Source organism: Salmo salar, chromosome 09, assembly GCF_965601325.2.
Source record: "Salmo salar chromosome 09, fSalSal1, whole genome shotgun sequence".
Taxonomy (NCBI): Eukaryota; Metazoa; Chordata; class Actinopteri; order Salmoniformes; family Salmonidae; genus Salmo; species Salmo salar.
In genome coordinates this window covers 111,014,177-111,086,265 of record NC_138299.1, presented here as the reverse complement: position 1 = coordinate 111,086,265, position 72,089 = coordinate 111,014,177, and positions in this window count along the sequence as shown.

The window sequence follows — 72,089 nt, the reverse complement described above, 5'->3', positions numbered from 1 at the left end:
TCCTGCCGATGCACAGAAAACCCATCCAAATGGATATTATCAGTGTTGTCGTTCAGCCATGACAGGGTGAAACATAAGATTCCAGTTGTTAATGTCCCGTTGGCAGGATAGTCTTGAACAGAGATCATCAAGTTGATTCTCCAGTGATGCACGTTGGCCAGTAGAACGGATGGTTGAGGCGGGTTAACAACTTGACGAAGAATTCTAACAAGGCACCCCGACCTCCTGTATTTCCGTCTTTTCCTCACGCCAATGATGGGGATTTGGGCCTGGCCCGTCATCTCTCCAGCTAAATCAACTTACTGTTCTACTCAGCCCTTATGTTCCTTCACTACCTCCGAGCGAGAGGGGTGAGAGTGGGGTGAGAGGGGAGTGACAGAGGGGTGAAAGAGGGTTGAGATAGCGGTGAGAGAGGGGTGAGAAGAGTGAGAGAGGGGTGAGAGGGGGGTGGGAAGGGAGTGAAAGAGGGGTGAGAGAGGGGTGAGACAGGGGTGAGAGGGGTGAGAGAGGAGCGAGAGAGGGGTGAGAGAGGGATGAGAGGGGAGTGACAGAGGGGTGAAAGAGGGGTGGGAAGAGTGAGAGAGGGGTGAGGGGGGGTGGGAAAGGAGTGAGAGAGGGGTGAGAGTGGGGTGAGAGAGGGGTGAGAAGAGTGAGAGAGGGGTGAGAGGGGGTGGGAAAGGAGTGAGAGAGGGGTGAGAGAGGGGTGAGAGAGGGGTGAGAGAGGGGTGAGGGGGGGAGGGAAGGGAGTGAGAGAGGGGTGAGAGAGGGGTGAGAAGAGTGAGAGAGGGGTGAGAGTGCGAGAGAGGAGCGAGAGAGGGGTGAGAGGGGAGTGACAGAGGGGTGAAAGAGGGGTGAGAGAGGGGTGAGAGAGGGGTGAGAGAGGGGTGAGAAGAGTGAGAGAGGGGTGAGAGGGGAGTGGGAAGGGAGTGAGAGAGGGGTGAGAGAGGGGTGAGACAGGGGTGAGAGGGGCGAGAGAGGAGTGAGAGAGGGGTGAGAGGGGCGAGAGAGGAGCGAGAGAGGGGTGAGAGAGGGGCGAGAGAGGGGTGAGAGAGGGGCAAGAGAGGGGTGAAAGTGGGGTGATAGAGTCTCATTGGATGGTATTGTCATGTAAAACCTACATAACCCATTTTTATGAGCATTCTTGATGCTCCAGATGGAGGAATGAGAGCGCCACATTTACAGGCACCACTCTCTGTCACTCTCTGTCACTCTCTGTCCCTCTCTGTCACTCTCTGTCCCTCTCTGTCCCTCTCTGTCACTCTCTTTCACCCTCTGTCCCTCTCTGTCACTCTCTGTCCCTCTCTGTCCCTCTCTGTCACTCTCTGTCCCTCTCTGTCCCTCTCTGACCCTCTCTGTCACTCTCTGTCCCTCTCTGTCCCTCTCTGTCCCTCTCTGTCACTCTTCATCATTCTTGATGCTCCAGACGGAACAAGTAGAGCTTGTCCTTCTAGGAAGATTCATAGTGTCATTGTGAAATGGTTGACAATGTCACCACAGAGGCTCATTGTGTACATTAGTGAGGTGTGTTTGAGAAACTTCTGAGTCAAACAATCAGATGATAAAGAGGAATGAGGAAGAGATGAGAAGAGATAACACTAATGTGAATACTCAGACAACACAACAATGTCTTCCTCTACGTTGTTCTCAGGCTCCTCCTGATGAGGTTCACCTGAAGGAAGCAAAAATAAACTAAATGTCACCTGTCAGTATTAGATGCCTCAGTCTTGACTTACACCAGGTAGCTTCACAGCAGAATGTCCTGAATCACGCCACATTGAGTTCTGTCATGAAGTATTGAGAGGTAGGCTAACTTCCTTGACCCCTCTCCAAGAGAAACACACAGCATTACATCACAATGTCCTAAATCACCATGTTGATGTCAAAGTACATTACGCCATGCATAGCTGCCCTCACGGAATGACATGTAGGCCAACTTGTTTGACCCCTCTCAAAGATAGACTAAAACACTATAAAGGTGTCTTCTGTTAGCCCTGGTTGGACATTTCCCAGATCAACCTCTAACCCTCTCCTGGGTACCTTCACAACCGTTTCCTTACTGCTTTTATCTTATCTTGTTTATATCTTTCTCATTAAAACATGTTGCTAAGTAGGCTAATTTGGATGTGAAGAATTCTGGTACTGTCAGTGTCCGTGTATAGGAGATGAGAAATAGAGTCAATCGCAGGACACCGAACTGAGTAAAACATACTCAGTTCGGTGTTGCATAAGGTGTATTTTTACCTGCTTTTTAAATCTGATTCTACTGCTGCATCAGTTACCTGATGTGGAATAGAGTTCCATGTAGTCATGGCTCTATGTAGTACTGTCCACCTCCCATTGTCTGTTCTGGACTTGGGGACTGTGATGAGACCTCTGGTGACATGTCTTGTGGGGTATGCATGGGTGTCTGTGCTGTGTGCTAGTAGTTTAAATGGACAGCTCGGTACATTCAGCTTGTCAACACCTCTTACAAAACGTTTACGTTTACGTCATTTAGCAGACGCTCTTATCCAGAGCGACTTACAAATTGGTGCATTCACCTATGATATCCAACGGAACAACCACTTTACAATAGTACATCTATATATTTTTTGGGGGGGGAGGGTGGGGGGGGGGGTAGAAGGATTACTTAATCCTATCCCAGATATTCCTTAAAGAGGTGGGGTTTCAGGTGTCTCCGGAAGGTGGTGTTTGACTCTGCTGTCCTGGCGTCGTGAGGGACAAAAACAAGTAATGATGAAGTCAATCTCTCTTCCACTTTGAGCCAGGAGAGATTTAGATGCATGTCATTAATGTTAGCTCTCCGTGTACTTTTGAGGGCCAGCCGTGCTGCCCTGTTCTGAGACATTTGACATTTTCCCAAGTCCCTCTTTGTGGCACCTGACCAAACTACTGAACAGTAGTCTAGATGTGACACAACCAGGACCTGTAGGACCTGCCTTGTTGATGGTGATGTTAAGAAGGCAGAGTAGCGCTTTATTATGGACAGACTTCTCCCCATCTTAGCTACTGTTGTATCAATATGTTTTGACCATGACAGTTTACAATCCAGCGTTACTCCAAGCAGTTTAGTCACCTCAACTTGCTCAATTTCAACATTATTGATTACGAAATGTAGTTGAGGTTTAGGGTTTAGTGAATAATTTATCCCAAATACAATGCTTTTAGTTTTGGAAGTATTTAGGACTAACTTTTCCATATTACCCATTCCGAAACAAACCTCAGCTCTTTATTAAGTGTTGCAGTCATTTCAGTGGCTGTAGTAGCTGACGTGTATAGTGTTGAGTCATCCTCATACATAGACACACTGGCTTTACTTAAAGCCAGTAGCATGTCGTTAGTAAAGATTGAAAAAAGCAAGGGGCCTAAACAGCTACACTGGGGAATTCCTGATTCTACCTGTATTATGTTTGAGAGGCTTCCATTAAAGAACACCCTTTGTGTTCTGTTAGACAGGTAACTCTTTATCCACAACATAGCAGGGGGTGTAAAGCCATAACACATACATTTTTTCCAGCAGAAGACAATGAACGATAATGTCAAAAGCTGCACTGAAGTCTAACAAGACAGCCCCCACAATCATTGTATCATCAATTTCTCTCAGCCAATCATCAGTCATCTGTGTGAGTGCTGTGCTTGTTGAGTGTCCTTCTCTATAATATGCTGAAAGTTTAAGCGTCTTGACCATCAATATTTGCACTGATATCGCCGTGTTGGTGTTGTTACTACGGCATCATAATTAATGTTGCTCCAGGACCATCATTGCAACTGACCTGTAGTTAGTTGGTTACGAATAATGACATCACAACAGTCTAATCTTAATGTACTCCTATTGGCCTCCATATGTGTATCAACACTCTTTCTAGTCATTAGTTTACTGATAATATTTATTTCATGTTCACTCTGGTCCGATGATGAAGATGCTGACAGGACAGGGAGAGAGAGAGCATGAGGATGGTGACAGGACAGGGAGAGAGAGAGCATGAGGATGGTGACAGTACAGGGAGAGAGAGAGCATGAGGATTCTGACAGGGCAGGGAGAGAGAGAGCATGAGGATGGTGACAGGACAGGGAGAGAGAGAGCATGAGGATGGTGACAGGACAGGGAGAGAGAGAGCATGAGGATGGTGACAGGACAGGGAGAGAGAGAGCATGAGGATGGTCACAGGGGAGGGAGAAAGAGAGCATGAGGATGGTGACAGGACAGGGAGAGAGAGAGCATGAGGATGCCGACAGGACAGGGAGTGAGAGAGCATGAGGATGGTGACAGGACAGGGAGAGGGAGAGAGAGCATGAGGATGGTGACAGGACAGGGAGAGAGAGAGCATGAGGATGGCGACAGGACAGGGAGAGAGAGAGCATGAGGATGGTGACAGGGCAGGGAGAGAGATAGCATGAGGATGGTGACAGGTATGGAGAGAGAGAGCATGAGGATGCCGACAGGACAGGGAGAGAGAGAGCATGAGGATGGTGACAGGACAGGGAGAGAGAGCATGAGGATGGTGACAGGACAGGGAGAGAGAGAGCATGCCGACAGGACAGGACAGTGAGAGAGAGAGCATGAGGATGGTGACAGGACAGGGAAAGCAGGTGACATGGAGGTGAGTTAGAAAAGGTGCAAATATTGATGGGTCAGACTGAATAATGACATCACAACAGTCTTATTGTTTGGGGTTCTAGTCAAGATGCTAAACACGGCTGCTAGAATCCTGACTAGAACAAAAACATTGATCATATTACTCCAGTGCTAGCCTCTCTACACTGGCTTCCTGTTAAGGGTAGGACTGATTTCAAGGTTTTACTGCTAACCTACAAAGCATTACATGGGCTTGCTCCTACCTATCTTTCCGATTTGGTCCTGCCGTACATACCTACCTGTACGCTACGGTCACAAGACGCAGGCCTCCTTACTGTCCCTAGAATTTCTAAGCAAACAGCTGGAGGCAGGGCTTTCTCCTATTGAGCTCCATTTTTATGGAATGGTCTGCCCATCCATGTGATAGGCGCAGACTCGATCTTTACCTTTAAGTCTTTATTGAAGACTAATCTCTTCAGTAGGTCCTGTGATTGAGTGTAGTCTGGCCCAGGGGTGTGAAGGTGAGCGGAAAGGCACTGGAGCGATGAACCACCCTTGCTGTCTCTGCCTGGCCGGTTCCCCTCTCTCCACTGGGATTCTCTGCCTCTAACCCTATTACGGGGGCTGAGCCACTGGCTTACTGGAGATCTTCCTGGCCTATACTCGGCCTTGTCTCAGGGTAGTAAGTTGGTGGTTGAAGATATCCCTCTAATGGTTAGGGGCTGTGCTTTGGCAAAGTGGGTGAGGTTTTATCCTGCCTGGTTGGCCCTGTCCGGGGGTATAGTCGGACGGGGCCACAGTGTCTCCCGACCACACCTGTCTCAGCCTCCAGTAATTATGCTGCAATAGTTTATGTGTCGGGGGGCTAGGGTCAGTATGTTATATCTGGAGTATTTCTCCAGTCTTATCCTGTGTCCTGTGTGAATTTAAGAAAGCTCCCTTCAAATTCTCTCTCTCGCTCTTTCTCTCTTTCTCTTTCTATTTCTCTGTCTCTGTCTCTGTCTCTTTCTCTGTCTCTTTCTCTTCTCTTTCTCTGTCTCTTTCTCTGTCTCTTTCTCATCTCTCAGAGAACCTGAGCACTAGGCCCATGCTTCAGGACTACCTGGCCTGATGAACTCCTTGCTGTCCCCAGTCCACCTGGTCGTGCTGCTGCTCCAGTTTCAACTGTTCTGCCTGTGGCTAAGGAACCCTAACCTGTTCACCGGACATGCTACCTTGTCTGTTTTTGACTCTTTCTCTCTACCGCACCTGCTGTCTCTAACTCTGAATGATTGGCTATGAAAAGCCAACTGACATTTACTCCTGAGGTGCTGACCTGTTGCACCCTCTACAACCACTGTGATTATTATTATTTGACCCTGCTGGTCATCTATGAACGTTTGAACATCTTGACCATGTACTGTTATAATCTCCACCCAGCACAGCCAGAAGAGGGCTGGCCACCCCTCAGAGCCGGGGTCCTCTCTAGGTTTCTTCCTAGGTTCCTGCCATTCTAGGGAGTTTTTCCTAGCCACCGTGCTTCTACACCTGCATTGCTTGCTGTTTGGGGTTTTAGGCTGGATTTCTGTATTGCACTTTGTAACAACGGCTGATGTAAAAAGGGCATTATAAATAAATGTGATATAAATTTGATTGATTAATCCTAATGTTAATTTAAGATGAGATAGTCCTCTAAGTATGGCTTCTCATGTGTATTTCAGATAATACAATCAAGCAGGGAGAGAGAGTTGGAGACAAAGACAGACAGAGAGAGAGAAGACAGGCAGGCGAAGATGAAGGTGGCTTCTCTTGTGTATTTCAGATAATACAATCAAGCAAGGAGAGAGAGTTGGAGACAAAGACAGACAGAGAGAGAAGACAGGCAGGCGAAGGTGAAGGTGGCTTCTCATGTGCATTTCAGATAATACAATCAAGCAGGGAGAGAGAGTTGGAGACAATGACAGACAGAGAGAGAAAAGACAGGCAGGCGAAGATGAAGGTGCAGGAGAGGGAAGGGGGACCTTGGACCTCGTCCAAATCAGCCAAATGTGAATGTCATACCTAATCAAACCCTATCAAATAGGACACTTTACTAGGATACTCTACCTTCAGGAGAAATGGTTTAAATATTATACTTGGCTCCATTACAGCCCCTCCTTAAAGGGGGTCCTTTGTTTCTATTGTACTTTGCAACACAGAAGTCTAAGCTTGCGTCATCCATGGCTTGCGTCATTCATGAGTCAAACAAGGCTGAATAATGTGGCCATGTGGCACGTGCACTAGGAGAAACTGGACAGACTGGACCTTGAAGGAATACGCCAGTCTTTTATCGGTGTCAACCATAAGCGCAAAAAGGCCTTTGGATCCTTTGCTTGAAGAATGGCAAGTCAAAACACATGTCATTGCCTGGAGAGGAGATGAGATGACTGGAGAGGAAAAGAGAATATAGGACCAGAGGAGAGAAGGAGAGAGGGCTGGAGAGGAGAAGATAGGACGAGAGGAGAGAAGGAGAGAGGGCTGGAGAGGAGAAGAGAATATAGGACGAGAGGAGAGGAGAGAGGGCTGGAGAGGAGAAGATAGGACCAGAGGAGAGAAGGAGAGAGGGCTTGAGAGGAGAAGATAATATAGGACGAGAGGAGAGAAGAAGAGAGGGCTGGAGAGGAGAAGATAATATAGGACGAGAGGAGAGGAGAGATGGCTGGAGAGGAGAAGATAGGACCAGAGGAGAGAAGGAGAGAGGGCTGGAGAGGAGAAGATAGGACGAGAGGAGAAGAGGAGAGCAGAGCAGAGCAAACGCCCCTGCTGCCCACTCAAGTTTACTTGTAAATAAAAACAAACATTTGCTAAACCTTGGCCACAATATCTGGACATGTCTTCATATAACAATGCATAGATTTCTGTTTATATGATTATGGTTATGGTTGTACTTTATTAATCCCTCATCTTCTGCCATTACATACAATGAAACAAGAAAAGGTAAAGAATAAAACAGAGAGCAATGTGATACAATACACTATTAAACATTATTGTAAAAAAGTTGCTCTTTAATGGTTTAAAGACTCATATAAAGTATTGTTGGCAGGTAACTCCTTAAGGCATTGCCATATAGAGTTGATTTATTTATAGTTCCAGTCCAGAGGTGTGTATTTACAGTCAACAGAATGTAAATAGTTTCTGAGAAACAATTTATCAGCGTTACCTCATTCTTTGGTCAATACAGTTCATTGTACAGTTTACCATCAATACTTAATTTCGTTGATTTACCTGGCATCTAGGCACCTTCCTGAGTCTTTGTTTCTTTGCCTTACATGGATAAGAATGAGATGAAGTAGGATTAAACAGAGATTGTGTCATAGCAACACCTAAGAACTGTTTTCATTCTCTTGTTCCATCATGTTTGTTCGAGGGGAAGAAAAGTTGATTGAACTAAATGTACCCTGACGGCTTGACTGTAATAATATTAATCTCACCGAAAAAACAAATCAGCTAATCATTAATGGAATGAGAGACTATTGTATGAGCAATGATTAGGCCTATGCTGTTGTACAGAATCTATATCCTGAAGGACCATACATCTCTGAACTGTTGTACAGAATCTATATCCTGAAGGACCGTACATCTCTGAACTGTTGTACAGAATCTATATCCTGAAGGACCGTACTTCTCTGAACTGTTGTACAGAATCTATATCCTGAAGGACCGTACATCTTTGGACTGCTGAACATAATCTATATCCTGAAGGACCGTACTAACTGAGGTGACACTGCAATATATCAGATATATAAAGGTCACCTGATACTCATTGACGAATGAAGACCAGAGATTGAGTCACGTCTCATACACAGCAGAACCCCCCTCATCCTTCCCCTCTTATGTACGTGATTGTCAACCGGAAAGTTAGAGTGGTGAGTTCAAGGAAATGGAACGCTATGAGAGAGAGAGAAATGACAATGGCCCCGGCACATCTATCAGCCTGTCTACTGACGCGAAAGGACTGTCGATTTTTCCTCTGAAACTTCCTCATGACCATGCCCTAGGTAATGATTTGGTATCCACATTGAGTCTTTATGGCTTTTACTTCTCTATCACCTGTCAGCTCCATCACAATGGGGGGTGAGGTAAGAGGGGGAGGAGGGAGGAGGAAGAGGAGGGGGGAGTCTGATGGGTAAATTACTTCCTCTTGGATTATTTCCAGCTAAACCTTGTTACCTGCCTTTTGGTCCTCACCACCACCTGTTAACACTCAACACTGTTGTACTCTCCACCTATTCCTGGCAAGCGGTACCAGAGCGCCAAGTCTAGGTCCAAGAGGCTTCTAAACAGCTTCTACCCCCAAAGCCATAAGACTAACTAACTGACGTGACACTGCTGTGGAAACCCACCCTGATCCTGACTGTGGTGTGACTCTGCTGTGGAAACCCACCCTGATCCTGACTGTGGTGTGACTCTGCTGTGGAAACTCACCCTGATCCTGACTGTGGTGTGACTCTGCTGTGGAAACCCACCCTGATCCTGACTGTGGTGTGACTCTGCTGTGGAAACTCACCCTGATCCTGACTGTGGTGTGACTCTGCTGTGGAAACCCACCCTGATCCTGGCTGTGGTGTGACTCTGCTGTGGAAACCCGCCCTGATTCTGACTGTGGTGTGACTCTGCTGTGGAAAACCCTGCATACCAATTCTGCGGTTTTGTATCCGTTCAAATCCTAGGACTTATGATGGATACATCTTGATTGAAGGCTGATTATTGAGACTTAATGAGAATTCGGTCTTCCCTGTGGCTCAGTTGGTAGAGCATGGTGTGTGCAACGCCAGGGTTGTGGGTTCGATTCCCACGGGGGGCCAGTACAAAAAAAAGAAATGTATGTATTCACTACTGTAAGTCGCTCTGGATAAGAGCGTCTGCTAAATGACTAAAATGTAAATGTAATTCATTTAGTTTGTCGAAAACACAACGGTGGTTGGCCTGATCATCATCTTCGATGAGACAGCCTACAGGGAGGAGGTCAGAGACCTGGCAGTTAATCACATGGCTACATGGACAATTTACATTGACCCCCCAACCACTCTACCCACACACTGACTAGACTATAACCTCACTGACTGGACTCTACCCACACACTGACTAGACTATACCCACACTCACTGGATTCTAACCACACACTGACTGGACTCTACCCACACACTGACTGGACTCTATCCACACTGACTAGACTCTACCCACACACTGACTGGACTCTACCCACAAACTGACTGGACTCTACCCACACTGACTAGACTCTACCCATACTGACTAGACTCTACCCACACTGACTAGACTCTACCCAAATTGACTGGACTCTACCCAAATTGACTGGACTCTACCCACACACTGGTTGGACTCTACCCACACACTGACTGGACTCTACCCACACACTGACTGGACTCTACCCACACTGACTAGACTCTACCCACACTGACTTGACTCAACCCACACACTGGTTGGACTCTACCCAGACACTGACTGGACTCTACCCAAACTGACTGGACTCTACCCACACAATGACTGGACTGTACCCACACACTGACTAGACTCTACCCACACAATGACTGGCCTCTACCCACACTGACTGGACTCTACCCACACTGACTAGTCTCTACCCACACACTGACTAGACTATACCCACACTGACTGGACTCAAACCACACACTGACTGGAATCTACCCACACACCGACTGGACTCTACCCACACACTTTCTGGACTCTACCCACACTGACTGGACTCTACCCACACTGACTAGACTCTACCCACACACTGAATGGACTCTACCCACAAACTGACTGGACTCTACCCACACTGACTAGACTCTACCCATACTGACTAGACTCTACCCACACTGACTGGACTCTACCCAAATTGACTGGACTCTACCCACACACTAACTAGTCTCTACCCACACACTGACTGGACTCTACCCACACTGACTAGACTCTACCCAGACTGACTAGTCTCTACCAACACACTGACTAGACTATACCCACACTGACTGGACTCTAACCACACACTGACAGGACTCTAACCACACACTGACTGGACACTACCAACACACTGACTGGACTCTACCCACACTGACTAGACTCTACCCACACTGACTAGTCTCTACACACACACTGACTTGACTGGACTCTACCCACACACTGGTTGACCAGTCAGTGTGTGGGTAGAGTCTAGTCAGTGTGGGTAGAGTCTAGTCAGTGTGGGTAGAGTACCCACACATTGACTGGACTCTACCTACACTGACTGGACTCTACCCACACACTAACTAGTCTCTACCCACACACTGACTGGACTCTACCCACACTGACTAGACTCTACCCACACTGACTAGATTCTACCCAAACTGACTGGACTCTACCCACACAATGACTTGACTCTACCCACACACTGACTGGACTCTACCCAAACACTGACTGGACTCTACCCACACTGACTAGACTCTACCCATACTGAATAGACTAGCCACACTGACTAGAGTCTACCCAAATTAACTGGACTCTACCGACACACTGACTGGACTCTACCCACACACTGGTTGGACTCTACCCACACACTGACTGGACTCTACCCACACTGACTAGACTCTACCCAAATTAACTGGACTCTACCCACACACTGACTGGACTCTACCCACACACTGGTTGGACTCTACCCACACACTGACTGGACTCTATCCACACTGACTAGACTCTACCCACACACTGACTGGACTCTACCCACAAACTGACTGGACTCTACCCACACTGACTAGACTCTACCCACACTGACTAGACTCTACCCAAATTGACTGGACTCTACCCAAATTGACTGGACTCTACCCACACACTGGTTGGACTCTACCCACACACTGACTGGACTCTATCCACACACTGACTGGACTCTACCCACACTGACTAGACTCTACCCACACTGACTTGACTCAACCCACACACTGGTTGGACTCTACCCAGACACTGACTGGACTCTACCCAAACTGACTGGACTCTACCCACACAATGACTGGACTGTACCCACACACTGACTAGACTCTACCCACACAATGACTGGCCTCTACCCACACTGACTGGACTCTACCCACACTGACTAGTCTCTACCCACACACTGACTAGACTATACCCACACTGACTGGACTCAAACCACACACTGACTGGAATCTACCCACACACCGACTGGACTCTACCCACACACTTTCTGGACTCTACCCACACTGACTGGACTCTACCCACACTGACTAGACTCTACCCACACACTGAATGGACTCTACCCACAAACTGACTGGACTCTACCCACACTGACTAGACTCTACCCATACTGACTAGACTCTACCCACACTGACTGGACTCTACCCAAATTGACTGGACTCTACCAACACACTAACTAGTCTCTACCCACACACTGACTGGACTCTACCCACACTGACTAGACTCTACCCAGACTGACTAGTCTCTACCAACACACTGACTAGACTATACCCACACTGACTGGACTCTAACCACACACTGACAGGACTCTAACCACACACTGACTGGACACTACCAACACACTGACTGGACTCTACCCACACTGACTAGACTCTACCCACACTGACTAGTCTCTACACACACACTGACCTGACTGGACTCTACCCACACACTGGTTGACCAGTCAGTGTGTGGGTAGAGTCTAGTCAGTGTGGGTAGAGTCTAGTCAGTGTGGGTAGAGTACCCACACACTGACTGGACTCTACCTACACTGACTGGACTCTACCCACACACTAACTAGTCTCTACCCACACACTGACTGGACTCTACCCACACAATGACTTGACTCTACCCACACACTGACTGGACTCTACCCAAACACTGACTGGACTCTACCCACACTGACTAGACTCTACCCATACTGAATAGACTAGCCACACTGACTAGAGTCTACCCAAATTAACTGGACTCTACCCACACACTGACTGGACTCTACCCACACACTGGTTGGACTCTACCCACACACTGACTGGACTCTACCCACACTGACTAGACTCTACCCAAATTAACTGGACTCTACCCACACACTGACTGGACTCTACCCACACACTGGTTGGACTCTACCCACACACTGACTGGACTCTACCCACACATTGACTGGACTCTACCAACACTGACTGGACTCTACCCACACTGACTAGACTCTACCCACACTGAATAGAGTCTAACCACACACTGACTGGTCTCTACCCACAAACTGACTGGACTCTACCCACACAATGACTGGACTCTACCCACACTGACTGGACTATGCCCACACTGATTAGTCTCTACCAACACACTAACTAGTCTGTACCCACACACAGACTGGACTCAACCCACACTGACTAGACTCTACCCATACTGACTAGATTCTACCCAAACTGACTGGACTCTACCCACACAATGACTGGACTCTACCCACACTGACTGGACTCTACCCACACTGACTAGTCTCTACCCACACACTGACTAGACTATACCCACACTGACTGGACTCTACCCACACAATGACTGGACTTTACCCACACACTGACTGGACTCAAACCACACACTGACTGGAATCTACCAAGACATAGACTGGACTCTACCCACACACTTTCTGGACTCTACCCACACTGACTGGACTCTACCCACACTGACTAGACTCTACCCACACACTGAATGGACTCTACCCACAAACTGACTGGACTCTACCCATACTGACTAGACTCTACCCAAACTGACTGGACTCTACCCACACACTGACTGGACTCTACCCACACTGACTGGACTCTACCCACACACTAACTAGTCTCTACCCACACACTGACTGGACTCTACCCACACTGACTAGACTCTACCCACACTGACTAGATTCTACCCAAACTGACTGGACTCTACCCACACAATGACTTGACTCTACCCACACACTGACTTGACTCTACCCAAACACTGACTGGACTCTACCCACACTGACTAGACTCTACCCATACTGAATAGACTAGCCACACTGACTAGAGTCTACCCAAATTAACTGGACTCTACCGACAAACTGACTGGACTCTACCCACACACTGGTTGGACTCTACCCACACACTGACTGGACTCTACCCACACTGACTAGACTCTACCCAAATTAACTGGACTCTACCCACACACTGACTGGACTCTACCCACACACTGGTTGGACTCTACCCACACACTGACTGGACTCTATCCACACTGACTAGACTCTACCCACACACTGACTGGACTCTACCCACACTGACTAGACTCTACCCATACTGACTAGACTCTACCCACACTGACTAGACTCTACCCAAATTGACTGGACTCTACCCAAATTGACTGGACTCTACCCACACACTGGTTGGACTCTACCCACACACTGACTGGACTCTATCCACACACTGACTGGACTCTACCCACACTGACTAGACTCTACCCACACTGACTTGACTCAACCCACACACTGGTTGGACTCTACCCAGACACTGACTGGACTCTACCCAAACTGACTGGACTCTACCCACACAATGACTGGACTGTACCCACACACTGACTAGACTCTACCCACACAATGACTGGCCTCTACCCACACTGACTGGACTCTACCCACACTGACTAGTCTCTACCCACACACTGACTAGACTATACCCACACTGACTGGACTCAAACCACACACTGACTGGAATCTACCCACACACCGACTGGACTCTACCCACACACTTTCTGGACTCTACCCACACTGACTGGACTCTACCCACACTGACTAGACTCTACCCACACACTGAATGGACTCTACCCACAAACTGACTGGACTCTACCCACACTGACTAGACTCTACCCATACTGACTAGACTCTACCCACACTGACTGGACTCTACCCAAATTGACTGGACTCTACCCACACACTAACTAGTCTCTACCCACACACTGACTGGACTCTACCCACACTGACTAGACTCTACCCAGACTGACTAGTCTCTACCAACACACTGACTAGACTATACCCACACTGACTGGACTCTAACCACACACTGACAGGACTCTAACCACACACTGACTGGACACTACCAACACACTGACTGGACTCTACCCACACTGACTAGACTCTACCCACACTGACTAGTCTCTACACACACACTGACCTGACTGGACTCTACCCACACACTGGTTGACCAATTCAGTGTGTGGGTAGAGTCTAGTCAGTGTGGGTAGAGTCTAGTCAGTGTGGGTAGAGTACCCACACACTGACTGGACTCTACCTACACTGACTGGACTCTACCCACACACTAACTAGTCTCTACCCACACACTGACTGGACTCTACCCACACTGACTAGACTCTACCCACACTGACTAGATTCTACCCAAACTGACTGGACTCTACCCACACAATGACTTGACTCTACCCACACACTGACTGGACTCTACCCAAACACTGACTGGACTCTACCCACACTGACTAGACTCTACCCATACTGAATAGACTAGCCACACTGACTAGAGTCTACCCAAATTAACTGGACTCTACCCACACACTGACTGGACTCTACCCACACACTGGTTGGACTCTACCCACACACTGACTGGACTCTACCCACACTGACTAGACTCTACCCAAATTAACTGGACTCTACCCACACACTGACTGGACTCTACCCACACACTGGTTGGACTCTACCCACACACTGACTGGACTCTACCCACACATTGACTGGACTCTACCAACACTGACTGGACTCTACCCACACTGACTAGACTCTACCCACACTGAATAGAGTCTAACCACACACTGACTGGTCTCTACCCACAAACTGACTGGACTCTACCCACACAATGACTGGACTCTACCCACACTGACTGGACTATGCCCACACTGATTAGTCTCTACCAACACACTAACTAGTCTGTACCCACACACAGACTGGACTCAACCCACACTGACTAGACTCTACCCATACTGACTAGATTCTACCCAAACTGACTGGACTCTACCCACACAATGACTGGACTCTACCCACACTGACTGGACTCTACCCACACTGACTAGTCTCTACCCACACACTGACTAGACTATACCCACACTGACTGGACTCTACCCACACAATGACTGGACTTTACCCACACACTGACTGGACTCAAACCACACACTGACTGGAATCTACCAAGACATAGACTGGACTCTACCCACACACTTTCTGGACTCTACCCACACTGACTGGACTCTACCCACACTGACTAGACTCTACCCACACACTGAATGGACTCTACCCACAAACTGACTGGACTCTACCCATACTGACTAGACTCTACCCAAACTGACTGGACTCTACCCACACACTGACTGGACTCTACCCACACTGACTGGACTCTACCCACACACTAACTAGTCTCTACCCACACACTGACTGGACTCTACCCACACTGACTAGACTCTACCCACACTGACTAGATTCTACTAAACTGACTGGACTCTACCCCTCACAATCTGGACTCTACCCACACACTGACTGAACTCTACCCACACACTGACTGGACTCTACCCACACTGACTAGACTCTACCCATAATGACTAGACTCTACCCACACTGACTAGACTCTACCCAAATTGACTGGACTCTACCCACACACTGACTTGACTCAACCCACACACTGGTTGGACTCTACCCAGACACTGACTGGACTCTACCCACACTGACTAGACTCTACCCAAACCGACTGGACTCTACCCACACAATGACTGGACTGTACCCACACACTGACTGGACACTACCCACAGAATGACTGGCCTCTACCCACACTGACTGGACTCTACCCACACACTGACTGGACTCTACCCACACTGACTAGTCTCTACCCACACACTGACTAGACTATACCTACACTGACTGGACTCTACCCACACAATGACTGGACTGTACCCACACACTGACTGGACTCAAACCACACACTGACTGGAATCTACCCACACACTGACTGGACTCTACCCACACACTGACTGGACTCTACCCACAAACTGACTGGACTCTACCCACACTGACTAGACTCTAACCATACTGACTAGACTCTACCCACACTGACTGGACTCTACCCAAATTGACTGGACTCTACCCACAAACTGACTGGACTCTACCCACACACTGGTTGGACTCTACCCACACACTGACTGGACTCTACCCACACTGACTGGACTCTACCCACACACTAACTAGTCTCTACCCACACACTGACTGGACTCTACCCACACTGACTAGACTCTACCCAAATTGACTGGACTCTACCCACACACTGACTTGACTCAACCCACACACTGGTTGGACTCTATCCACACACTGACTGGACTCTACCCACACTGACTAGACTCTACCCACACTGACTAGATTCTACCCAAACTGACTGGACTCTACCCACACAATGACTGGACTGTACCCACACACTGACTGGACTCTACCCACACAATGACTGGACTCTACCCACACTGACTGGACTCTACCCACACTGACTAGTCTCTACCCACACACTGACTAGACTATACCCACACTGACTGGACTCTACCCACACAATGACTGGACTGTACCCACACACTGACTGGACTCAAACCACACACTGACTGGCATCTACCCACACACTGACTGGACTCTACCCACACACTTTCTGGACTCTACCCACAAACTGACTGGACTCTACCCACAAACTGACTGGACTCTACCCACACTGACTAGACTCTGACCATACTGACTAGACTCTACCCACACTGACTGGACTCTACCCAAATTGACTGGACTCTACCCACACACTGACTGGACTCTACCCACACACTGGTTGGACTCTACCCACACACTGACTGGACTCTACCCACACTGACTGGACTCTACCCACACACTAACAAGTCTCTACCCACACACTGACTGGACTCTACCCACACTGACTAGACTCTACCCACACTGACTAGATTCTACCCAAACTGACTGGACTCTACCCCACACAATCTGGACTCTACCCACACACTGACTGAACTCTACCCACACACTGACTTGACTCTACCCACACTGACTAGACTCTACCCACACACTAACTAGTCTCTACCCACACACTGACTGGACTCTACCCACACTGACTAGACTCTACCCAAATTGACTGGACTCTACCCACACACTGACTTGACTCAACCCACACACTGGTTGGACTCTATCCACACACTGACTGGACTCTACCCACACTGACTAGACTCTACCCACACTGACTAGATTCTACCCAAACTGACTGGACTCTACCCACACAATGACTGGACTGTACCCACACACTGACTGGACTCTACCCACACAATGACTGGACTCTACCCACACTGACTGGACTCTACCCACACTGACTAGTCTCTACCCACACACTGACTAGACTATACCCACACTGACTGGACTCTACCCACACAATGACTGGACTGTACCCACACACTGACTGGACTCAAACCACACACTGACTGGCATCTACCCACACACTGACTGGACTCTACCCACACACTTTCTGGACTCTACCCACAAACTGACTGGACTCTACCCACAAACTGACTGGACTCTACCCACACTGACTAGACTCTGACCATACTGACTAGACTCTACCCACACTGACTGGACTCTACCCAAATTGACTGGACTCTACCCACACACTGACTGGACTCTACCCACACACTGGTTGGACTCTACCCACACACTGACTGGACTCTACCCACACTGACTGGACTCTACCCACACACTAACAAGTCTCTACCCACACACTGACTGGACTCTACCCACACTGACTAGACTCTACCCACACTGACTAGATTCTACCCAAACTGACTGGACTCTACCCCACACAATCTGGACTCTACCCACACACTGACTGAACTCTACCCACACACTGACTTGACTCTACCCACACTGACTAGACTCTACCCATACTGACTAAACTCTACCCACACTGACTAGATTCTACCCAAACTGACTGGACTCTACCCAAACAATAACTGGACTCTACCCACACAGTGACTGGACTCTACCCACACAATGACTGGACTCTGCCCACACTTACTGGACTCTACCCACACTGATTAGTCTCTACCCACACACTAACTAGACTCTACCCACACACATACTGGACTCAACCCACACTGACTAAACTCTACCCACACTGACTAGATTCTACCCAAACTGACTGGACTCTACCCACACAATGACTGGACTCTACCCACACAATGACTGGACTCTACCCACACTGACTGGACTCTACCCACACTGACTAGTCTCTACCCACACACTGACTAGCCTATACCCACACTGACTGGACTCTACCCACACAATGACTGGACTGTACCCACACACTGACTGGACTCAAACCACACACTGACTGGAATCTACCCACACCCTGACTGAACTCTACCCACACACTGACTGGACTCTACCCACAAACTGACTGGACTCTACCCACACTGACTAGACTCTAACCATACTGACTAGACTCTACCCACACTGACTGGACTCTACCCAAATTGACTGGACTCTACCCACAAACTGACTGGACTCTACCCACACACTGGTTGGACTCTACCCACACACTGACTGGACTCTACCCACACTGACTGGACTCTACCCACACACTAACTAGTCTCTACCCACACACTGACTGGACTCTACCCACACTGACTAGACTCTACCCACACTGACTAGATTCTACCCAAACTGACTGGACTCTACCCCACACAATCTGGACTCTACCCACACACTGACTGAACTCTACCCACACACTGACTGGACTCTACCCAGACTGACTAGACTCTACCCATACTGACTAAACTCTACCCACACTGACTAGACTCTACCCAAATTGACTGGACTCTATCCACACACTGACTGGACTCTACCCACACTGACTAGACTCTACCCACACTGACTAGATTCTACCCAAACTGACTGGACTCTACCCACACAATAACTGGACTGTACCCACACACTGACTGGACTCTACCCACACAATGACAGGACTGTACCCACACACTGACTGGACTCAAACCACACACTGACTGGAATCTACCCACACACTGACTGGACTCAACCCACACACTTTCTGGACTCTACCCACAAACTGACTTGACTCAACCCACACACTGGTTGGACTCTACCCAGACACTGACTGGACTCTACCCAAACTGACTGGACTCTACCCACACAATGACTGGACTGTACCCACACACTGACTAGACTCTACCCACACAATGACTGGCCTCTACCCACACTGACTGGACTCTACCCACACTGACTAGTCTCTACCCACACACTGACTAGACTATACCCACACTGACTGGACTCAAACCACACACTGACTGGAATCTACCCACACACCGACTGGACTCTACCCACACACTTTCTGGACTCTACCCACACTGACTGGACTCTACCCACACTGACTAGACTCTACCCACACACTGAATGGACTCTACCCACAAACTGACTGGACTCTACCCACACTGACTAGACTCTACCCATACTGACTAGACTCTACCCACACTGACTGGACTCTACCCAAATTGACTGGACTCTACCCACACACTAACTAGTCTCTACCCACACACTGACTGGACTCTACCCACACTGACTAGACTCTACCCAGACTGACTAGTCTCTACCAACACACTGACTAGACTATACCCACACTGACTGGACTCTAACCACACACTGACAGGACTCTAACCACACACTGACTGGACACTACCAACACACTGACTGGACTCTACCCACACTGACTAGACTCTACCCACACTGACTAGTCTCTACACACACACTGACTTGACTGGACTCTACCCACACACTGGTTGACCAGTCAGTGTGTGGGTAGAGTCTAGTCAGTGTGGGTAGAGTCTAGTCAGTGTGGGTAGAGTACCCACACATTGACTGGACTCTACCTACACTGACTGGACTCTACCCACACACTAACTAGTCTCTACCCACACACTGACTGGACTCTACCCACACTGACTAGACTCTACCCACACTGACTAGATTCTACCCAAACTGACTGGACTCTACCCACACAATGACTTGACTCTACCCACACACTGACTGGACTCTACCCAAACACTGACTGGACTCTACCCACACTGACTAGACTCTACCCATACTGAATAGACTAGCCACACTGACTAGAGTCTACCCAAATTAACTGGACTCTACCGACACACTGACTGGACTCTACCCACACACTGGTTGGACTCTACCCACACACTGACTGGACTCTACCCACACTGACTAGACTCTACCCAAATTAACTGGACTCTACCCACACACTGACTGGACTCTACCCACACACTGGTTGGACTCTACCCACACACTGACTGGACTCTATCCACACTGACTAGACTCTACCCACACACTGACTGGACTCTACCCACAAACTGACTGGACTCTACCCACACTGACTAGACTCTACCCACACTGACTAGACTCTACCCAAATTGACTGGACTCTACCCAAATTGACTGGACTCTACCCACACACTGGTTGGACTCTACCCACACACTGACTGGACTCTATCCACACACTGACTGGACTCTACCCACACTGACTAGACTCTACCCACACTGACTTGACTCAACCCACACACTGGTTGGACTCTACCCAGACACTGACTGGACTCTACCCAAACTGACTGGACTCTACCCACACAATGACTGGACTGTACCCACACACTGACTAGACTCTACCCACACAATGACTGGCCTCTACCCACACTGACTGGACTCTACCCACACTGACTAGTCTCTACCCACACACTGACTAGACTATACCCACACTGACTGGACTCAAACCACACACTGACTGGAATCTACCCACACACCGACTGGACTCTACCCACACACTTTCTGGACTCTACCCACACTGACTGGACTCTACCCACACTGACTAGACTCTACCCACACACTGAATGGACTCTACCCACAAACTGACTGGACTCTACCCACACTGACTAGACTCTACCCATACTGACTAGACTCTACCCACACTGACTGGACTCTACCCAAATTGACTGGACTCTACCAACACACTAACTAGTCTCTACCCACACACTGACTGGACTCTACCCACACTGACTAGACTCTACCCAGACTGACTAGTCTCTACCAACACACTGACTAGACTATACCCACACTGACTGGACTCTAACCACACACTGACAGGACTCTAACCACACACTGACTGGACACTACCAACACACTGACTGGACTCTACCCACACTGACTAGACTCTACCCACACTGACTAGTCTCTACACACACACTGACCTGACTGGACTCTACCCACACACTGGTTGACCAGTCAGTGTGTGGGTAGAGTCTAGTCAGTGTGGGTAGAGTCTAGTCAGTGTGGGTAGAGTACCCACACACTGACTGGACTCTACCTACACTGACTGGACTCTACCCACACACTAACTAGTCTCTACCCACACACTGACTGGACTCTACCCACACAATGACTTGACTCTACCCACACACTGACTGGACTCTACCCAAACACTGACTGGACTCTACCCACACTGACTAGACTCTACCCATACTGAATAGACTAGCCACACTGACTAGAGTCTACCCAAATTAACTGGACTCTACCCACACACTGACTGGACTCTACCCACACACTGGTTGGACTCTACCCACACACTGACTGGACTCTACCCACACTGACTAGACTCTACCCAAATTAACTGGACTCTACCCACACACTGACTGGACTCTACCCACACACTGGTTGGACTCTACCCACACACTGACTGGACTCTACCCACACATTGACTGGACTCTACCAACACTGACTGGACTCTACCCACACTGACTAGACTCTACCCACACTGAATAGAGTCTAACCACACACTGACTGGTCTCTACCCACAAACTGACTGGACTCTACCCACACAATGACTGGACTCTACCCACACTGACTGGACTATGCCCACACTGATTAGTCTCTACCAACACACTAACTAGTCTGTACCCACACACAGACTGGACTCAACCCACACTGACTAGACTCTACCCATACTGACTAGATTCTACCCAAACTGACTGGACTCTACCCACACAATGACTGGACTCTACCCACACTGACTGGACTCTACCCACACTGACTAGTCTCTACCCACACACTGACTAGACTATACCCACACTGACTGGACTCTACCCACACAATGACTGGACTTTACCCACACACTGACTGGACTCAAACCACACACTGACTGGAATCTACCAAGACATAGACTGGACTCTACCCACACACTTTCTGGACTCTACCCACACTGACTGGACTCTACCCACACTGACTAGACTCTACCCACACACTGAATGGACTCTACCCACAAACTGACTGGACTCTACCCATACTGACTAGACTCTACCCAAACTGACTGGACTCTACCCACACACTGACTGGACTCTACCCACACTGACTGGACTCTACCCACACACTAACTAGTCTCTACCCACACACTGACTGGACTCTACCCACACTGACTAGACTCTACCCACACTGACTAGATTCTACCCAAACTGACTGGACTCTACCCACACAATGACTTGACTCTACCCACACACTGACTTGACTCTACCCAAACACTGACTGGACTCTACCCACACTGACTAGACTCTACCCATACTGAATAGACTAGCCACACTGACTAGAGTCTACCCAAATTAACTGGACTCTACCGACAAACTGACTGGACTCTACCCACACACTGGTTGGACTCTACCCACACACTGACTGGACTCTACCCACACTGACTAGACTCTACCCAAATTAACTGGACTCTACCCACACACTGACTGGACTCTACCCACACACTGGTTGGACTCTACCCACACACTGACTGGACTCTATCCACACTGACTAGACTCTACCCACACACTGACTGGACTCTACCCACACTGACTAGACTCTACCCATACTGACTAGACTCTACCCACACTGACTAGACTCTACCCAAATTGACTGGACTCTACCCAAATTGACTGGACTCTACCCACACACTGGTTGGACTCTACCCACACACTGACTGGACTCTATCCACACACTGACTGGACTCTACCCACACTGACTAGACTCTACCCACACTGACTTGACTCAACCCACACACTGGTTGGACTCTACCCAGACACTGACTGGACTCTACCCAAACTGACTGGACTCTACCCACACAATGACTGGACTGTACCCACACACTGACTAGACTCTACCCACACAATGACTGGCCTCTACCCACACTGACTGGACTCTACCCACACTGACTAGTCTCTACCCACACACTGACTAGACTATACCCACACTGACTGGACTCAAACCACACACTGACTGGAATCTACCCACACACCGACTGGACTCTACCCACACACTTTCTGGACTCTACCCACACTGACTGGACTCTACCCACACTGACTAGACTCTACCCACACACTGAATGGACTCTACCCACAAACTGACTGGACTCTACCCACACTGACTAGACTCTACCCATACTGACTAGACTCTACCCACACTGACTGGACTCTACCCAAATTGACTGGACTCTACCCACACACTAACTAGTCTCTACCCACACACTGACTGGACTCTACCCACACTGACTAGACTCTACCCAGACTGACTAGTCTCTACCAACACACTGACTAGACTATACCCACACTGACTGGACTCTAACCACACACTGACAGGACTCTAACCACACACTGACTGGACACTACCAACACACTGACTGGACTCTACCCACACTGACTAGACTCTACCCACACTGACTAGTCTCTACACACACACTGACCTGACTGGACTCTACCCACACACTGGTTGACCAATTCAGTGTGTGGGTAGAGTCTAGTCAGTGTGGGTAGAGTCTAGTCAGTGTGGGTAGAGTACCCACACACTGACTGGACTCTACCTACACTGACTGGACTCTACCCACACACTAACTAGTCTCTACCCACACACTGACTGGACTCTACCCACACTGACTAGACTCTACCCACACTGACTAGATTCTACCCAAACTGACTGGACTCTACCCACACAATGACTTGACTCTACCCACACACTGACTGGACTCTACCCAAACACTGACTGGACTCTACCCACACTGACTAGACTCTACCCATACTGAATAGACTAGCCACACTGACTAGAGTCTACCCAAATTAACTGGACTCTACCCACACACTGACTGGACTCTACCCACACACTGGTTGGACTCTACCCACACACTGACTGGACTCTACCCACACTGACTAGACTCTACCCAAATTAACTGGACTCTACCCACACACTGACTGGACTCTACCCACACACTGGTTGGACTCTACCCACACACTGACTGGACTCTACCCACACATTGACTGGACTCTACCAACACTGACTGGACTCTACCCACACTGACTAGACTCTACCCACACTGAATAGAGTCTAACCACACACTGACTGGTCTCTACCCACAAACTGACTGGACTCTACCCACACAATGACTGGACTCTACCCACACTGACTGGACTATGCCCACACTGATTAGTCTCTACCAACACACTAACTAGTCTGTACCCACACACAGACTGGACTCAACCCACACTGACTAGACTCTACCCATACTGACTAGATTCTACCCAAACTGACTGGACTCTACCCACACAATGACTGGACTCTACCCACACTGACTGGACTCTACCCACACTGACTAGTCTCTACCCACACACTGACTAGACTATACCCACACTGACTGGACTCTACCCACACAATGACTGGACTTTACCCACACACTGACTGGACTCAAACCACACACTGACTGGAATCTACCAAGACATAGACTGGACTCTACCCACACACTTTCTGGACTCTACCCACACTGACTGGACTCTACCCACACTGACTAGACTCTACCCACACACTGAATGGACTCTACCCACAAACTGACTGGACTCTACCCATACTGACTAGACTCTACCCAAACTGACTGGACTCTACCCACACACTGACTGGACTCTACCCACACTGACTGGACTCTACCCACACACTAACTAGTCTCTACCCACACACTGACTGGACTCTACCCACACTGACTAGACTCTACCCACACTGACTAGATTCTACTAAACTGACTGGACTCTACCCCTCACAATCTGGACTCTACCCACACACTGACTGAACTCTACCCACACACTGACTGGACTCTACCCACACTGACTAGACTCTACCCATAATGACTAGACTCTACCCACACTGACTAGACTCTACCCAAATTGACTGGACTCTACCCACACACTGACTTGACTCAACCCACACACTGGTTGGACTCTACCCAGACACTGACTGGACTCTACCCACACTGACTAGACTCTACCCAAACCGACTGGACTCTACCCACACAATGACTGGACTGTACCCACACACTGACTGGACACTACCCACAGAATGACTGGCCTCTACCCACACTGACTGGACTCTACCCACACACTGACTGGACTCTACCCACACTGACTAGTCTCTACCCACACACTGACTAGACTATACCTACACTGACTGGACTCTACCCACACAATGACTGGACTGTACCCACACACTGACTGGACTCAAACCACACACTGACTGGAATCTACCCACACACTGACTGGACTCTACCCACACACTGACTGGACTCTACCCACAAACTGACTGGACTCTACCCACACTGACTAGACTCTAACCATACTGACTAGACTCTACCCACACTGACTGGACTCTACCCAAATTGACTGGACTCTACCCACAAACTGACTGGACTCTACCCACACACTGGTTGGACTCTACCCACACACTGACTGGACTCTACCCACACTGACTGGACTCTACCCACACACTAACTAGTCTCTACCCACACACTGACTGGACTCTACCCACACTGACTAGACTCTACCCAAATTGACTGGACTCTACCCACACACTGACTTGACTCAACCCACACACTGGTTGGACTCTATCCACACACTGACTGGACTCTACCCACACTGACTAGACTCTACCCACACTGACTAGATTCTACCCAAACTGACTGGACTCTACCCACACAATGACTGGACTGTACCCACACACTGACTGGACTCTACCCACACAATGACTGGACTCTACCCACACTGACTGGACTCTACCCACACTGACTAGTCTCTACCCACACACTGACTAGACTATACCCACACTGACTGGACTCTACCCACACAATGACTGGACTGTACCCACACACTGACTGGACTCAAACCACACACTGACTGGCATCTACCCACACACTGACTGGACTCTACCCACACACTTTCTGGACTCTACCCACAAACTGACTGGACTCTACCCACAAACTGACTGGACTCTACCCACACTGACTAGACTCTGACCATACTGACTAGACTCTACCCACACTGACTGGACTCTACCCAAATTGACTGGACTCTACCCACACACTGACTGGACTCTACCCACACACTGGTTGGACTCTACCCACACACTGACTGGACTCTACCCACACTGACTGGACTCTACCCACACACTAACAAGTCTCTACCCACACACTGACTGGACTCTACCCACACTGACTAGACTCTACCCACACTGACTAGATTCTACCCAAACTGACTGGACTCTACCCCACACAATCTGGACTCTACCCACACACTGACTGAACTCTACCCACACACTGACTTGACTCTACCCACACTGACTAGACTCTACCCATACTGACTAAACTCTACCCACACTGACTAGATTCTACCCAAACTGACTGGACTCTACCCAAACAATAACTGGACTCTACCCACACAGTGACTGGACTCTACCCACACAATGACTGGACTCTGCCCACACTTACTGGACTCTACCCACACTGATTAGTCTCTACCCACACACTAACTAGACTCTACCCACACACATACTGGACTCAACCCACACTGACTAAACTCTACCCACACTGACTAGATTCTACCCAAACTGACTGGACTCTACCCACACAATGACTGGACTCTACCCACACAATGACTGGACTCTACCCACACTGACTGGACTCTACCCACACTGACTAGTCTCTACCCACACACTGACTAGCCTATACCCACACTGACTGGACTCTACCCACACAATGACTGGACTGTACCCACACACTGACTGGACTCAAACCACACACTGACTGGAATCTACCCACACCCTGACTGAACTCTACCCACACACTGACTGGACTCTACCCACAAACTGACTGGACTCTACCCACACTGACTAGACTCTAACCATACTGACTAGACTCTACCCACACTGACTGGACTCTACCCAAATTGACTGGACTCTACCCACAAACTGACTGGACTCTACCCACACACTGGTTGGACTCTACCCACACACTGACTGGACTCTACCCACACTGACTGGACTCTACCCACACACTAACTAGTCTCTACCCACACACTGACTGGACTCTACCCACACTGACTAGACTCTACCCACACTGACTAGATTCTACCCAAACTGACTGGACTCTACCCCACACAATCTGGACTCTACCCACACACTGACTGAACTCTACCCACACACTGACTGGACTCTACCCAGACTGACTAGACTCTACCCATACTGACTAAACTCTACCCACACTGACTAGACTCTACCCAAATTGACTGGACTCTATCCACACACTGACTGGACTCTACCCACACTGACTAGACTCTACCCACACTGACTAGATTCTACCCAAACTGACTGGACTCTACCCACACAATAACTGGACTGTACCCACACACTGACTGGACTCTACCCACACAATGACAGGACTGTACCCACACACTGACTGGACTCAAACCACACACTGACTGGAATCTACCCACACACTGACTGGACTCAACCCACACACTTTCTGGACTCTACCCACAAACTGACTGGACTCTACCCACACACTGACTTGACTCAACCCACACTGGTTGGACTCTATCCACACACTGACTGGACTCTACCCACACTGACTAGACTCTACCCACACTGACTAGATTCTACCCAAACTGACTGGACTCTACCCACACTGACTAGACTCTAACCATACTGACTAGACTCTACCCACACTGACTGGACTCTACCCAAATTGAATGGACTCTACCCACAAACTGACTGGACTCTAACCACATACTGGTTGGACTCTACCCACACAATGACTGGACTCTACCCACACTGACTGGACTCTACCCACACTGACTGGACTCTACCCACACAATGACTGGACTGTACCCACACACTGACTGGACTCAAACCACACACTGACTGGCATCTACCCACACACTGACTGGACTCTACCCACACACTTTCTGGACTCTACCCACAAACTGACTGGACTCTACCCACAAACTGACTGGACTCTACCCACACTGACTAGACTCTGACCATACTGACTAGACTCTACCCACACTGACTGGACTCTACCCAAATTGACTGGACTCTACCCACACACTGACTGGACTCTACCCACACACTGGTTGGACTCTACCCACACACTGACTGGACTCTACCCACACTGACTGGACTCTACCCACACACTAACAAGTCTCTACCCACACACTGACTGGACTCTACCCACACTGACTAGACTCTACCCACACTGACTAGATTCTACCCAAACTGACTGGACTCTACCCACACACTGACTGAACTCTACCCACACACTGACTTGACTCTACCCACACTGACTAGACTCTACCCATACTGACTAAACTCTACCCACACTGACTAGATTCTACCCAAACTGACTGGACTCTACCCAAACAATAACTGGACTCTACCCACACAGTGACTGGACTCTACCCACACAATGACTGGACTCTGCCCACACTTACTGGACTCTACCCACACTGATTAGTCTCTACCCACACACTAACTAGTCTCTACCCACACACATACTGGACTCAACCCACACTGACTAAACTCTACCCACACTGACTAGATTCTACCCAAACTGACTGGACTCTACCCACACAATGACTGGACTCTACCCACACAATGACTGGACTCTACCCACACTGACTGGACTCTACCCACACTGACTAGTCTCTACCCACACACTGACTAGACTATACCCACACTGACTGGACTCTACCCACACAATGACTGGACTGTACCCACACACTGACTGGACTCAAACCACACACTGACTGGAATCTACCCACACACTGACTGAACTCTACCCACACACTGACTGGACTCTACCCACAAACTGACTGGACTCTACCCACACTGACTAGACTCTAACCATACTGACTAGACTCTACCCACACTGACTGGACTCTACCCAAATTGACTGGACTCTACCCACAAACTGACTGGACTCTACCCACACACTGGTTGGACTCTACCCACACACTGACTGGACTCTACCCACACTGACTGGATTCTACCCAAACTGACTGGACTCTACCCCACACAATCTGGACTCTACCCACACACTGACTGAACTCTACCCACACACTGACTTGACTCTACCCACACTGACTAGACTCTACCCACACTGACTAGATTCTACCCAAACTGACTGGACTCTACCCCACACAATCTGGACTCTACCCACACACTGACTGAACTCTACCCACACACTGACTTGACTCTACCCACACTGACTAGACTCTACCCATACTGACTAAACTCTACCCACACTGACTAGATTCTACCCAAACTGACTGGACTCTACCCAAACAATAACTGGACTCTACCCACACAGTGACTGGACTCTACCCACACAATGACTGGACTCTGCCCACACTTACTGGACTCTACCCACACTGATTAGTCTCTACCCACACACTAACTAGTCTCTACCCACACACATACTGGACTCAACCCACACTGACTAAACTCTACCCACACTGACTAGATTCTACCCAAACTGACTGGACTCTACCCACACAATGACTGGACTCTACCCACACAATGACTGGACTCTACCCACACTGACTGGACTCTACCCACACTGACTAGTCTCTACCCACACACTGACTAGACTATACCCACACTGACTGGACTCTACCCACACAATGACTGGACTGTACCCACACACTGACTGGACTCAAACCACACACTGACTGGAATCTACCCACACACTGACTGAACTCTACCCACACACTGACTGGACTCTACCCACAAACTGACTGGACTCTACCCACACTGACTAGACTCTAACCATACTGACTAGACTCTACCCACACTGACTGGACTCTACCCAAATTGACTGGACTCTACCCACAAACTGACTGGACTCTACCCACACACTGGTTGGACTCTACCCACACACTGACTGGACTCTACCCACACTGACTGGACTCTACCCACACACTAACTAGTCTCTACCCACACACTGACTGGACTCTACCCACACTGACTAGACTCTACCCACACTGACTAGATTCTACCCAAACTGACTGGACTCTACCCCACACAATCTGGACTCTACCCACACACTGACTGAACTCTACCCACACACTGACTGGACTCTACCCAGACTGACTAGACTCTACCCATACTGACTAAACTCTACCCACACTGACTAGACTCTACCCAAATTGACTGGACTCTATCCACACACTGACTGGACTCTACCCACACTGACTAGACTCTACCCACACTGACTAGATTCTACCCAAACTGACTGGACTCTACCCACACAATAACTGGACTGTACCCACACACTGACTGGACTCTACCCACACAATGACAGGACTGTACCCACACACTGACTGGACTCAAACCACACACTGACTGGAATCTACCCACACACTGACTGGACTCAACCCACACACTTTCTGGACTCTACCCACAAACTGACTGGACTCTACCCACACACTGACTTGACTCAACCAGCACTGGTTGGACTCTATCCACACACTGACTGGACTCTACCCACACTGACTAGACTCTACCCACACTGACTAGATTCTACCCAAACTGACTGGACTCTACCCACACTGACTAGACTCTAACCATACTGACTAGACTCTACCCACACTGACTGGACTCTACCCAAATTGAATGGACTCTACCCACAAACTGACTGGACTCTAACCACATACTGGTTGGACTCTACCCACACAATGACTGGACTCTACCCACACTGACTGGACTCTACCCACACTGACTGGACTCTACCCACACAATGACTGGACTGTACCCACACACTGACTGGAATCAAACCACACACTGACTGGCATCTACCCACACACTGACTGGACTCTACCCACACACTTTCTGGACTCTACCCACAAACTGACTGGACTCTACCCACAAACTGACTGGACTCTACCCACACTGACTAGACTCTGACCATACTGACTAGACTCTACCCACACTGACTGGACTCTACCCAAATTGACTGGACTCTACCCACACACTGACTGGACTCTACCCACACACTGGTTGGACTCTACCCACACACTGACTGGACTCTACCCACACTGACTGGACTCTACCCACACACTAACAAGTCTCTACCCACACACTGACTGGACTCTACCCACACTGACTAGACTCTACCCACACTGACTAGATTCTACCCAAACTGACTGGACTCTACCCCACACAATCTGGACTCTACCCACACACTGACTGAACTCTACCCACACACTGACTTGACTCTACCCACACTGACTAGACTCTACCCATACTGACTAAACTCTACCCACACTGACTAGATTCTACCCAAACTGACTGGACTCTACCCAAACAATAACTGGACTCTACCCACACAGTGACTGGACTCTACCCACACAATGACTGGACTCTGCCCACACTTACTGGACTCTACCCACACTGATTAGTCTCTACCCACACACTAACTAGTCTCTACCCACACACATACTGGACTCAACCCACACTGACTAAACTCTACCCACACTGACTAGATTCTACCCAAACTGACTGGACTCTACCCACACAATGACTGGACTCTACCCACACAATGACTGGACTCTACCCACACTGACTGGACTCTACCCACACTGACTAGTCTCTACCCACACACTGACTAGACTATACCCACACTGACTGGACTCTACCCACACAATGACTGGACTGTACCCACACACTGACTGGACTCAAACCACACACTGACTGGAATCTACCCACACACTGACTGAACTCTACCCACACACTGACTGGACTCTACCCAAAAACTGACTGGACTCTACCCACACTGACTAGACTCTAACCATACTGACTAGACTCTACCCACACTGACTGGACTCTACCCAAATTGACTGGACTCTACCCACAAACTGACTGGACTCTACCCACACACTGGTTGGACTCTACCCACACACTGACTGGACTCTACCCACACTGACTGGATTCTACCCAAACTGACTGGACTCTACCCCACACAATCTGGACTGTACCCACACACTGACTGAACTCTACCCACACACTGACTTGACTCTACCCACACTGACTAGATTCTACCCATACTGACTAAACTCTACCCACACTGACTAGATTATACCCAAACTGACTGGACTCTACCCAAACAATAACTGGACTCTACCCACACAGTGACTGGACTCTACCCACACAATGACTGGACTCTGCCCACACTTACTGGACTCTACCCACACTGATTAGTCTCTACCCACACACTAACTAGTCTCTACCCACACACATACTGGACTCAACCCACACTGACTAAACTCTACCCACACTGACTAGATTCTACCCAAACTGACTGGACTCTACCCACACAATGACTGGACTCTACCCACACAATGACTGGACTCTACCCACACTGACTGGACTCTACCCACACTGACTAGTCTCTACCCACACACTGACTAGACTATACCCACACTGACTGGACTCTACCCACACAATGACTGGACTGTACCCACACACTGACTGGACTCAAACCACACACTGACTGGAATCTACCCACACACTGACTGAACTCTACCCACACACTGACTGGACTCTACCCACAAACTGACTGGACTCTACCCACACTGACTAGACTCTAACCATACTGACTAGACTCTACCCACACTGACTGGACTCTACCCAAATTGACTGGACTCTACCCACAAACTGACTGGACTCTACTCACACACTGGTTGGACTCTACCCACACACTGACTGAACTCTACCCACACACTGACTGGACTCTACCCAGACTGACTAGACTCTACCCATACTGACTAAACTCTACCCACACTGACTAGACTCTACCCAAATTGACTGGACTCTATCCACACACTGACTGGACTCTACCCACACTGACTAGACTCTACCCACACTGACTAGATTCTACCCAAACTGACTGGACTCTACCCACACAATAACTGGACTGTACCCACACACTGACTGGACTCTACCCACACAATGACAGGACTGTACCCACACACTGACTGGACTCAAACCACACACTGACTGGAATCTACCCACACACTGACTGGACTCAACCCACACACTTTCTGGACTCTACCCACAAACTGACTGGACTCTACCCACACACTGACTTGACTCAACCCACACTGGTTGGACTCTATCCACACACTGACTGGACTCTACCCACACTGACTAGACTCTACCCACACTGACTAGATTCTACCCAAACTGACTGGACTCTACCCACACTGACTAGACTCTAACCATACTGACTAGACTCTACCCACACTGACTGGACTCTACCCAAATTGAATGGACTCTACCCACAAACTGACTGGACTCTAACCACATACTGGTTGGACTCTACCCACACAATGACTGGACTCTACCCACACTGACTGGACTCTACCCACACTGACTGGACTCTACCCACACAATGACTGGACTGTACCCACACACTGACTGGAATCAAACCACACACTGACTGGCATCTACCCACACACTGACTGGACTCTACCCACACACTTTCTGGACTCTACCCACAAACTGACTGGACTCTACCCACAAACTGACTGGACTCTACCCACACTGACTAGACTCTGACCATACTGACTAGACTCTACCCACACTGACTGGACTCTACCCAAATTGACTGGACTCTACCCACACACTGACTGGACTCTACCCACACACTGGTTGGACTCTACCCACACACTGACTGGACTCTACCCACACTGACTGGACTCTACCCACACACTAACAAGTCTCTACCCACACACTGACTGGACTCTACCCACACTGACTAGACTCTACCCACACTGACTAGATTCTACCCAAACTGACTGGACTCTACCCCACACAATCTGGACTCTACCCACACACTGACTGAACTCTACCCACACACTGACTTGACTCTACCCACACTGACTAGACTCTACCCATACTGACTAAACTCTACCCACACTGACTAGATTCTACCCAAACTGACTGGACTCTACCCAAACAATAACTGGACTCTACCCACACAGTGACTGGACTCTACCCACACAATGACTGGACTCTGCCCACACTTACTGGACTCTACCCACACTGATTAGTCTCTACCCACACACTAACTAGTCTCTACCCACACACATACTGGACTCAACCCACACTGACTAAACTCTACCCACACTGACTAGATTCTACCCAAACTGACTGGACTCTACCCACACAATGACTGGACTCTACCCACACAATGACTGGACTCTACCCACACTGACTGGACTCTACCCACACTGACTAGTCTCTACCCACACACTGACTAGACTATACCCACACTGACTGGACTCTACCCACACAATGACTGGACTGTACCCACACACTGACTGGACTCAAACCACACACTGACTGGAATCTACCCACACACTGACTGAACTCTACCCACACACTGACTGGACTCTACCCACAAACTGACTGGACTCTACCCACACTGACTAGACTCTAACCATACTGACTAGACTCTACCCACACTGACTGGACTCTACCCAAATTGACTGGACTCTACCCACAAACTGACTGGACTCTACCCACACACTGGTTGGACTCTACCCACACACTGACTGGACTCTACCCACACTGACTGGATTCTACCCAAACTGACTGGACTCTACCCCACACAATCTGGACTGTACCCACACACTGACTGAACTCTACCCACACACTGACTTGACTCTACCCACACTGACTAGATTCTACCCATACTGACTAAACTCTACCCTCACTGACTAGATTATACCCAAACTGACTGGACTCTACCCAAACAATAACTGGACTCTACCCACACAGTGACTGGACTCTACCCACACAATGACTGGACTCTGCCCACACTTACTGGACTCTACCCACACTGATTAGTCTATACCCACACACTAACTAGTCTCTACCCACACACATACTGGACTCAACCCACACTGACTAAACTCTACCCACACTGACTAGATTCTACCCAAACTGACTGGACTCTACCCACACAATGACTGGACTCTACCCACACAATGACTGGACTCTACCCACACTGACTGGACTCTACCCACACTGACTAGTCTCTACCCACACACTGACTAGACTATACCCACACTGACTGGACTCTACCCACACAATGACTGGACTGTACCCACACACTGACTGGACTCAAACCACACACTGACTGGAATCTACCCACACACTGACTGAACTCTACCCACACACTGACTGGACTCTACCCACAAACTGACTGGACTCTACCCACACTGACTAGACTCTAACCATACTGACTAGACTCTACCCACACTGACTGGACTCTACCCAAATTGACTGGACTCTACCCACAAACTGACTGGACTCTACCCACACACTGGTTGGACTCTACCCACACACTGACTGGACTCTACCCACACTGACTGGACTCTACCCACACACTAACTAGTCTCTACCCACACACTGACTGGACTCTACCCACACTGACTAGACTCTACCCACACTGACTAGATTCTACCCAAACTGACTGGACTCTACCCCACACAATCTGGACTCTACCCACACACTGACTGAACTCTACCCACACACTGACTGGACTCTACCCAGACTGACTAGACTCTACCCATACTGACTAAACTCTACCCACACTGACTAGACTCTACCCAAATTGACTGGACTCTATCCACACACTGACTGGACTCTACCCACACTGACTAGACTCTACCCACACTGACTAGATTCTACCCAAACTGACTGGACTCTACCCACACAATAACTGGACTGTACCCACACACTGACTGGACTCTACCCACACAATGACAGGACTGTACCCACACACTGACTGGACTCAAACCACACACTGACTGGAATCTACCCACACACTGACTGGACTCAACCCACACACTTTCTGGACTCTACCCACAAACTGACTGGACTCTACCCACACACTGACTTGACTCAACCCACACTGGTTGGACTCTATCCACACACTGACTGGACTCTACCCACACTGACTAGACTCTACCCACACTGACTAGATTCTACCCAAACTGACTGGACTCTACCCACACTGACTAGACTCTAACCATACTGACTAGACTCTACCCACACTGACTGGACTCTACCCAAATTGAATGGACTCTACCCACAAACTGACTGGACTCTAACCACATACTGGTTGGACTCTACCCACACAATGACTGGACTCTACCCACACTGACTGGACTCTACCCACACTGACTGGACTCTACCCACACAATGACTGGACTGTACCCACACACTGACTGGACTCAAACCACACACTGACTGGCATCTACCCACACACTGACTGGACTCTACCCACACACTTTCTGGACTCTACCCACAAACTGACTGGACTCTACCCACAAACTGACTGGACTCTACCCACACTGACTAGACTCTGACCATACTGACTAGACTCTACCCACACTGACTGGACTCTACCCAAATTGACTGGACTCTACCCACACACTGACTGGACTCTACCCACACACTGGTTGGACTCTACCCACACACTGACTGGACTCTACCCACACTGACTGGACTCTACCCACACACTAACAAGTCTCTACCCACACACTGACTGGACTCTACCCACACTGACTAGACTCTACCCACACTGACTAGATTCTACCCAAACTGACTGGACTCTACCCCACACAATCTGGACTCTACCCACACACTGACTGAACTCTACCCACACACTGACTTGACTCTACCCACACTGACTAGACTCTACCCATACTGACTAAACTCTACCCACACTGACTAGATTCTACCCAAACTGACTGGACTCTACCCAAACAATAACTGGACTCTACCCACACAGTGACTGGACTCTACCCACACAATGACTGGACTCTGCCCACACTTACTGGACTCTACCCACACTGATTAGTCTCTACCCACACACTAACTAGTCTCTACCCACACACATACTGGACTCAACCCACACTGACTAAACTCTACCCACACTGACTAGATTCTACCCAAACTGACTGGACTCTACCCACACAATGACTGGACTCTACCCACACAATGACTGGACTCTACCCACACTGACTGGACTCTACCCACACTGACTAGTCTCTACCCACACACTGACTAGACTATACCCACACTGACTGGACTCTACCCACACAATGACTGGACTGTACCCACACACTGACTGGACTCAAACCACACACTGACTGGAATCTACCCACACACTGACTGAACTCTACCCACACACTGACTGGACTCTACCCACAAACTGACTGGACTCTACCCACACACTGACTTGACTCAACCCACACACTGGTTGGACTCTATCCACACACTGACTGGACTCTACCCACACTGACTAGACTCTACCCACACTGACTAGATTCTACCCAAACTGACTGGACTCTACCCACACAATGACTGGACTGTACCCACACACTGACTGGACTCTACCCACACAATGACTGGACTCTACCCACACTGACTGGACTCTACCCACACTGACTAGTCTCTACCCACACACTGACTAGACTATACCGACACTGACTGGACTCTACCCACACAATGACTGGACTGTACCCACACACTGACTGGACTCAAACCACACACTGACTGGAATCTACCCACACACTGACTGGACTCTACCCACACACTTTCTGGACTCTACCCACAAACTGACTGGACTCTACCCACAAACTGACTGGACTCTACCCACACACTGACTTGACTCAACCCACACTGGTTGGACTCTATCCACACACTGACTGGACTCTACCCACACTGACTAGACTCTACCCACACTGACTAGATTCTACCCAAACTGACTGGACTCTACCCACACTGACTAGACTCTAACCATACTGACTAGACTCTACCCACACTGACTGGACTCTACCCAAATTGAATGGACTCTACCCACAAACTGACTGGACTCTAACCACATACTGGTTGGACTCTACCCACACAATGACTGGACTCTACCCACACTGACTGGACTCTACCCACACTGACTGGACTCTACCCACACAATGACTGGACTGTACCCACACACTGACTGGACTCAAACCACACACTGACTGGCATCTACCCACACACTGACTAGTCTCTACCCACACACTGACTGGACTCTACCCACACTGACTAGACTCTACCCACACTGACTAGATTCTACCCAAACTGACTGGACTCTACCCCACACAATCTGGACTCTACCCACACACTGACTGAACTCTACCCACACACTGACTGGACTCTACCAAGACTGACTAGACTCTACCCATACTGACTAAACTCTACCCACACTGACTAGACTCTACCCAAATTGACTGGACTCTATCCACACACTGACTGGACTCTACCCACACTGACTAGACTCTACCCACACTGACTAGATTCTACCCAAACTGACTGGACTCTACCCACACAATAACTGGACTGTACCCACACACTGACTGGACTCTACCCACACAATGACTGGACTGTACCCACACACTGACTGGACTCAAACCACACACTGACTGGAATCTACCCACACACTGACTGGACTCAACCCACACACTTTCTGGACTCTACCCACAAACTGACTGGACTCTACCCACACACTGACTTGACTCAACCCACACACTGGTTGGACTCTATCCACACACTGACTGGACTCTACCCACACTGACTAGACTCTACCCACACTGACTAGATTCTACCCAAACTGACTGGACTCTACCCAAACAATAACTGGACTCTACCCACACAGTGACTGGACTCTACCCACACAATGACTGGACTCTGCCCACACTTACTGGACTCTACCCACACTGATTAGTCTCTACCCACACACTAACTAGTCTCTACCCACACACATACTGGACTCAACCCACACTGACTAAACTCTACCCACACTGACTAGATTCTACCCAAACTGACTGGACTCTACCCACACAATGACTGGACTCTACCCACACAATGACTGGACTCTACCCACACTGACTGGACTCTACCCACACTGACTAGTCTCTACCCACACACTGACTAGACTATACCCACACTGACTGGACTCTACCCACACAATGACTGGACTGTACCCACACACTGACTGGACTCAAACCACACACTGACTGGAATCTACCCACACACTGACTGGACTCTACCCACACACTTTCTGGACTCTACCCACAAACTGACTGGACTCTACCCACACTGACTAGACTCTAACCATACTGACTAGACTCTACCCACACTGACTGGACTCTACCCAAATTGACTGGACTCTACCCACAAACTGACTGGACTCTACCCACACACTGGTTGGACTCTACCCACACACTGACTGGACTCTACCCACACTGACTGGACTCTACCCACACACTAACTAGTCTCTACAACTGACTGGACTCTACCCACACACTGACTTGACTCAACCCACACTGGTTGGACTCTATCCACACACTGACTGGACTCTACCCACACTGACTAGACTCTACCCACACTGACTAGATTCTACCCAAACTGACTGGACTCTACCCACACTGACTAGACTCTAACCATACTGACTAGACTCTACCCACACTGACTGGACTCTACCCAAATTGAATGGACTCTACCCACAAACTGACTGGACTCTAACCACATACTGGTTGGACTCTACCCACACAATGACTGGACTCTACCCACACTGACTGGACTCTACCCACACTGACTGGACTCTACCCACACAATGACTGGACTGTACCCACACACTGACTGGACTCAAACCACACACTGACTGGCATCTACCCACACACTGACTGGACTCTACCCACACACTTTCTGGACTCTACCCACAAACTGACTGGACTCTACCCACAAACTGACTGGACTCTACCCACACTGACTAGACTCTGACCATACTGACTAGACTCTACCCACACTGACTGGACTCTACCCAAATTGACTGGACTCTACCCACACACTGACTGGACTCTACCCACACACTGGTTGGACTCTACCCACACACTGACTGGACTCTACCCACACTGACTGGACTCTACCCACACACTAACAAGTCTCTACCCACACACTGACTGGACTCTACCCACACTGACTAGACTCTACCCACACTGACTAGATTCTACCCAAACTGACTGGACTCTACCCCACACAATCTGGACTCTACCCACACACTGACTGAACTCTACCCACACACTGACTTGACTCTACCCACACTGACTAGACTCTACCCATACTGACTAAACTCTACCCACACTGACTAGATTCTACCCAAACTGACTGGACTCTACCCAAACAATAACTGGACTCTACCCACACAGTGACTGGACTCTACCCACACAATGACTGGACTCTGCCCACACTTACTGGACTCTACCCACACTGATTAGTCTCTACCCACACACTAACTAGTCTCTACCCACACACATACTGGACTCAACCCACACTGACTAAACTCTACCCACACTGACTAGATTCTACCCAAACTGACTGGACTCTACCCACACAATGACTGGACTCTACCCACACAATGACTGGACTCTACCCACACTGACTGGACTCTACCCACACTGACTAGTCTCTACCCACACACTGACTAGACTATACCCACACTGACTGGACTCTACCCACACAATGACTGGACTGTACCCACACACTGACTGGACTCAAACCACACACTGACTGGAATCTACCCACACACTGACTGAACTCTACCCACACACTGACTGGACTCTACCCACAAACTGACTGGACTCTACCCACACTGACTAGACTCTAACCATACTGACTAGACTCTACCCACACTGACTGGACTCTACCCAAATTGACTGGACTCTACCCACAAACTGACTGGACTCTACCCACACACTGGTTGGACTCTACCCACACACTGACTGGACTCTACCCACACTGACTGGACTCTACCCACACACTAACTAGTCTCTACCCACACACTGACTGGACTCTACCCACACTGACTAGAGTCTACCCACACTGACTAGATTCTACCCAAACTGACTGGACTCTACCCCACACAATCTGGACTCTACCCACACACTGACTGAACTCTACCCACACACTGACTGGACTCTACCCAGACTGACTAGACTCTACCCATACTGACTAAACTCTACCCACACTGACTAGACTCTACCCAAATTGACTGGACTCTATCCACACACTGACTGGACTCTACCCACACTGACTAGACTCTACCCACACTGACTAGATTCTACCCAAACTGACTGGACTCTACCCACACAATAACTGGACTGTACCCACACACTGACTGGACTCTACCCACACAATGACAGGACTGTACCCACACACTGACTGGACTCAAACCACACACTGACTGGAATCTACCCACACACTGACTGGACTCAACCCACACACTTTCTGGACTCTACCCACAAACTGACTGGACTCTACCCACACACTGACTTGACTCAACCCACACTGGTTGGACTCTATCCACACACTGACTGGACTCTACCCACACTGACTAGACTCTACCCACACTGACTAGATTCTACCCAAACTGACTGGACTCTACCCACACTGACTAGACTCTAACCATACTGACTAGACTCTACCCACACTGACTGGACTCTACCCAAATTGAATGGACTCTACCCACAAACTGACTGGACTCTAACCACATACTGGTTGGACTCTACCCACACACTGACTGGACTCTACCCACACTGACTGGACTCTACCCACACACTAACTAGTCTCTACCCACACACTGACTGGACTCTACCCACACTGACTAGACTCTACCCACACTGACTAGATTCTACCCAAACTGACTGGACTCTACCCCACACAATCTGGACTCTACCCACACACTGACTGAACTCTACCCACACACTAACTGGACTCTACCAAGACTGACTAGACTCTACCCATACTGACTAAACTCTACCCACACTGACTAGACTCTACCCAAATTGACTGGACTCTATCCACACACTGACTGGACTCTACCCACACTGACTAGACTCTACCCACACTGACTAGATTCTACCCAAACTGACTGGACTCTACCCACACAATAACTGGACTGTACCCACACACTGACTGGACTCTACCCACACAATGACTGGACTGTACCCACACACTGACTGGACTCAAACCACACACTGACTGGAATCTACCCACACACTGACTGGACTCAACCCACACACTTTCTGGACTCTACCCACAAACTGACTGGACTCTACCCACACACTGACTTGACTCAACCCACACACTGGTTGGACTCTATCCACACACTGACTGGACTCTACCCACACTGACTAGACTCTACCCACACTGACTAGATTCTACCCAAACTGACTGGACTCTACCCACACAATGACTGGACTGTACCCACACACTGACTGGACTCTACCCACACAATGACTGGACTCTACCCACACTGACTGGACTCTACCCACACTGACTAGTCTCTACCCACACACTGACTAGACTATACCGACACTGACTGGACTCTACCCACACAATGACTGGACTGTACCCACACACTGACTGGACTCAAACCACACACTGACTGGAATCTACCCACACACTGACTGGACTCTACCCACACACTTTCTGGACTCTACCCACAAACTGACTGGACTCTACCCACACTGACTAGACTCTAACCATACTGACTAGACTCTACCCACACTGACTGGACTCTACCCAAATTGACTGGACTCTACCCACACACTGACTGGACTCTACCCACACTGACTGGACTCTACCCACACACTAACTAGTCTCTACCCACACACTGACTGGACTCCACCCACACTGACTAGACTCTACCCACACTGACTAGATTCTACCCAAACTGACTGGACTCTACCCCACACAATCTGGACTCTACCCACACACTGACTGAACTCTACCCACACACTGACTGGACTCTACCCACACTGACTAGACTCTACCCATACTGACTAAACTCTACCCACACTGACTAGACTCTACCCAAATTGACTGGACTCTACCCACACACTGACTTGACTCAACCCACACACTGGTTGGACTCTATCCACACACTGACTGGAATCTACCCACACTGACTAGAATCTACCCACACTGACTAGATTCTACCCAAACTGACTGGACTCTACCCACACAATAACTGGACTGTACCCACACACTGACTGGACTCTACCCACACAATGACTGGACTGTACCCACACACTGACTGGACTCAAACCACACACTGACTGGAATCTACCCACACATTGACTGGACTCAACCCACACACTTTCTGGACTTTACCCACTAACTGACTGGTCTCTACCCACATACTGACTTGACTCAACCCACACACTGGTTGGACTCTATCCACACACTGACTGGACTCTACCCACACTGACTAGACTCTACCCACACTGACTAGATTCTACCCAAACTGACTGGACTCTACCCACACAATGACTGGACTGTACCCACACACTGACTGGACTCTACCCACACAATGACTGGACTCTACCCACACTGACTGGACTCTACCCACACTGACTAGTCTCTACCCACACACTGACTAGACTATACCGACACTGACTGGACTCTACCCACACAATGACTGGACTGTACCCACACACTGACTGGACTCAAACCACACACTGACTGGAATCTACCCACACACTGACTGGACTCTACCCACACACTTTCTGGACTCTACCCACAAACTGACTGGACTCTACCCACACTGACTAGACTCTAACCATACTGACTAGACTCTACCCACACTGACTGGACTCTACCCAAATTGACTGGACTCTACCCACACACTGACTGGACTCTACCCACACACTGGTTGGACTCTACCCACACACTGACTGGACTCTACCCACACTGACTGGACTCTACCCACACACTAACTAGTCTCTACCCACACACTGACTGGACTCTACCCACACTGACTAGATTCTACCCAAACTGACTGGACTCTACCCACACAATGACTGGACTGTACCCACACACTGACTGGACTCTACCCACACAATGACTGGACTCTACCCACACTGACTGGACTCTACCCACACACTGACTGGACTGTACCCACACACTGACTGGACTCAAACCACACTGACAAGATTCTACCCAAACTGACTGGACTCTACCCACACACTGACTGAACTCTACCCACACTGACTAGACTCTACCCACACTGACAAGATTCTACCCAAACTGACTGGACTCTACCCACACACTGACTGAACTCTACCCACACACTGACTGGGCCCTACCCACACTGACTAGACTCTACCCATACTGACTAAACTCTACCCACACTGACTGGACTCTAACCATACTGACTAGACTCTACCCACACTGACTAGATTCTACCCAATCTGACTGGACTCTACCCACACAATGACTGGACTGTACCCACACACTGACTGGACTCTACCCACACTGACTAGACTCTACCCATACTGACTAGACTCTACCCACACTGACCAGACTCTACCCAAATTGACTGGACTCTACCCACACACTGACTTGACTCTACCCACACACTGGTTGGACTCTACCCACACAGTGACTGGACTCTACCCACACAATGACTGGACTCTGCCCACACTTACTGGACTCTACCCACACTGATTAGTCTCTACCCACACACTAACTAGTCTCTACCCACACACATACTGGATTCAACCCACACTGACTAAACTCTACCCACACTGACTAGATTCTACCCAAACTGACTAGACTCTACCCACACAATGACTGGACTCTACCCACACAATGACTGGACTCTACCCACACAGACTGGACTCTACCCACACTGACTAGTCTCTACCCACACACTGACTAGACTATACCCACACTGACTGGACTCTACCCACACAATGACTGGACTGTACCCACACACTGACTGGACTCAAACCACACACTGACTGTAATCTACCCACACACTGACTGGACTCTACCCACACACTTTCTGGACTCTACCCACAAACTGACTGGACTCTACCCACACAGACTAGACTCTAACCATACTGACTAGACTCTACCCACACTGACTGGACTCTACCCAAATTGACTGGACTCTACCCACACACTGACTGTAATCTACCCACACACTGGTTGGACTCTACCCACACACTGACTGGACTCTACCCACACTGACTGGACTCTACCCACACACTAACTAGTCTCTACCCACACACTGACTGGAATCTACCCACACTGACTAGACTCTACCCACACTGACTAGATTCTACCCAAACTGACTGGACTCTACCCCACACAATCTGGACTCTACCCACACACTGACTGATCTCTACCCACACACTGAATGGACTCTACCCACACTGACTAGACTCTACTCATACTGACTAAACTCTACCCACACTGACTAGACTCTACCCAAATTGACTGGACTCTACCCACACACTGACTTGACTCAACCCACACACTGGTTGGACTCTATCCACACACTGACTGGACTCTACCCACACTGACTAGACTCTACCCACACTGACTAAACTCTACCCAAACTGACTGGACTCTACCCACACAATGACTGGACTGTACCCACACACTGACTGGACTCTACCCACACAATGACTGGACTCTACCCACACTGACTGGACAATACCCACACTGACTAGTCTCTACCCACACACTGACTAGACTATACCCACACTGACTGGACTCTACCCACACAATGACTGGACTGTACCCACACACTGACTGGACTCAAACCACACACTGACTGGAATCTACCCACACTGACTGGACTCTACCCACACACTAACTAGTCTCTACCCACACACTGACTGGACTCTACCCACACTGATTAGACTCTACCCACACTGACTAGACTCTACCCAAACTGACTGGACTCTACCCACACACTGACTGAACTCTACCCACACACTGACTGGACCCTACCCACACTGACTAGACTCTACCCATACTGACTAAACTCTACCCACACTGACTGGACTCTAACCATACTGACTAGACTCTACCCATACTGACTAGACTCTACCCACACTGACCAGACTCTACCCAAATTGACTGGACTCTACCCACACACTGACTTGACTCTACCCACACAATGCCTGGACTGTACCCACACACTGACTGGACTCTACCCACACTGACTAGACTCTACCCATACTGACTAGACTCTACCCACACTGACCAGACTCTACCCAAATTGACTGGACTCTACCCACACACTGACTTGACTCTACCCACACACTGGTTGGACTCTACCCACACACTGACTGGACTCTACCCACACTGACTAGACTCTACCCACACTGACTAGATTCTACCCAAACTGACTGTACTCTACCCAAACAATAACTGGACTCTACCCACACAGTGACTGGACTCTACCCACACAATGACTGGACTCTGCCCAAACTTACTGGACTCTACCCACACTGATTAGTCTCTACCCACACACTAAATAGTCTCTACCCACACACATACTGGACTCAACCCAAACTGACTAAACTCTACCCACACTGACTAGATTCTACCCAAACTGACTAGACTCTACCCACACAATGACTGGACTCTACCCACACAATGACTGGACTCTACCCACACTGACTGGACTCTACCCACACTGACTAGTCTCTACCCACACACTGACTAGACTATACCCACACTGACTGGACTCTACCCACACAATGACTGGACTGTACCCACACACTGACTGGACTCAAACCACACACTGACTGGAATCTACCCACACACTGACTGGACTCTACCCACACACTTTCTGGACTCTACCCACAAACTGACTGGACTCTACCCACACTGACTAGACTCTAACCATACTGACTAGACTCTACCCACACTGACTGGACTCTACCCAAATTGACTGGACTCTACCCACAAACTGACTGGACTCTACCCACACACTGGTTGGACTCTACCCACACACTGACTGGACTCTACCCACACTGACTGGACTCTACCCACACACTAACTAGTCTCTACTCACACACTGACTGGAATCTACCCACACTGACTAGACTCTACCCACACTGACTAGATTCTACCCAAACTGACTGGACTCTACCCCACACAATCTGGACTCTACCCACACACTGACTGAACTCTACCCACACACTGACTGGACTCTACCCACACTGACTAGACTCTACTCATACTGACTAAACTCTACCCACACTGACTAGACTCTACCCAAACTGACTGGACTCTACCCACACACTGACGTGACTCAACCCACACACTGGTTGGACTCTATCCACACACTGACTGGACTCTATCCACACACTGACTGGACTCTACCCACACTGACTAGACTCTACCCAAACTGACTGGACTCTACCATCACACTGACTTGACTCTACCCACACACTGACTGGACTCTAACCACACTGACTGGACTCTACCCACACACTGACGTGACTCAACCCACACACTGGTTGGACTCTATCCACACACTGACTGGACTCTATCCACACACTGACTGGACTCTACCCACACTGACTAGACTCTACCCAAACTGACTGGACTCTACCATCACACTGACTTGACTCTACCCACACACTGACTGGACTCTAACCACACTGACTGGACTCTACCCACACACTGACTGGACTCTACCCTCACACTGACTGGACTCTACCCACACACTGACTGGACTCTAACCACACTGACTCGACTCTACCCACACTGACTGGACTCTACCCACACTGACTAGACTCTACCCATACTGACTAGACTCTACCCACACTGACCAGACTCTACCCAAATTGACTGGACTCTACCCACACACTGACTTGACTCTACCCACACACTGGTTGGACTCTACCCACACAGTGACTGGACTCTACCCACACAATGACTGGACTCTGCCCACACTTACTGGACTCTACCCACACTGATTAGTCTCTACCCACACACTAACTAGTCTCTACCCACACACATACTGGATTCAACCCACACTGACTAAACTCTACCCACACTGACTAGAATTCTACCCAAACTGACTGGACTCTACCCACACAATGACTGGACTCTACCCACACAATGACTGGACTCTACCCACACAGACTGGACTCTACCCACACTGACTAGTCTCTACCCACACACTGACTAGACTATACCCACACTGACTGGACTCTACCCACACAATGCCTGGACTGTACCGACACACTGACTGGACTCAAACCACACACTGACTGGAATCTACCCACACACTGACTAGACTCTACCCACAGACTTTCTGGACTCTACCCACAAACTGACTGGACTCTACCCACACAGACTAGACTCTAACCATACTGACTAGACTCTACCCACACTGACTGGACTCTACCCAAATTGACTGGACTCTACCCACAAACTGACTGGACTCTACCCACACACTGACTGGACTCTACCCACACTGACTGGACTCTACCCACACACTAACTAGTCTCTACCCACACACTGACTGGAATCTACCCACACTGACTAGACTCTACCCACACTGACTAGATTCTACCCAAACTGACTGGACTCTACCCCACACAATCTGGACTCTACCCACACACTGACTGATCTCTACCCACACACTGACTGGACTCTACCCACACTGACTAGACTCTACTCATACTGACTAAACTCTACCCACACTGACTAGACTCTACCCAAATTGACTGGACTCTACCCACACACTGACTTGACTCAACCCACACACTGGTTGGACTCTATCCACACACTGACTAAACTCTACCCACACTGACTAGATTCTACCCAAACTGACTGGACTCTACCCACACAATGACTGGACTCTACCCACACAATGACTGGACTCTACCCACACTGACTGGACTCTACCCACACTGACTAGTCTCTACCCACACACTGACTAGACTATACCCACACTGACTGGACTCTACCCACACAATGACTGGACTGTACCCACACACTGACTGGACTCAAACCACACACTGACTGGAATCTACCCACACACTGACTGAACTCTACCCACACACTGACTGGAATCTACCCACACTGACTAGACTCTACCCACACTGACTAGATTCTACCCAAACTGACTGGACTCTACCCCACACAATCTGGACTCTACCCACACACTGACTGGACTCTACCCCACACAATCTGGACTCTACCCACACACTGACTGAACTCTACCCACACACTGACTGGACTCTACCCACACTGACTAGACTCTACTCATACTGACTAAACTCTACCCACACTGACTAGACTCTACCCAAACTGACTGGACTCTACCCACACACTGACGTGACTCAACCCACACACTGGTTGGACTCTATCCACACACTGACTGGACTCTATCCACACACTGACTGGACTCTACCCACACTGACTAGACTCTACCCAAACTGACTGGACTCTACCATCACACTGACTTGACTCTACCCACACACTGACTGGACTCTAACCACACTGACTGGACTCTACCCACACACTGACTGGACTCTACCCTCACACTGACTGGACTCTACCCACACACTGACTGGACTCTAACCACACTGACTCGACTCTACCCACACTGACTGGACTCTACCCACACTGACTAGACTCTACCCATACTGACTAGACTCTACCCACACTGACCAGACTCTACCCAAATTGACTGGACTCTACCCACACACTGACTTGACTCTACCCACACACTGGTTGGACTCTACCCACACAGTGACTGGACTCTACCCACACAATGACTGGACTCTGCCCACACTTACTGGACTCTACCCACACTGATTAGTCTCTACCCACACACTAACTAGTCTCTACCCACACACATACTGGATTCAACCCACACTGACTAAACTCTACCCACACTGACTAGAATTCTACCCAAACTGACTAGACTCTACCCACACAATGACTGGACTCTACCCACACAATGACTGGACTCTACCCACACAGACTGGACTCTACCCACACTGACTAGTCTCTACCCACACACTGACTAGACTATACCCACACTGACTGGACTCTACCCACACAATGACTGGACTGTACCCACACACTGACTGGACTCAAACCACACACTGACTGGAATCTACCCACACACTGACTAGACTCTACCCACAGACTTTCTGGACTCTACCCACAAACTGACTGGACTCTACCCACACAGACTAGACTCTAACCATACTGACTAGACTCTACCCACACTGACTGGACTCTACCCAAATTGACTGGACTCTACCCACAAACTGACTGGACTCTACCCACACACTGACTGGACTCTACCCACACTGACTGGACTCTACCCACACACTAACTAGTCTCTACCCACACACTGACTGGACTCTACCCACACTGACTAGACTCTACCCACACTGACTAGATTCTACCCAAACTGACTGGACTCTACCCCACACAATCTGGACTCTACCCACACACTGACTGAACTCTACCCACACACTGACTGGACTCTACCCACACTGACTAGACTCTACCCATACTGACTAAACTCTACCCACACTGACTAGACTCTACCCAAATTGACTGGACTCTACCCACACACTGACTTGACTCAACCCACACACTGGTTGGACTCTATCCACACACTGACTGGAATCTACCCACACTGACTAGAATCTACCCACACTGACTAGATTCTACCCAAACTGACTGGACTCTACCCACACAATAACTGGACTGTACCCACACACTGACTGGACTCTACCCACACAATGACTGGACTGTACCCACACACTGACTGGACTCAAACCACACACTGACTGGAATCTACCCACACACTGACTGGACTCAACCCACACACTTTCTGGACTCTACCCACAAACTGACTGGACTCTACCCACACACTGACTTGACTCAACCCACACACTGGTTGGACTCTATCCACACACTGACTGGACTCTACCCACACTGACTAGACTCTACCCACACTGACTAGATTCTACCCAAACTGACTGGACTCTACCCACACAATGACTGGACTGTACCCACACACTGACTGGACTCTACCCACACAATGACTGGACTCTACCCACACTGACTGGACTCTACCCACACTGACTAGTCTCTACCCACACACTGACTAGACTATACCGACACTGACTGGACTCTACCCACACAATGACTGGACTGTACCCACACACTGACTGGACTCAAACCACACACTGACTGGAATCTACCCACACACTGACTGGACTCTACCCACACACTTTCTGGACTCTACCCACAAACTGACTGGACTCTACCCACACTGACTAGACTCTAACCATACTGACTAGACTCTACCCACACTGACTGGACTCTACCCAAATTGACTGGACTCTACCCACACACTGACTGGACTCTACCCACACACTGGTTGGACTCTACCCACACACTGACTGGACTCTACCCACACTGACTGGACTCTACCCACACACTAACTAGTCTCTACCCACACACTGACTGGACTCTACCCACACTGACTAGATTCTACCCAAACTGACTGGACTCTACCCACACAATGACTGGACTGTACCCACACACTGACTGGACTCTACCCACACAATGACTGGACTCTACCCACACTGACTGGACTCTACCCACACACTGACTGGACTGTACCCACACACTGACTGGACTCAAACCACACTGACAAGATTCTACCCAAACTGACTGGACTCTACCCACACACTGACTGAACTCTACCCACACTGACTAGACTCTACCCACACTGACAAGATTCTACCCAAACTGACTGGACTCTACCCACACACTGACTGGACCCTACCCACACTGACTAGACTCTACCCATACTGACTAAACTCTACCCACACTGACTGGACTCTAACCATACTGACTAGACTCTACCCACACTGACTAGATTCTACCCAATCTGACTGGACTCTACCGACACAATGACTGGACTGTACCCACACACTGACTGGACTCTACCCACACTGACTAGACTCTACCCATACTGACTAGACTCTACCCACACTGACCAGACTCTACCCAAATTGACTGGACTCTACCCACACACTGACTTGACTCTACCCACACACTGGTTGGACTCTACCCAACCAGTGACTGGACTCTACCCACACAATGACTGGACTCTGCCCACACTTACTGGACTCTACCCACACTGATTAGTCTCTACCCACACACTAACTAGTCTCTACCCACACACATACTGGATTCAACCCACACTGACTAAACTCTACCCACACTGACTAGATTCTACCCAAACTGACTAGACTCTACCCACACAATGACTGGACTCTACCCACACAATGACTGGACTCTACCCACACAGACTGGACTCTACCCACACTGACTAGTCTCTACCCACACACTGACTAGACTATACCCACACTGACTGGACTCTACCCACACAATGACTGGACTGTACCCACACACTGACTGGACTCAAACCACACACTGACTGGAATCTACCCACACACTGACTGGACTCTACCCACACACGTTCTGGACTCTACCCACAAACTGACTGGACTCTACCCACACAGACTAGACTCTAACCATACTGACTAGACTCTACCCACACTGACTGGACTCTACCCAAATTGACTGGACTCTACCCACAAACTGACTGGACTCTACCCACACACTGTTTGGACTCTACCCACACACTGACTGGACTCTACCCACACTGACTGGACTCTACCCACACACTAACTAGTCTCTACCCACACACTGACTGGAATCTACCCACACTGACTAGACTCTACCCACACTGACTAGATTCTACCCAAACTGACTGGACTCTACCCCACACAATCTGGACTCTACCCACACACTGACTGATCTCTACCCACACACTGACTGGACTCTACCCACACTGACTAGACTCTACTCATACTGACTAAACTCTACCCACACTGACTAGACTCTACCCAAATTGACTGGACTCTACCCACACACTGACTTGACTCAACCCACACACTGGTTGGACTCTATCCACACACTGACTGGACTCTACCCACACTGACTAGACTCTACCCACACTGACTAAACTCTACCCAAACTGACTGGACTCTACCCACACAATGACTGGACTGTACCCACACACTGACTGGACTCTACCCACACAATGACTGGACTCTACCCACACTGACTGGACTCTACCCACACTGACTAGTCTCTACCCACACACTGACTAGACTATACCCACACTGACTGGACTCTACCCACACAATGACTGGACTGTACCCACACACTGACTGGACTCAAACCACACACTGACTGGAATCTACCCACACTGACTGGACTCTACCCACACACTAACTAGTCTCTACCCACACACTGACTGGACTCTACCCACACTGATTAGACTCTACCCACACTGACTAGACTCTACCCAAACTGACTGGACTCTACCCACACACTGACTGAACTCTACCCACACACTGACTGGACCCTACCCACACTGACTAGACTCTACCCATACTGACTAAACTCTACCCACACTGACTGGACTCTAACCATACTGACTAGACTCTACCCATACTGACTAGACTCTACCCACACTGACCAGACTCTACCCAAATTGACTGGACTCTACCCACACACTGACTTGACTCTACCCACACAATGACTGGACTGTACCCACACACTGACTGGACTCTACCCACACTGACTAGACTCTACCCATACTGACTAGACTCTACCCACACTGACCAGACTCTACCCAAATTGACTGGACTCTACCCACACACTGACTTGACTCTACCCACACACTGGTTGGACTCTACCCACAAACTGACTGGACTCTACCCACACTGACTAGACTCTACCCACACTGACTAGATTCTACCCAAACTGACTGGACTCTACCCAAACAATAACTGGACTCTACCCACACAGTGACTGGACTCTACCCACACAATGACTGGACTCTGCCCAAACTTACTGGACTCTACCCACACTGATTAGTCTCTACCCACACACTAACTAGTATCTACCCACACACATACTGGACTCAACCCACACTGACTAAACTCTACCCACACTGACTAGATTCTACCCAAACTGACTAGACTCTACCCACACAATGACTGGACTCTACCCACACAATGACTGGACTCTACCCACACTGACTGGACTCTACCCACACTGACTAGTCTCTACCCACACACTGACTAGACTATACCCACACTGACTGGACTCTACCCACACAATGACTGGACTGTACCCACACACTGACTGGACTCAAACCACACACTGACTGGAATCTACCCACACACTGACTGGACTCTACCCACACACTTTCTGGACTCTACCCACAAACTGACTGGACTCTACCCACACTGACTAGACTCTAACCATACTGACTAGACTCTACCCACACTGAATGGACTCTACCCAAATTGACTGGACTCTACCCACAAACTGACTGGACTCTACCCACACACTGGTTGGACTCTACCCACACACTGACTGGACTCTACCCACACTGACTGGACTCTACCCACACACTAACTAGTCTCTACCCACACACTGACTGGAATCTACCCACACTGACTAGACTCTACCCACACTGACTAGATTCTACCCAAACTGACTGGACTCTACCCCACACAATCTGGACTCTACCCACACACTGACTGAACTCTACCCACACACTGACTGGACTCTACCCACACTGACTAGACTCTACTCATACTGACTAAACTCTACCCACACTGACTAGACTCTACCCAAACTGACTGGACTCTACCCAAATTGACTGGACTCTACCCACACACTGACGTGACTCAACCCACACACTGGTTGGACTCTATCCACACACTGACTGGACTCTATCCACACACTGACTGGACTCTACCCACACTGACTATACTCTACCCACACTGACTAGATTCTACCCAAACTGACTGGACTCTACCCCACACAATCTGGACTCTACCCACACACTGACTGAACTCTACCCACACACTGACTGGACTCTACCCACACTGACTAGACTCTACTCATACTGACTAAACTCTACCCACACTGACTAGACTCTACCCAAATTGACTGGACTCTACCCACACACTGACGTGACTCAACCCACACACTGGTTGGACTCTATCCACACACTGACTGGACTCTATCCACACACTGACTGGACTCTACCCACACTGACTAGACTCTACCCATACTGACTAAACTCTACCCACACTGACTAGACTCTACCCAAATTGACTGGACTCTACCCACACACTGACTTGACTCTACCCACACAATGACTGGACTGTACCCACACACTGACTGGACTCTACCCACACTGACTAGACTCTACCCATACTGACTAGACTCTACCCACACTGACCAGACTCTACCCAAATTGACTGGACTCTACCCACACACTGACTTGACTCTACCCACACACTGGTTGGACTCTACCCACAAACTGACTGGACTCTACCCACACTGACTAGACTCTACCCACACTGACTAGATTCTACCCAAACTGACTGGACTCTACCCAAACAATAACTGGACTCTACCCACACAGTGACTGGACTCTACCCACACAATGACTGGACTCTGCCCAAACTTACTGGACTCTACCCACACTGATTAGTCTCTACCCACACACTAACTAGTCTCTACCCACACACATACTGGACTCAACCCACACTGACTAAACTCTACCCACACTGACTAGATTCTACCCAAACTGACTAGACTCTACCCACACAATGACTGGACTCTACCCACACAATGACTGGACTCTACCCACACTGACTGGACTCTACCCACACTGACTAGTCTCTACCCACACACTGACTAGACTATACCCACACTGACTGGACTCTACCCACACAATGACTGGACTGTACCCACACACTGACTGGACTCAAACCACACACTGACTGGAATCTACCCACACACTGACTGGACTCTACCCACACACTTTCTGGACTCTACCCACAAACTGACTGGACTCTACCCACACTGACTAGACTCTAACCATACTGACTAGACTCTACCCACACTGAATGGACTCTACCCAAATTGACTGGACTCTACCCACAAACTGACTGGACTCTACCCACACACTGGTTGGACTCTACCCACACACTGACTGGACTCTACCCACACTGACTGGACTCTACCCACACACTAACTAGTCTCTACCCACACACTGACTGGAATCTACCCACACTGACTAGACTCTACCCACACTGACTAGATTCTACCCAAACTGACTGGACTCTACCCCACACAATCTGGACTCTACCCACACACTGACTGAACTCTACCCACACACTGACTGGACTCTACCCACACTGACTAGACTCTACTCATACTGACTAAACTCTACCCACACTGACTAGACTCTACCCAAACTGACTGGACTCTACCCAAATTGACTGGACTCTACCCACACACTGACGTGACTCAACCCACACACTGGTTAGACTCTATCCACACACTGACTGGACTCTATCCACACACTGACTGGACTCTACCCACACTGACTATACTCTACCCACACTGACTAGATTCTACCCAAACTGACTGGACTCTACCCCACACAATCTGGACTCTACCCACACACTGACTGAACTCTACCCACACACTGACTGGACTCTACCCACACTGACTAGACTCTACTCATACTGACTAAACTCTACCCACACTGACTAGACTCTACCCAAATTGACTGGACTCTACCCACACACTGACGTGACTCAACCCACACACTGGTTGGACTCTATCCACACACTGACTGGACTCTATCCACACACTGACTGGACTCTACCCACACTGACTAGACTCTACCCATACTGACTAAACTCTACCCACACTGACTAGACTCTACCCAAATTGACTGGACTCTACCCACACACTGACTTGACTCAACCCACACACTGGTTGGACTCTATCCACACACTGACTGGAATCTACCCACACTGACTAGAATCTACCGACACTGACTAGATTCTACCCAAACTGACTGGACTCTACCCACACAATAACTGGACTGTACCCACACACTGACTGGACTCTACCCACACAATGACTGGACTGTACCCACACACTGACTGGACTCAAACCACACACTGACTGGAATCTACCCACACACTGACTGGACTCAACCCACACACTTTCTGGACTCTACCCACAAACTGACTGGACTCTACCCACACACTGACTTGACTCAACCCACACACTGGTTGGACTCTATCCACACACTGACTGGACTCTACCCACACTGACTAGACTCTACCCACACTGACTAGATTCTACCCAAACTGACTGGACTCTACCCACACAATGACTGGACTGTACCCACACACTGACTGGACTCTACCCACACAATGACTGGACTCTACCCACACTGACTGGACTCTACCCACACTGACTAGTCTCTACCCACACACTGACTAGACTATACCGACACTGACTGGACTCTACCCACACAATGACTGGACTGTACCCACACACTGACTGGACTCAAACCACACACTGACTGGAATCTACCCACACACTGACTGGACTCTACCCACACACTTTCTGGACTCTACCCACAAACTGACTGGACTCTACCCACACTGACTAGACTCTAACCATACTGACTAGACTCTACCCACACTGACTGGACTCTACCCAAATTGACTGGACTCTACCCACACACTGACTGGACTCTACCCACACACTGGTTGGACTCTACCCACACACTGACTGGACTCTACCCACACTGACTGGACTCTACCCACACACTAACTAGTCTCTACCCACACACTGACTGGACTCTACCCACACTGACTAGATTCTACCCAAACTGACTGGACTCTACCCACACAATGACTGGACTGTACCCACACACTGACTGGACTCTACCCACACAATGACTGGACTCTACCCACACTGACTGGACTCTACCCACACACTGACTGGACTGTACCCACACACTGACTGGACTCAAACCACACTGACAAGATTCTACCCAAACTGACTGGACTCTACCCACACACTGACTGAACTCTACCCACACTGACTAGACTCTACCCACACTGACAAGATTCTACCCAAACTGACTGGACTCTACCCACACACTGACTGGACCCTACCCACACTGACTAGACTCTACCCATACTGACTAAACTCTACCCACACTGACTGGACTCTAACCATACTGACTAGACTCTACCCACACTGACTAGATTCTACCCAATCTGACTGGACTCTACCCACACAATGACTGGACTGTACCCACACACTGACTGGACTCTACCCACACTGACTAGACTCTACCCATACTGACTAGACTCTACCCACACTGACCAGACTCTACCCAAATTGACTGGACTCTACCCACACACTGACTTGACTCTACCCACACACTGGTTGGACTCTACCCAACCAGTGACTGGACTCTACCCACACAATGACTGGACTCTGCCCACACTTACTGGACTCTACCCACACTGATTAGTCTCTACCCACACACTAACTAGTCTCTACCCACACACATACTGGATTCAACCCACACTGACTAAACTCTACCCACACTGACTAGATTCTACCCAAACTGACTAGACTCTACCCACACAATGACTGGACTCTACCCACACAATGACTGGACTCTACCCACACAGACTGGACTCTACCCACACTGACTAGTCTCTACCCACACACTGACTAGACTATACCCACACTGACTGGACTCTACCCACACAATGACTGGACTGTACCCACACACTGACTGGACTCAAACCACACACTGACTGGAATCTACCCACACACTGACTGGACTCTACCCACACACGTTCTGGACTCTACCCACAAACTGACTGGACTCTACCCACACAGACTAGACTCTAACCATACTGACTAGACTCTACCCACACTGACTGGACTCTACCCAAATTGACTGGACTCTACCCACAAACTGACTGGACTCTACCCACACACTGTTTGGACTCTACCCACACACTGACTGGACTCTACCCACACTGACTGGACTCTACCCACACACTAACTAGTCTCTACCCACACACTGACTGGAATCTACCCACACTGACTAGACTCTACCCACACTGACTAGATTCTACCCAAACTGACTGGACTCTACCCCACACAATCTGCACTCTACCCACACACTGACTGATCTCTACCCACACACTGACTGGACTCTACCCACACTGACTAGACTCTACTCATACTGACTAAACTCTACCCACACTGACTAGACTCTACCCAAATTGACTGGACTCTACCCACACACTGACGTGACTCAACCCACACACTGGTTGGACTCTATCCACACACTGACTGGACTCTATCCACACACTGACTGGACTCTACCCACACTGACTAGACTCTACCCATACTGACTAAACTCTACCCACACTGACTAGACTCTACCCAAATTGACTGGACTCTACCCACACACTGACTTGACTCAACCCACACACTGGTTGGACTCTATCCACACACTGACTGGAATCTACCCACACTGACTAGAATCTACCCACACTGACTAGATTCTACCCAAACTGACTGGACTCTACCCACACAATAACTGGACTGTACCCACACACTGACTGGACTCTACCCACACAATGACTGGACTGTACCCACACACTGACTGGACTCAAACCACACACTGACTGGAATCTACCCACACACTGACTGGACTCAACCCACACACTTTCTGGACTCTACCCACAAACTGACTGGACTCTACCCACACACTGACTTGACTCAACCCACACACTGGTTGGACTCTATCCACACACTGACTGGACTCTACCCACACTGACTAGACTCTACCCACACTGACTAGATTCTACCCAAACTGACTGGACTCTACCCACACAATGACTGGACTGTACCCACACACTGACTGGACTCTACCCACACAATGACTGGACTCTACCCACACTGACTGGACTCTACCCACACTGACTAGTCTCTACCCACACACTGACTAGACTATACCGACACTGACTGGACTCTACCCACACAATGACTGGACTGTACCCACACACTGACTGGACTCAAACCACACACTGACTGGAATCTACCCACACACTGACTGGACTCTACCCACACACTTTCTGGACTCTACCCACAAACTGACTGGACTCTACCCACACTGACTAGACTCTAACCATACTGACTAGACTCTACCCACACTGACTGGACTCTACCCAAATTGACTGGACTCTACCCACACACTGACTGGACTCTACCCACACACTGGTTGGACTCTACCCACACACTGACTGGACTCTACCCACACTGACTGGACTCTACCCACACACTAACTAGTCTCTACCCACACACTGACTGGACTCTACCCACACTGACTAGATTCTACCCAAACTGACTGGACTCTACCCACACAATGACTGGACTGTACCCACACACTGACTGGACTCTACCCACACAATGACTGGACTCTACCCACACTGACTGGACTCTACCCACACACTGACTGGACTGTACCCACACACTGACTGGACTCAAACCACACTGACAAGATTCTACCCAAACTGACTGGACTCTACCCACACACTGACTGAACTCTACCCACAATGACTAGACTCTACCCAAACTGACAAGATTCTACCCAAACTGACTGGACTCTACCCACACACTGACTGGACCCTACCCACACTGACTAGACTCTACCCATACTGACTAAACTCTACCCACACTGACTGGACTCTAACCATACTGACTAGACTCTACCCACACTGACTAGATTCTACCCAATCTGACTGGACTCTACCCACACAATGACTGGACTGTACCCACACACTGACTGGACTCTACCCACACTGACTAGACTCTACCCATACTGACTAGACTCTACCCACACTGACCAGACTCTACCCAAATTGACTGGACTCTACCCACACACTGACTTGACTCTACCCACACACTGGTTGGACTCTACCCAACCAGTGACTGGACTCTACCCACACAATGACTGGACTCTGCCCACACTTACTGGACTCTACCCACACTGATTAGTCTCTACCCACACACTAACTAGTCTCTACCCACACACATACTGGATTCATCCCACACTGACTAAACTCTACCCACACTGACTAGATTCTACCCAAACTGACTAGACTCTACCCACACAATGACTGGACTCTACCCACACAATGACTGGACTCTACCCTCACAGACTGGACTCTACCCACACTGACTAGTCTCTACCCACACACTGACTAGACTATACCCACACTGACTGGACTCTACCCACACAATGACTGGACTGTACCCACACACTGACTGGACTCAAACCACACACTGACTGGAATCTACCCACACACTGACTGGACTCTACCCACACACGTTCTGGACTCTACCCACAAACTGACTGGACTCTACCCACACAGACTAGACTCTAACCATACTGACTAGACTCTACCCACACTGACTGGACTCTACCCAAATTGACTGGACTCTACCCACAAACTGACTGGACTCTACCCACACACTGTTTGGACTCTACCCACACACTGACTGGACTCTACCCACACTGACTGGACTCTACCCACACACTAACTAGTCTCTACCCACACACTGACTGGAATCTACCCACACTGACTAGACTCTACCCACACTGACTAGATTCTACCCAAACTGACTGGACTCTACCCCACACAATCTGCACTCTACCCACACACTGACTGATCTCTACCCACACACTGACTGGACTCTACCCACACTGACTAGACTCTACTCATACTGACTAAACTCTACCCACACTGACTAGACTCTACCCAAATTGACTGGACTCTACCCACACACTGACTTGACTCAACCCACACACTGGTTGGACTCTATCCACACACTGACTGGACTCTACCCACACTGACTAGACTCTACCCACACTGACTAAACTCTACCCAAACTGACTGGACTCTACCCACACAATGACTGGACTGTACCCACACACTGACTGGACTCTACCCACACAATGACTGGACTCTACCCACACTGACTGGACTCTACCCACACTGACTAGTCTCTACCCACACACTGACTAGACTATACCCACACTGACTGGACTCTACCCACACAATGACTGGACTGTACCCACACACTGACTGGACTCAAACCACACACTGACTGGAATCTACCCACACTGACTGGACTCTACACACACACTAACTAGTCTCTACCCACACACTGACTGGACTCTACCCACACTGATTAGACTCTACCCACACTGACTAGACTCTACCCAAACTGACTGGACTCTACCCACACACTGACTGAACTCTACCCACACACTGACTGGACCCTACCCACACTGACTAGACTCTATCCATACTGACTAAACTCTACCCACACTGACTGGACTCTAACCATACTGACTAGACTCTACCCATACTGACTAGACTCTACCCACACTGACCAGACTCTACCCAAATTGACTGGACTCTACCCACACACTGACTTGACTCTACCCACACAATGACTGGACTGTACCCACACACTGACTGGACTCTACCCACACTGACTAGACTCTACCCATACTGACTAGACTCTACCAACACTGACCAGACTCTACCCAAATTGACTGGACTCTACCCACACACTGACTTGACTCTACCCACACACTGGTTGGACTCTACCCACAAACTGACTGGACTCTACTCACACTGACTAGACTCTACCCACACTGACTAGATTCTACCCAAACTGACTGGACTATACCCAAACAATAACTGGACTCTACCCACACAGTGACTGGACTCTACCCACACAATGACTGGACTCTGCCCAAACTTACTGGACTCTACCCACACTGATTAGTCTCTACCCACACACTAACTAGTCTCTACCCACACACATACTGGACTCAACCCACACTGACTAAACTCTACCCACACTGACTAGATTCTACCCAAACTGACTAGACTCTACCCACACAATGACTGGACTCTACCCACACAATGACTGGACTCTACCCACACTGACTGGACTCTACCCACACTGACTAGTCTCTACCCACACACTGACTAGACTATACCCACACTGACTGGACTCTACCCACACAATGACTGGACTGTACCCACACACTGACTGGACTCAAACCACACACTGACTGGAATCTACCCATACACTGACTGGACTCTATCCACACACTTTCTGGACTCTACCCACAAACTGACTGGACTCTACCCACACTGACTAGACTCTAACCATACTGACTAGACTCTACCCACACTGAATGGACTCTACCCAAATTGACTGGACTCTACCCACAAACTGACTGGACTCTACCCACACACTGGTTGGACTCTACCCACACACTGACTGGACTCTACCCACACTGACTGGACTATACCCACACACTAACTAGTCTCTACCCACACACTGACTGGAATCTACCCACACTGACTAGACTCTACCCACACTGACTAGATTCTACCCAAACTGACTGGACTCTACCCCACACAATCTGGACTCTACCCACACACTGACTGAACTCTACCCACACACTGACTGGACTCTACCCACACTGACTAGACTCTACTCATACTGACTAAACTCTACCCACACTGACTAGACTCTACCCAAACTGACTGGACTCTACCCAAATTGACTGGACTCTACCCACACACTGACGTGACTCAACCCACACACTGGTTGGACTCTATCCACACACTGACTGGACTCTATCCACACACTGACTGGACTCTACCCACACTGACTATACTCTAACCACACTGACTAGATTCTACCCAAACTGACTGGACTCTACCCCACACAATCTGGACTCTACCCACACACTGACTGAACTCTACCCACACACTGACTGGACCCTACCCACACTGACTAGACTCTACCCATACTGACTAAACTCTACCCACACTGACTGGATTCTAACCATACTGACTAGACTCTACCCATACTGACTAGACTCTACCCACACTGACCAGACTCTACCCAAATTGACTGGACTCTACCCACACACTGACTTGACTCTACCCACACAATGACTGGACTGTACCCACACACTGACTGGACTCTACCCACACTGACTAGACTCTACCCATACTGACTAGACTCTACCAACACTGACCAGACTCTACCCAAATTGACTGGACTCTACCCACACACTGACTTGACTCTACCCACACACTGGTTGGACTCTACCCACAAACTGACTGGACTCTACCCACATTGACTAGACTCTACCCACACTGACTAGATTCTACCCAAACTGACTGGACTCTACCCAAACAATAACTGGACTCTACCCACACAGTGACTGGACTCTACCCACACAATGACTGGACTCTGCCCAAACTTACTGGACTCTACCCACACTGATTAGTCTCTACCCACACACTAACTAGTCTCTACCCACACACATACTGGACTCAACCCACACTGACTAAACTCTACCCACACTGACTAGATTCTACCCAAACTGACTAGACTCTACCCACACAATGACTGGACTCTACCCACACAATGACTGGACTCTACCCACACTGACTGGACTCTACCCACACTGACTAGTCTCTACCCACACACTGACTAGACTATACCCACACTGACTGGACTCTACCCACACAATGACTGGACTGTACCCACACACTGACTGGACTCAAACCACACACTGACTGGAATCTACCCACACACTGACTGGACTCTACCCACACACTTTCTGGACTCTACCCACAAACTGACTGGACTCTACCCACACTGACTAGACTCTAACCATACTGACTAGACTCTACCCACACTGAATGGACTCTACCCAAATTGACTGGACTCTACCCACAAACTGACTGGACTCTACCCACACACTGGTTGGACTCTACCCACACACTGACTGGACTCTACCCACACTGACTGGACTCTACCCACACACTAACTAGTCTCTACCCACACACTGACTGGAATCTACCCACACTGACTGGACTCTACCCACACACTGACGTGACTCAACCCACACACTGGTTGGACTCTATCCACACACTGACTGGACTCTATCCACACACTGACTGGACTCTACCCACACTGACTATACTCTACCCACACTGACTAGATTCTACCCAAACTGACTGGACTCTACCCCACACAATCTGGACTCTACCCACACACTGACTGAACTCTACCCACACACTGACTGGACTCTACCCACACTGACTAGACTCTACTCATACTGACTAAACTCTACCCACACTGACTAGACTCTACCCAAATTGACTGGACTCTACCCACACACTGACGTGACTCAACCCACACACTGGTTGGACTCTATCCACACACTGACTGGACTCTATCCACACACTGACTGGACTCTACCCACACTGACTAGACTCTACCCACACTGACTAGACTCTACCCAAACTGACTGGACTCTACTATCACACTGACTTGACTCTACCCACACACTGACTGGACTCTAACCACACTGACTGGACTCTACCCACACACTGACTGGACTCTACCCTCACACTGACTGGACTCTACCCACACACTGACTGGACTCTAACCACACTGACTCGACTCTACCCACACTGACTAGACTCTACCCAAATTGACTGGACTCTATCCACACACTGACTGGACTCTATCCACACACTGACTGGACTCTACCCACACTGACTATACTCTACCCACACTGACTAGATTCTACCCAAACTGACTGGACTCTACCCCACACAATCTGGACTCTACCCACACACTGACTGAACTCTACCCACACACTGACTGGACCCTACCCACACTGACTAGACTCTACCCATACTGACTAAACTCTACCCACACTGACTGGACTCTAACCATACTGACTAGACTCTACCCATACTGACTAGACTCTACCCACACTGACCAGACTCTACCCAAATTGACTGGACTCTACCCACACACTGACTTGACTCTACCCACACAATGACTGGACTGTACCCACACACTGACTGGACTCTACCCACACTGACTAGACTCTACCCATACTGACTAGACTCTACCAACACTGACCAGACTCTACCCAAATTGACTGGACTCTACCCACACACTGACTTGACTCTACCCACACACTGGTTGGACTCTACCCACAAACTGACTGGACTCTACCCACACTGACTAGACTCTACCCACACTGACTAGATTCTACCCAAACTGACTGGACTCTACCCAAACAATAACTGGACTCTACCCACACAGTGACTGGACTCTACCCACACAATGACTGGACTCTGCCCAAACTTACTGGACTCTACCCACACTGATTAGTCTCTACCCACACACTAACTAGTCTCTACCCACACACATACTGGACTCAACCCACACTGACTAAACTCTACCCACACTGACTAGATTCTACCCAAACTGACTAGACTCTACCCACACAATGACTGGACTCTACCCACACAATGACTGGACTCTACCCACACTGACTGGACTCTACCCACACTGACTAGTCTCTACCCACACACTGACTAGACTATACCCACACTGACTGGACTCTACCCACACAATGACTGGACTCTACCCACACACTGACTGGACTCAAACCACACACTGACTGGAATCTACCCACACACTGACTGGACTCTACCCACACACTTTCTGGACTCTACCCACAAACTGACTGGACTCTACCCACACTGACTAGACTCTAACCATACTGACTAGACTCTACCCACACTGAATGGACTCTACCCAAATTGACTGGACTCTACCCACAAACTGACTGGACTCTACCCACACACTGGTTGGACTCTACCCACACACTGACTGGACTCTACCCACACTGACTGGACTCTACCCACACACTAACTAGTCTCTACCCACACACTGACTGGAATCTACCCACACTGACTAGACTCTACCCACACTGACTAGATTCTACCCAAACTGACTGGACTCTACCCCACACAATCTGGACTCTACCCACACACTGACTGAACTCTACCCACACACTGACTGGACTCTACCCACACTGACTAGACTCTACTCATACTGACTAAACTCTACCCACACTGACTAGACTCTACCCAAACTGACTGGACTCTACCCAAATTGACTGGACTCTACCCACACACTGACGTGACTCAACCCACACACTGGTTGGACTCTATCCACACACTGACTGGACTCTATCCACACACTGACTGGACTCTACCCACACTGACTAGACTCTACCCACACTGACTAGACTCTACCCAAACTGACTGGACTCTACTATCACACTGACTTGACTCTACCAACACACTGACTGGACTCTAACCACACTGACTGGACTCTACCCACACACTGACTGGACTCTACCCTCACACTGACTGGACTCTACCCACACACTGACTGGACTCTAACCACACTGACTCGACTCTACCCACACTGACTGGACTCTACCCACACTGACTGGACTCTACCCACACTGACTAGACTCTACCCACACACTGACTGGACGCTACCCACACTGACTAGACTCTACCCAAACTGACTGGACTCTACCCACACACTGACTGGACTCTACCCACACACTGACTAGTCTCTACCCACACACTGACTGGACTCTACCCACAATGACTGGACTCTACCCACACACTGACTAGACTGTACCCACACAATGAATGGATTCTTCCCACAGACTGACTAGACTCTACCCACACACTGATTAGACTCTACCCACACACTGACTGGACTCTACCCACACTGACTGGACTCTACCCACACTGACTAGACTCTACCCACACACTGACTGGACGTTACCCACACTGACTAGACTCTACCCAAACTGACTGGACTCTACCCACACACTGACTGGACTCAACCCACACACTGACTGGAATCTACCCACACACTGACTGGACTCTACCCACACACTTTCTGGACTCTACCCACAAACTGACTGGACTCTACCCACACTGACTAGACTCTAACCATACTGACTAGACTCTACTCATACTGACTAAACTCTACCCACACTGACTAGACTCTACCCAAATTGACTGGACTCTACCCACACACTGACGTGACTCAACCCACACACTGGTTGGACTCTATCCACACACTGACTGGACTCTATCCACACACTGACTGGACTCTACCCACACTGACTAGACTCTACCCACACTGACTAGACTCTACCCAAACTGACTGGACTCTACCATCACACTGACTTGACTCTACCCACACACTGACTGGACTCTAACCACACTGACTGGACTCTACCCACACACTGACTGGACTCTACCCACACACTGACTGGACTCTACCCTCACACTGACTGGACTCTACCCACACACTGACTGGACTCTAACCACACTGACTCGACTCTACCCACACTGACTGGACTCTACCCACACTGACTGGACTCTACCCACACTGACTAGACTCTACCCACACTTACTGGACGCTACCCACACTGACTAGACTCTACCCAAACTGACTGGACTCTACCCACACACTGACTGGACTCTACCCACACAATGACTAGTCTCTACCCACACACTGACTGGACTCTACCCACAATGACTGGACTCTACCCACACACTGACTAGACTGTACCCACACAATGAATGGATTCTTCCCACAGACTGACTAGACTCTACCCACACACTGACTAGACTCTACCCACACACTGACTGGACTCTACCCACACTGACTGGACTCTACCCACACTGACTAGACTCTACCCACACACTGACTGGACGTTACCCACACTGACTAGACTCTACCCAAACTGACTGGACTCTACCCACACACTGACTGGACTCTACCCACACACTGACTAGTCTCTACCCACACACTGACTGGACTCTACCCACAATGACTGGACTCTACCCACACACTGACTAGACTGTACCCACACAATGAATGGATTCTTCCCACAGACTGACTAGACTCTACGCACACACTGACTAGACTCTACCCACACACTGACTGGACTCTACCCACACTGACTAGACTCTACCCACACTGACTAGATTCTACCCAAACTGACTGGACTCTACCCACACAATGACTGGACTGTACCCACACACTGACTGGACTCTACCCACACAATGACTGGACTCTACCCACACTGACTGGACTCTACCCACACTGACTAGTCTCTACCCACACACTGACTAGACTATACCGACACTGACTGGACTCTACCCACACAATGACTGGACTGTACCCACACACTGACTGGACTCAAACCACACACTGACGGGAATCTACCCACACACTGACTGGACTCTACCCACACACTTTCTGGACTCTACCCACAAACTGACTGGACTCTACCCACACTGACTAGACTCTAACAATACTGACTAGACTCTACCCACACTGACTGGACTCTACCCAAATTGACTGGACTCTACCCACACACTGACTGGACTCTACCCACACACTGGTTGGACTCTACCCACACACTGACTGGACTCTACCCACACTGACTGGACTCTACCCACACACTAACTAGTCTCTACCCACACACTGACTGGACTCTACCCACACTGACTAGACTCTACCCACACTGACTAGATTCTACCCAAACTGACTGGACTCTACCCACACAATGACTGGACTGTACCCACACACTGACTGGACTCTACCCACACAATGACTGGACTCTACCCACACTGATTGGACTCTACCCACACACTGACTGGACTGTACCCACACACTGACTGGACTCAAACCACACACTGACTGGAATCTACCCACACACTGACTGGACTCTACCCACACACTAACTAGTCTCTACCCACACACTGACTGGACTCTACCCACACTGACTAGACTCTACCCACACTGACTAGATTCTACCCAAACTGACTGGACTCTACCCCACACAATCTGGACCCTACCCACACACTGACTGAACTCTACCCACACACTTACTGGACTCTACCCACACTGACTATACTCTACCCATACTGAATAAACTCTACCCACACTGACTAGATTCTACTCAAACTGACTGGACTCTACCCACACACTGACTGGACTCTACCCACACACTGACTAGTCTCTACCCACACACTGACTGGACTCTACCCACAATGACTGGACTCTACCCACACACTGACTAGACTGTACCCACACAATGAATGGATTCTTCCCACAGACTGACTAGACTCTACCCACACACTGACTAGACTCTACCCACACACTGACTGGACTCTACCCACACTGACTGGACTCTACCCACACTGACTAGACTCTACCCACACACTGACTGGACGTTACCCACACTGACTAGACTCTACCCAAACTGACTGGACTCTACCCACACACTGACTGGACTCTACCCACACACTGACTAGTCTCTACCCACACACTGACTGGACTCTACCCACAATGACTGGACTCTACCCACACACTGACTAGACTGTACCCACACAATGAATGGATTCTTCCCACAGACTGACTAGACTCTACGCACACACTGACTAGACTCTACCCACACACTGACTGGACTCTACCCACACTGACTAGACTCTACCCACACTGACTAGATTCTACCCAAACTGACTGGACTCTACCCACACAATGACTGGACTGTACCCACACACTGACTGGACTCTACCCACACAATGACTGGACTCTACCCACACTGACTGGACTCTACACACACTGACTAGTCTCTACCCACACACTGACTAGACTATACCGACACTGACTGGACTCTACCCACACAATGACTGGACTGTACCCACACACTGACTGGACTCAAACCACACACTGACGGGAATCTACCCACACACTGACTGGACTCTACCCACACACTATCTGGACTCTACCCACAAACTGACTGGACTCTACCCACACTGACTAGACTCTAACAATACTGACTAGACTCTACCCACACTGACTGGACTCTACCCAAATTGACTGGACTCTACCCACACACTGACTGGACTCTACCCGCACACTGGTTGGACTCTACCCACACACTGACTGGACTCTACCCACACTGACTGGACTCTACCCACACACTAACTAGTCTCTACCCACACACTGACTGGACTCTACCCACACTGACTAGACTCTACCCACACTGACTAGATTCTACCCAAACTGACTGGACTCTACCCACACAATGACTGGACTGTACCCACACACTGACTGGACTCTACCCACACAATGACTGGACTCTACCCACACTGACTGGACTCTACCCACACACTGACTGGACTGTACCCAC